Genomic DNA, 72089 nt, shown 5'->3' on the forward strand with positions numbered 1-72089 from the left:
AGAGGTATGTCTCGACCATTGCTTGCCATACGTTACCTTCCCAATTGTGGATGAAGATCAAGTCTTTTTGGGTACCAGACCCCAACAGGTGTTACCATTTATGTCGTGTTATCTACCGACGCAAACTCGATTGCCGAGCAGTTTGATGAGCACTGTGCTGGAGCTTATGGTTCGGAGAACTACCCCTCAGCCTTTCGCACTCTGAAACGGCTGCTGGAAGGTAAAGCCCTCTCGTTCACTACACGCCACAGTGAACCCTACAACCTCCCATTTACAGAGTGGGAGCTCCTCAGTGCCCTTGCACATTACCCCGACACAATTCCTGGGCCAGATCGGACCCAAAGGCAGATGATTAAACATCTCTTGTCTGATTACAAGTGACATCTCCTCGTCACCTTCAACCGGATTTGTTGCGATGGCGTCTTTACACTGCAATGGCGTGAGAGCACCATCATTCCAGTGTTCAAACCTGGCAATAACCCACTTGATGTGGATATCTGTCGGCCCGAAATCCTCACCAACGTTCTTTGTAAACTGCTAGAATGTAAGGTGTTTCGGTGGTTGGGTTGTGTCTTGGAGTCACGTAGCCTACCGGCTCCATGTCAGGGCGGCGTCCGCCAGGACCGCCCTGCCACTGATAATCTTGTGTCCTTCGAGTCTGCCATCCGAAGAGCCTTTTCCAGACGCCAACACTTGATTGCCATCTTCCTTGATTTACAAAAAGCGTATGACACGTCCTGGCGACATTGCCACATTATACGAATGGGGCCTCCGAGGCCCGCACCCAGTTGTTATCCAAAATTACCTGTCTTTTCGTACTTTCCATGTCGAAGTTGGTGCCTCCCATAGTTCCCCCATATCCAGGAGAACTGTGTCCCCCAGTGCTCTGTATTGAGTGTATCTCTATTTTTAGTGTCCATTACGGCCTAGTATCTGCTGTAGGGCCGTCCGTCTCATCTTCTGCGTATGGAGACGACTACTGCATTTCGTACTGCTGCTCCAGTACTGGTGATGCTGAGTGGCGCTTGCAAAGAGCCATCCATAAGGCGCAGTCATGGGCACTAGCCTACAGCTTCCAGTTTTCAGCGTCCAATTCGTGTGTTATGCACTTCTGTCGGCGTCGTACCGTTTTTACGTAACCAGATCTTTGCCTTTGTGACGATCCGCTCTCAGTAGTGGAGACATATCGATTCTTAGGACCGGTTTTCGCAGCTTGATTGACTTGACTTCCTCACCTTCGTTAGGTTAAGCGGAAGTGCTGGCAGCAACCCAGTGCCCTCCGCTGCCTGAGCCTGGGGTGCAGCGCGCTCTATGTTACTGCAGCTGTATACAGCCATTGTTCAATCCCACTTTGACTATGGAAGACTGATTTATGGTTTGACGATGCCCTCAGCGTTGCCGTCACTCGACCCAGAGTACCACTGTGGCGTTCGACTAGCTACGTGAGCTTTTAGGACGAGTCCATTGACCAGCGTCCTGGTGGAGGGTGGAGTTCCTCCATTGAATGTTAAGCGTGCAGAACTGCTCGCCAGATACGTTGCACAAGTTCGTAGCTCTCCTGCGCTTCCGAATTACCCTCTCCTTTTCCCACCCACGGCGGATCTTCTCTCGTATCGGCAGCCCCAGTCAGGGCCTATAATTGCAATTCCCGTGCGAACCCTTCTATCAGAACCTGAGTTCTTGCCTTTACCACCTACACCCGAGGTTCATTCACTTACACCTCCAAGTTGTAAACCACGGCCGAAGCTTCGCCTGGACGTTGTACATGGCCCTAAGAACTCCCTTGGCTCTCTGCTGGCACTTCCTCTCCATTCTTTAGGTGTTCTGGGGCTGTGAAGTGGTTTACACCGAGGACTCGATGGTTGAAGGTCACGAGGCCACATTGAACAGCACTCCTTGCCCCATGGCTGCAATGTTTTTACTGCAGAACTGGTGGCTATATCTCGTGCACTTGAAGACATCCGTTCCTGCACCGGGGAGTCGTTTCTTCTGTGTACTGATTCCTTCAGCAGCCTACAAGCTATCGACCAGTGCTACCCTGAAATGATAATGAAATCAGGAGCCTAAGCTGTCGACAGGCGTTGATATACATCAATGGGGACAGTTGAAAATGTGTGCCAAGACCGGTGCTCGAACCTGAGATCTGCTGCTTACATGGCAGATGCTGTACCCATCTGAGCCACCAAGGGCACAGAGGATAGGGCGACTGCAGGGATTAATCCCTTGCACGCTCCCCGTGAAACCCACATTCCCAACTTAATGTCCACACACTACATTCTAGTGCCCCTGCCCTTTACATTCATTACTCGCCGCAGACAATCTTACCGAGTCCTGTAAGAGTTCGGGCAATGCGTGTGCGTCCAGCACAGAAGAAGTAGATCCATGGCCGGTTAGCCTTAACTATATGAAGATGGTATTTCTTATATCGGACATGTCCGAAAGAACGGAAGCCATCTTCATATAGTGCTACTCTCGTCGCCATTGTCATCGAACGTCGAGGAGTCTATCTAAGCCCTTTAACAGTCCTGTTGCTCAGTGTCTGGACCCCAGGTCATTTCGGAATCCCAGGCAACGAACTTGCCGACAGGCTGGGCAGCAGAATACACCGAAACCGCTTATAGAGCCCGGCATTCCAATAACTGACCTGCGTTCGATTTTAGTCCACAAGGTTTTTCGGATTTGGGAGACGGAATGGCGTAGTCTTAACACGCACAACAAACTGCGTGCCATTAAGGAGACTACGAATGTTTGGAAGTCCTCCATGCGAGCCTCTCGCAGGGACTCTTTGCTTCTCTGCCGGCTCCGCATTGGCCACGCTTGCGCTACCCACAGCTACCAAATGCACCTTGAAGACTCACCTCAGTGTCGGTGCGGAGCCCATCTGATAGTGGCCCATATCTTGTTGAGCTGTCTTTCTTTGGCTGCCCCGCGACGGAATCTTCTGTTACCGGACTCGCTACCATTAATTTTAGCTGACAACGTCTCATCGGCTAATTTAGTTTGACGTTTTACACGTGTGGGTGGGTGTTATCATTCTATCTATCTTAGCGCATGTTCTTTGTTCCTTTGTGTACCCCACCCTAGTGCTTTTAGGCTGGATGTTTTAATGTGTTGCAGAGTGGCTGGATTATCGTTTTTATTATCGTGGTCGGCCAGTCACGGTCATCTGCTCTGTTGCTCTTATCCCTTCTACCTGTGTCTTGCGTCTCTCTGTGGTTTTCTGGTCCTATTTTGTCCATTTTATTGTTTGTTGCCCTTCTGTCGTTCTTGTGGTTTTTTCCTTTCTTGCACCATTGTTTTGTGTGTCTCGTTTGTTTTACTCCCACCGTTGTGGAGTTATTTTAATCGAAACGAGCGACCGATGACCTAGTAGGTCGGTCCCTTTCCACCCCCGCCCCCCTCTTTTAATATAACGCAACCGACCATCCCATTTACTCTCATGTGACACTAAGCTTTCTCGAAACAATGCACTGTCCATTAACACTTCGCTCTGACGAGAGGACATGTATTCAGTACTATACATGGTGTATTGCATAAAACTTCCACCGAAAACGTTGTGGAAATGGTAAGTGCTATTCATGTGCAGTTTCACAGAACGGTTTGTTAGTCAGTGTCTCGCATTGCTACCCAATAAACAGATGGTAATAGTTCATAAAAGTGTTTTTGTGCAAACAGATGCTTTTTAAAAATCGAACAATGCCTATTGACACTAATAAACTGAAGGTAGGGTACATTAGAATGACGGTGCTGTTTTTTTTGGCAAGATTCTATTGCGAGTCGTTTAAGAGATACCGTATTTTGATAAGCGTCCCACCGACACTTGGTTGTCCCTTTCAACCTGCGTAGTTTGTATGTACGATGTTGTTATGTTTGCCCACAATGAACGTGTGTGTTCCTTGACAGCCTTGCAGCTTGTTAGTCAGTTAAAGCGTGACAGTTCAAGTAGTAGTTCGCGAGTGGACTATCTGATCTACCAGAGTAGAAAAAACCGATATGCTCGTGCTGTATGGAGAGTATACGAAGATTGCATTTGTTCTTGTTTGGCATATGCGGCAAAATATCCAACAGACATAAACAATCTCAGCAATTATTTATCAGCCTTTTCGATCAGTTACTTGTAAGTGGTAATGTAACACCGAGACAGCGTAACAGAAGCCAACAAGTGACGACAGCAGAGGAGGAAATAAATGTCCTTGCTGCTGTTGCAGTTGGCACGAGGAAGTGACATGAGTCAGACAAGAATCCTATGCATGCTCCATCGACATAGGCTCCATCCCTGCCACCCTCTCTCCACAAAGAGCTGCATGGAAACGATTATGAGAATGGGCATTAAAACAGAATACTCCAGACGTACCTTACATATTGTTTTTTAATACGAAGCTACGTTTAGCTCCGTTTACCAATCATAGGCAGTAAACCACCCAAATTTGCATAGTTGGTCAGTTGACAATCACCGTTGGCTTCTTCAGATGGAATGTCATCATCCATGCAGTGCAAACATATGGTACGTGATGGTTAACCATCAGCTCATTGGCCTGTTTTTCATGGACGAACACGGAATGCGCACAAGTATCGCAGCCTCCTAACCGACCATGTTCCACTGATGCTAGAAGACGTTCTTCAGCAGTTCTCTGGATTTGAGTGTGTACGCTTTTCTACATCTACATCTACATCTACATGATTACTCTGTAATTCACATTTAAGTGCTTGGCAGAGGATTCATCGAACCACAATCATACTATCTCTCTGTCATTCCACTCCCGAACAGGGCGCGGGAAAAACGAACACCTAAACCTTTCTGTTCGAGCTCTGACTTCTCTTATTTTATTTTGATGATCATTCCTACCTATGTAGGTTGGGCTCAACAAAATATTTTCGCATTCGGAAGGGAAAGTTGGTGACAGCAATTTAGTAAACAGATCTCACCGTGACGAAAAACGTCTTTGCTTTAATGACTCTTTCCGCTATTACGTGTTCATACAAAACTAGCTGCCCTTTTTTGCACCCTTTCGATGTCCTCCGTCAATCCCACCTGGTAAGGATACCACACCGCGCAGCAATATTCCAACAGAGGACGAACGAGTGTAGTGTAAGCTGTCTCTTTATTGGACTTGTTGCATCTTCTAAGTGTCCTGCCAATGAAACGCAGCCTTTGGCTCGCCTTCCCCACAATATTATCTATGTGGTCTTTCCAACTGAAGTTGTTCGTACTTTTAACACCCAGGTACTTACTTGCATTGACAGCCTTGAGAATTGTACTATTTATCGAGTAATCGAATTCCAACGGATTTCTTTTGGAACTTATGTGGATCACCTCACACTTTTCGTTATTTAGCGTCAACTGCCACCTGCCACGCCATACAGCAATCTTTTCTAAATCGCTTTGCAACTGATACAGGTCTTCGGATGACCTTACTAGACGGTAAACTACAGCATCATCTGCGAACAACCTAAGAGAACTGCTCAGATTGTCACCCAGGTCATTTATATAGATCAGGAACAGCAGAGGTCCCAGGACGCTTCCCTGGGGAACACCTGATATCACTTCAGTTTTGCTCGGTGATTTGCCGTCCATTACTACGAACTGCGACCTTCCTGACAGGAAATCACGAAATCAGTTGCACAACTGAGACGATACCCCATAGGCCCGCAGCTTGATTAGAAGTCGCTTGTGAGGAACGGTGTCAAAAGCTTGCCGGAAATCTAGAAATACGGAATCAACATGAGATCCCCTGTCGGTAGCGGCCATTACTTCGTGCGAATAAAGAGCTATCTGCGTTGTGCAAGAACGATGTTTTCTGAAACCATGCTGATTACGTATCAATAGATCGTTCCCTTCGAGGTGATTCATAATGTTTGAATACAGTATATGCTCCAAAACCCTACTGCAAACCGACGTTAATGATATAGGTCTGTAGTTCGATGGATCACTCCTACTACCCTTCTTAAACACTGGTGCGACCTGCGCAATTTTCCAATCTGTAGGTACAGATCTATCGGTGAGCGAGTGGTTTGTATATGTTTGCTAAGTAGGTAGCTATTGTATCAGCGTAATCTGAAAGGAACCTAATCGGTATACAATCTGGACCTGAAGACTTGCCTGTATCAAGCGATTTGAGTTGCTTCGCAACCCCTAAGGTATCTACTTCTAAGAAACTCATGCTAGCAACTGTTCGTGTTTCAAATTCTGGAATATTCCATTCGTCTTCCCTGGTGAACGAATTTCGGAAAACTGCGTTCAATAACTCCGCTTTAGCGGCACAGTCGTCGGTAACAGTACCATCGGCACTGTGTGGTGAAAGCTGAAGGATGCTGTCTGGGGGACGTACTACAGCAGCCTGCTCGAAAATCTGAGCTGAAATGCTAGCACACGTGTAGCATTCGTTCTATACCAGACTGGAAGCGTGTATTGCCACTGCCGGTCGTCATTTTGAACCCAACCTGTGATGGTCAATTATCTCGCTGCTGGTCAGAATCCGTATAAATAGTCTACATTATAAACATAGCTGCACAACAGCAAAGGTTTCACGTAATAAATTTATAAACAGCCGACCAGTTACAAAGGATAAAGAAATTCTTTACCTAGGTTTCGACAAATATAAATTTGTCCTTTTCAGAAGGTAACAATTTTACATTAGTAATAACTAATGTACCATCGCCGTTTTTACAATTGTCGGCATGGAACTTACCCCCCTTCTAACAGCCGTGTACCGCAAGTCTCTAGAGGAACGGAAGGTTCCAAATGATTGGAAAAGAGCACAGGTAGTCCCAGTCTTCAAGAAGGGTCGTCGAGCAGATGCGCAAAATTATAGACCTATATCTCAGACGTCGATCTGTTGTAGAATTTTAGAACATGTTTTTTGCTCGAGTATCATGTCGTTTTTAGAAACACAGAATCTACTATGTAGGAATCAACATGGATTCCGGAAACAGCGATCGTGTGAGACCCAACTCGCTTTATTTGTTCATGAGACCCAGAAAATATTACATACAGGCTCCCAGGTAATTGCTATTTTTCTTGACTTCCGGAGGGCGTTCGATACAGTTCCGCACTGTCGCCTGATAAACAAAGTAAGAGCCTACGGAATATCAGACCGGCTGTGTGGCTGGATTGAAGAGTTTTTAGCAAACAGAACACAGCATTTCCAGAATGAGATTTTCACTCTGCAGCGGAGTGTGCGCTGATATGAAACTTCCTGGCAGATTAAAACTATGTGACGGACCGAGACTCGAAATCGGGACCTTTGCCTTTCGCGGGCAAGTGCTCTACCAACTGAGCTATCGAAGCACGACTCACGCCCGGTACTCACAGCTTTACTTCTGCCAGTACCTCGTCTCCTACCTTCCAAACTTTACAGAAGCTCTCTTGCGAAACTTGCAGAACTAGCACTCCTGAAACAAAGGATATTGCGGAGACATGGCTTAGCAGGAGAGCTTTTGTAAAGTTTGGAAGGTAGGAGACGAGGTACTGGCAGAAGTAAAGCTGTGAGTACCGGGCGTGAGTCGTGCTTCGGTAGCTCAGTTGGTAGAGCACTTGCACGCGAAAGGCAAAGGTCCCGAGTTCGAGTCTCGGTCGGGCACATAGTTTCAATCTGCACGGAAGTTTCAGAACACAGCATGTTGTTATCAATGGAGAGACGGCTACAGACGTTAAATTAACCTCTGGCGTGCCACAGGGGCGTGTTATGGGACCATTGCTTTTCACAATATATACAAATGACCTAGTAGATAGTGTCGGAAGTCCCATGCGGCTTTTCGCGGATGATGCTGTAGTATACAGAGAAGTTGCAGCATTAGAAAATTGTAGCGAAATGCAGGAAGATCTGCAGCGGATAGGCACTTGGTGCAGGGAGTGGAAACTGACCCTTAATATAGACAAATGTTATGTATTGTGAATACATAGAAAGAAGGATCCTTTATTGTATGATTATATGAAGCGGAACAAACACTGGTAGCAGTTACTTCTGCAAAATATCTGGGAGTATGCGTGCGGAACGATTTGAAGTGGAATAATCATATAAAATTAATTGTTGGTAAGGCGGGTACCAGGTTGAGATTCATTGGGAGAGTCCTTAGAAAATGTAGTCCATCAACAAAGGAGGTGGCTTACAAAACACTCGTTCGACCTATACTTGAGTATTGCTCATCAGTGTGGGATCCGTACCAGATGGGGTTGACGGAGGAGATAGAGAAGATCCAAAGAAGAGCGGCGCGTTTCGTCACAGGGTTATTTGGTAACCGTGATAGCGTTACGGAGATGTTTAACAAACTCAAGTGGCAGACTCTGCAAGAGAGGCGCTCTGCATCGCGGTGTTGCTTGCTCGCCAGGTTTCGAGAGGGTGGGTTTCTGGATGAGGTATCGAATATATTGCTTCCCCCTACTTATAACTCCCGAGGAGATCACGAATGTAAAATTAGAGAGATTAGAGCGCGTACGGAGGCTTTCAGACAGTCGTTCTTCCCGCGAACCATACGCGACTGGAACAGGAAAGGGAGGTAATGACAGTGGCACGTAAAGTGCCCTCCGCCACACACCGTTGGGTGGCTTGCGGAGTATAAATGTAGATGTAGATGTGTCAAAAATAAAATATAGCCCTATAAAATATAGCCCTATAGCACTATAGCCTCCTATAATGTTGTCAAGCTTCCTTTTGTCCGACGTACCCTGCAGGAATATGGGGCCATTCTGCTCTGCAAGATCCATGACCTATTTTACATTAACGTGACAAACCGTAATTCTAGGGCTATATTTTATTTTTGACACATGGATCTATGCCGACAATTGTAAAAACGGCGATGATACATTAGTCCTGACTAATGTAAAATTGTTACCTTCTGAAGAAGACAAATTTGTATTTGTCGAAACCTAGGTAAAGAATTTCTTTAACCATTGCAACTGATCGGCTGTTTATAATTTTATAACTAGTGTATGTAGTTGGTCTTTAGTGTGCCGGACGGTGTGGGCGAGCGGTTCTAGGCGCTTCAGTCTGGAACCGCGCGACCGTTACGGTCGCCGGTTCGAATTCTGCCTCGGGCATGGATGTGTGTGATGTCCTTAGGTTAGTTACGTTTTAGTAGTTCTAAGTTCTAGGGGACTGATTACCTCAGATGTTAAGTCCCGTAGTGCTCAGAGCCATTTCGTTCTTTAGTGTGTGCTACCACAGGCATTGTACAAGTGTCGGTGTGGGAACTTTTCATAATACAATATCTTGCAAAGGACTAGCGCTAAGAATGTCGAATCAACACCACTGAAATTCTACACGGCTATTACAAATGATTGAAGCGATTTCATAAATTCACTTTAGCTCCATTCATTGACATATGCTCACGACACTCTACAGATACGTAGAAAAACTCATAAAGTTTTGTTCGGCTGAAACCGCACTTCAGGTTTCTGCCGCCAGAGCGCTCGGGAGCGCAGTGAGACAAAATGGCGACAGGAGCCGAGAAAGCGTATGTCGTGCTTGAAATGCACTCACATCAGTCATAACAGTGCAATGACACTTCAGGACGAAGTTCAACAAAGATCCACCAACTGCTAACGCCATTCGGCGATGGTATGCGCAGTTTAAAGCTTCTGGATGCCTCTGTAAGGGGAAATCAACGGGTCGGCCTGCAGTGAGCGAAGAAACGGTTGAACGCGTGCGGGCAAGTTTCACGCGTAGCCCGTGGAAGTCGACGAATAAAGCAAGCAGGGAGCTAAACGTACCACAGCCGACGGTTTGGAAAATCTTACGGCAAAGGCTAAAGCAGAAGCCTTACTGTTTACAATTGCTACAAGCCCTGACACCCGATGACAAAGTCAAACGCTTTGAATTTTCGGCGCGGTTGCAACAGCTCATGGAAGAGGATGCGTTCAGTGCGAAACTTGTTTTCAGTGATGAAGCAACATTTTTTCTTAATGGTGAAGTGAACAGACACATTGTGCGAATCTGGGCGGTAGAGAATCGTCAAGCATTCGTGCAGCAAATTCGCAATTCACCAAAAGTTAACGTGTTTTGTGCAATCTCACGGTTTAAAGTTTATGGCCCATTTTTCTTCTGCGAAAGAAACGTTACAGGACACGTGTATCTGGACATGCTAGAAAATTGGCTCATGCCGCAACTGGAGACCGACAGCGCCGACTTCATCTTTCAACGGGATGGTGCTGCACCGCACTTCCATCATGATGTTCGGCATTTCTTAAACAGGAGATTGGAAAACCGATGGATCGGTCGTGGTGGAGATCACGGTCAGCAATTCATGTCATGGCCTCCACGCTCTCCCGACTTAACCCCATGCGATTTCTTTCTGTGGGGTTATGTGAAAGATTCAGTGTTTAAACTCCTCTACCAAGAAACGTGCCAGAACTGCGAGCTCGCATCAACGATGCTTTCGAACTCATTGATAGGGACATGCTGCGCCGAGTGTGGGAGGAACTTGATTATCGGCTTGATGTCTGCCGAATCACTAAAGGGGCACATATCGAACATTTGTGAATGCCTAAAAAAACTTTTTGAGTTTTTGTATGTGTGTGCAAAGCACTGTGAAAATATCTTAAATAATAACGTTATTGTAGAGCTGTGAAATCGTTTCAATCATTTGTAATAACTCTGTAATTTAGCCCACCTTTTGTTTGATAATAACAATAGGTATTGTTCCATTTAAAAATGTGTATGTCTGCACAAAAGTTCACTTTTGAAATATTATTACAATCTGGTGATCGGCTAACAATACGATCCCCTGACTACCATTTCTTGCTTCAATAGCACAGCCCATTTCCGAGTTATTTGAGGAGAAAATTTTATGTGATTTACATTGTATATAAACTGAGTGATTCTCATATACTGTAGAAAGAGCAGAATGAGATTTAAACTGGTTCTAAGGTATTCAAATGGCTTTGAGCACTATGGGACTGAACTTCTGAGGTCATCAGTCCCCTAGAACTTAGAACTACTTAAACCTAACTAACCTAAGGACATCAGACACATCCATGCTCGAGGCAGGATTCGAAACAGCGACCGTAGCGGTCGCGCGGGTCCAGACTGTAGCGCCTAGAACCGCTCGGCCACCTCGGCCTGCTCTAAATTGGTGCCTGCTTTGTAACATAGAGGTGAGTGTGGAAGAAGTTTTAAAATTTTTTGTGGGTGAGTCACTACGTTGGAATAATAGTGCAACCGATAATTGAGGACTGCCTGAGGTTTTTGGATCGCCATTAGGGTGTAGAAAAGGAAGACATCAAAGGAATTCAGAGGTGGGCTGCTGTCACTGGTAGATTTGCTCATCGCGAGAATGTTAGAGACGCTCTGTTCACGCAGATGGGAATCCTTGAAGGTAAGACGACGTTTTTTTCAGGAGCACTATTGGGAACATTTGGAGAACTGGCATTTGAACTTGACGGCGAAACTGTTGTACTGGGCCCAAAAGACGAAGATAAAATAACAGAAATTGGGGTTCACACGATGTTATATAGACAATTGCTTCTACCATGCTCTATTTGCATGAGGAATGGGAAAGGAAATGACTTGGAGTTGTACAAGGTACCCTCCGCCAGGCATTACATGCTGGCTTGTGGAATATGTATGTCGACGTAGTGAAAGGACAGTGACGGTGATGATGGTGGTAAGTTGGCCGGGTGCATAGCATGCTCGCTCGTACCACGCTTAATCATATACAGCATGGGGCAAATAAAAGTGGCTTGGGGAAGAGATTTCCAGAGTACAAAGAAACTAGGCAGAGGAAAGGAAATGCATTACGAGCCTGGATGTGGTAGATACTGAAAGTGACCACCATTCACTTAGTATCACTTTTGGGCCCTGGTCAGCAAGTTGCTGAAGGCGGATCGAAGCTGGACAACTGGTATTGCCGCAGTCGCATCCGAAATGTTCTGCTACAGTTCTTGAAGACTACGATGGTTGTTGCGATACACGTTCGACTTGAAGGCTCCCCACACGAAGTAACTGTTTGAAGTAACTATAGGTCTTTTCCTTCTCCGTTGATGCTGCCACAAATGCATGTCCAATCGTCATTCCATCTCTAAGGATGTGAAATATGGGATGAAAAGCTTTTTGAAAATATGTCGCTATTAACTGAATTTACAAGCTAGACCAACGAAAATTGATTTTCGTTTCTCGGCGAGAAATAAATAAATATGTGTTTCAACATTTTTCACATTTAATCCCTATAAGTGAGAAATAGAGAAAGAATTTCTTTTAATAAACCATTATTAAAGATCTACTGCAGTATTTTCAAAGCTACATCTACGAGAATTGCTATTTGACTCATCGGTTGGTAATAAAAGAATTCGTATTGCACTGTTTTTGGAAAATCAACCTCTAAGAGGTTGAAATAGGGGATGAGAAGCTTTATCAAAATGTTTCATGGAAGCATTTTGAAAAACCAAGCCTATGAATATTTGAATTTGGCTTCTCGGTTAGAAATTAAAATAAATAAATAAATAAGTGTTTCACTTCCTGGTCGCAGTTACAGCACACATGACAAGGGAACCTCCCCATCGCACCCCCCCCCCCCCCCCCTCAGATTTAGTTATAAGTTGGCACAGTGGATAGGCCTTGAAAAACTGAACACAGATCAATTGAGGAAACAGGAAGAAGTTGTGTGGAACTGTGAAAAAATAAGCAAAATGTACAAACTGAGTAGTTCAAGGGATGATAAGCAACATCAAGCACAATACAAATGCAGGAGTGCCGTGGTTTCGTGGTAACGTGAGCGGCTGCAGAACGAAAAGTCCTTGGTTCAAATCTTCCATCGAGTTAAAAGTTTAATTTTTTATTTTCAGTTTATGTGACAAACTCTTATGTTTTCATCACTTTTTTGGGAGTGATTGTCACATCCACAAGAAAACCTAAATCGGGCAAGGTAGAAGAATCTTTTTACCCATTCGCCAAGTGTACAGATAATAACTATGCAAATATAAAGAAAATTTTCAGTCGCGGGAAGACTTGAATCAAGGACTTGCCGTTTTGCAGCTGCTCACGCTACCACGGGACCACGGCGCTCATGAGCTTACATTGTCCATGATGTTGCCTATGTAGCCCATGGACTACTCAGTTTGTATATTTTGCTTATTTTTTCATAGTTCCACACAACTTCTTCCTGTTTTCTCGATTGATCTGTGTTCAGTTTTTCACGGCCTATCCACTGTGCCAACTTATAACTAAATCTGAGGGGGGTGCGATGGGGAGGTTTCCTTGTGAGGAGTTCCCTTTCCAAACAGTTTCACAAACATTAAGGATAATTACATACTCCCAATTCTCTGCATTAGAGTTGTAAACGAGAGACTGCAAGATGCTGCCCACACCGCTACGGTCGCAGGTTCGAATCCTGGCTCGGGCATGGATGTGTGTGGTGTCAGGTTAGTTAGGTTTAAGTAGTTCTAAGTTCTAGGGGACTGATGACCTCAGAGCCATTTGAACCATTTGATGCTGTCCACAAATGCGCCAGCAATCACAGGGCCGTCAAACGTAGCTGTATGGTGTACCTGATGATGCCTAAGCTGCTGGTAGACCTGGGGTGATACGGAGGTTATGTCTGATGACGCCAATTGTGAGTGTGTCCAGATCTGGATGGGTAAGCGGTGAGGTAGCCACGTGAGAAACTAACACACAAAATAGTGTAGTAGCATAATTAAGCTATGTGTGTTTTTACCATATATATATTTTGCATTGGTATTTTGTGCGTTGACATTTGGAAGAAGTATAGAATATAGATGATGGGACTCTATATCACAGTTGGATGGTTCAAATGGTTCAAATGGCTCTGAGCACTATGCGACTTAACTTCTGAGGTCATCAGTCGCCTGAAACTTAGAACTACTGCCATGCGGCAGGCCCTCCAATGCCGCCCTACCTGCAGTTGCAACAAATCCCCAGAGATGTCAGACATTCACCCCACACCACATGACTTCCTGCTTGCAGGGGGGGCTCAGCAGCAGCCAGATTGTTGCTCTGTGTTATCGTTGGCGCCCTGTGACTTCCTGTGAGTTCGTTGTTACGGTTACTCGTTTATCTGTTGTTACTGTTATTTCTTGTTACTCTCATTCGTTGTGTGGTACTGAACAACGTCAGCGGGAAGTTGGTGGAAAGTTATAAGTGGAAACGTTCGTCGTCATTCTCTTGGCCATGAATTGCCGTACGAGGGCAGTCAAGAAAAATGGTTTGCGCATTACGCACCTACTTTGAGAATAAAAAACTTAATGGTCGCCCTCTGCTCTCCGTTACCAAGGTGATCAACAGGACTGCTGCAGCTTTGAATATAAACAAAAACACTGTTGTGAAGGTTGGGAAGAAATGTTTGACAAAGAAAAGGAAGCTGAAAAACCGTCGAAACCTAACCCGCCTTGGACAAAATGTCGAATGGATAAGCAAATTATCAATATTGAATAGTTCTCAGATGATGCGATTCGTTCAAGTATATATGGTTACTATCGCAGGAAGTTACTGCTCGCTCTTAAAGAATCAGGTCTTTTTTCAGGCAATCTCACATCCTTCTCCACAGTTTTTCACGAGCTAGACTGTCACTATGGACACTTCTGTGGCTGCTGGCTGTTGATGGAGAGGGAGGGTGTAGCTGCTTGGCGGTGCCATTTCTTAAGAGACATCTGCAGCATAAATATCAATTTTGTGGCGTGACTTGACAAAACGTGGTTCAGTTCTGGTCACATTGTCGAATAGGACTGGACAGACGAAGCAGCTAGAGGAACAACGGCAATGCCTTCTGGCGACGGGAGCAGACTTAATTTTCTCCATGCAGCCACATCGCAAAGGGTTTTCTCTTCTGCTTTTCAAATCAAATAAAACAGGAAATTATGTCGAAGAAATGAACCACGCTACATTTAAAAGTGTTTCGAAGATTCACTATTACCAAATCGTGGAAAACGGTCAACAATTGTTCTAGGTAAAGTTAACATTCAGTTTTTGTTGACTAGGCACCTACCATGGCAAACCGAAGGAAGGATATTGTTGATTGGCTTCAGCATCATTACGTCGAGGTTAAGTGCTGACCTCTACATGTTTTGCATGGGTATTCTACATTTGTAAATACCTACATAACAAAATTATATCGTCAGAAATTTTGAAATTTTAGTAAAAAGGCCTTAATAGCAACTAATTTTGACGGACGTTCGCCTCAGCAATTCGGTATGCATAAAAACAATAATTATTTCTGTTTACAATATAACTGCCGTAACGTAGAAGCCCTGCTATTTATATCCCGTTTGTTATTTCTAAATAATATAGATTGGCTTATTTAAAACACATTTTCCCATCGTAATAAACACGCTTAACCAGATATCTTGTTGTGTTAGAGTTAAGTTGGCTGATCTGAAAAATTAATAAAAATTTCATTACAGATCTGTACCGATCTGTTTCTCTTGTAGAAACTGTACAGGTGCCCGATTAGTTGGTGACGCGCGAGCGGACCATTGTGCGTCGTACTTATGTCGAGTTTTCTCGCATTAGAGATCTCTGTCAGAGTTGTGGTTTCGGAGACATGAAAATATGACGCATTCTGAAGATTTCACTCCTATAACGTATTCACCTAACTTGAATGACAAAAATGTTTCCCGAATATCGAAAATATGGCAACCTAAATTGCTCTTACAGGGTGTTTCAAAAATGACCGGTATATTTGAAACGGCAATAAAAACTAAACGAGCAGCGATAGAAATACACCGTCTGTTGCAATATGCTTTCAGGCAGACAAACTTTCGAAATTACAGTAGTTACAATTTTCAACAACAGATGGCGCTGCGGTCTGGGAAACTCTATAGTACGATATTTTCCACATATCCGCCATGCGTAGCAATAATATGGCGTAGTCTCTGAATGAAATTACCCGAAACCTTTGACAACGTGTCTGGCGGAATGGCTTCACATGCAGATGAGATGTACTGCTTCAGCTGTTCAATTGTTTCTGGATTCTGGCGGTACACCTGGTCTTTCAAGTGTCCCCACAGAAAGAAGTCACAGGGGTTCATGTCTGGCGAATAGGGAGGCCAATCCACGCCGCCTCCTGTATGTTTCGGATACCCCAAAGCAATCACACGATCATCGAAATATTCATTCAGGAAATTAAAGACGTCGGACTTGCGATGTGGCCGGGCACCATCTTGCATAAACCACGAGGTGTTCGCAGTGTCGTCTAAGGCAGTTTGTACCGCCACAAATTCACGAAGAATGTCCAGATAGCGTGATGCAGTAATCGTTTCGGATCTGAAAAATGGGCCAATGATTGCTTTGGAAGAAATGGCGGCCCAGACCAGTACTTTTTGAGGATGCAGGGACGATGGGACTGCAACATGGGGCTTTTCGGTTCCCCATACGCGCCAGTTCTGTTTATTGACGAAGCCGTCCAGGTAAAAATAAGCTTCGTCAGTAAACCAAATGCTGCCCACATGCATATCGCCGTCATCAATCCTGTGCACTATATCGTTAGCGAATGTCTCTCGTGCAGCAATGGTAGCGGCGCTGAGGGGTTGCCACGTTTGAATTTTGTATGGATAGAGGTGTAAACTCTGGCGCATGAGACGATACGTGGACGTTGGCGTCATTTGGACCGCAGCTGCAACATGGCGGACGGAAACCCGAGGCCGCTGTTGGATCACCTGCTGCACTAGCTGCGCGTTGCCCTCTGTGGTTGCCGTATGCGGTCGCCCTACCTTTCCAGCACGTTCATCCGTCACATTCCCAGTCCGTTGAAATTTTTCAAACAGATCCTTTATTGTATCGCTTTTCGGTCCTTTGGTTACATTAAACCTCCGTTGAAAACTTTGTCTTGTTCCAACAACACTGTGTTCCAGGTGGTGGAATTCCAACACCAGAAAAATCCTCTGTTCTAAGGAATAAACCGTGTTGTCTACAGCACACTTGCACGTTGTGAACAGCACACGCTTACAGCAGAAAGACGACGTACAGAATGGCGCACCCACAGACTGCGTTGTCTTCCATATCTTTCACATCACTTGTAGCGCCATCTGTTGTTGAAAATTGTAACTACTGTAATTTCGAAAGTTTGTCCGCCTGAAAATGTACTGTTGTCCCAAGCATATTGCAACAAAGGTGTATTTCTATCGCTGCTCGTTTAGTTTTTATTGCCGTTTCAAATATACCGGTCATTTTTGAAACACCCTGTATATAGCCTTAATAATTTGTTGTCACAGTTTCTTGGCCTACAGGCCAATATCGCCGACCGACCACCCTGTCATCTTCAGCCCTTAGGCGTCAAATGATACGGATACGGAGGAGGACGTGGTCAGCACACCACTCTGCTGGCCAATACCAGTTTTCGTGACCAGTGTCGCTACTTCTCAACTGTGTAGCTACCAAGTTGGCCTCACAAGGGCAGAGTGCACCACGCTTGCCAACAGCTCTTGGCAGACCCGAGCCATGACCCATCCATGTGCTAGCCGAGCCTGGCAGCACTTCATTGACTTCATGGGAACTGGTGTTATCATTATGTTATTAACATACAAGTCTTCTTTTTCATTGAATTGATGGGGACTGGGGTTAGCATTATATTATTAACATACAAGTTTTCTTTACCTTATAGCTGAAATATAAATGGCTGCCGGTTTGGCCGACCGGTTCTAGGCGCTTTAGTCTACCTCAGGCATGGATGTGTGTGATGTCCTTAGGTTAGTTAGGTTTAAGTAGTTCTAAGTTCTAGGGGACTGATGACCTCAGATGTTAAAGTCCCATAGTGGTCAGAGCCATTTGAGCCATTTGAAATATAAATTTTCCGTGCATCCATAGTATCTACAAACTAGACTTCTTCCAAATCTATACTTCTAAAAAATATAGTGCAAACACATTTTGGTAGCTAACGAAAGCGAACTCTTACATACCAGATACAAGTAAATTCCCTTTACAGGCGTTGAGTATTAGTAGCAGCCATCAAGATGGTTAAGTTTTGCAAAGGGACTGATGTGCGGGAACATACAGTTTTCTCGCTGAACGCAAAACACCACAATACATGTTGTATTGTATTGTATTGTATGGAAGTGGGGACCTAGAAACGACGGAGGGGCTTAGTCCCTGCCGTAGACCACAGTAATACATAACCCCACAACAGGCTACAGCAGCCCACTCAGCCCACCGCCGCCCCACACCGAACCCTGAGGACCCCCCCCCCCCCCCTCCGGGAAAGTCTCACACCAGACGACTGTAACCTCAATGTTAGCGTGGTACAGTGATTATGGTGTACGCGTATGTGGAGACAGTGTTTGCGCAGTAATCCCCGACTTAGTGTAACTTAGGCGGAATAAGGGTAAGCCCGCATTCGCCGAAGTACGAGGTGCATTCAAGTTCTAAGGCCTCCGATTTTTTTTCTCCGGACTGGAAAGAGATAGAAACATGCGAATTCTTTTAAAAGGAGGCCGCGTTCATTGTCAATACGTCCCAGAGATGGCAGCACCGTACGGCAGATGGAATTTTACCGCCAGCGGCGAGAATTAGAACTGTTTTAAATACTTAAAAATGGCGACGTTTTCCTTACTTGAACAGCGCGCAATCATTCGTTTTCTGAATTTGCGTGGTGTGAAAGCAATTGAAATTCATCAACGGTTGAAGGAGACATGTGGTGATGGAGTTATGGATGTGTCGAAAGTGCGTTCGTGGGTGCGACAGTTTAATGAAGGCAGAACATCGTGTGACAACAAACCGAAACAACCTCGGGCTCGCACAAGCCGGTCTGACGACATGATCGAGAAAATGGAGAGAATTGTTTTGGGGGATCGCCGAATGACTGTTGAACAGATCGCCTCCAGAGCTGGCATTTCTGTGGGTTCTGTGCACACAGTCCTGCATGACGACCCGAAAATGCGAAAAGTGTCATCCAGGTGGATGCCACGAATGCTGACGGACGACCACACGGCTGCCCGTGTGGCATGTTGCCAAGCAATGTTGACGCGCAACGACAGCATGAATGGGACTTTCTTTTCGTCGGTTGTGACAATGGATGAGACGTGGATGCCACTTTTCAATCCAGAAACAAAGCCCCAGTCAGCTCAATGGAAGCACACAGATTCACCGCCACCAAAAAATTTCGGGTAACCGCCAGTGCTGAAAAAATGATGGTGTCCATGTTCTTGGACAGCGAGGGCGTAATCCTTACCCATTGCGTTCCAAAGGGGACTACGGTAACAGGTGCATCCTACAAAAATGTTTTGAACAACAAATTCCTTCCTGCACTACAACAAAAACGTCCGGGAAGGGCTGCGCATGTGCTGTTTCACCAAGACAACGCACCCGCTCATCGAGCTAACGTTACGCAACAGTTTCTTCGTGATAACAACTTTGAAGTGATTTCTCATGCTCCCTACTCACCTGACCCGGCTCCTAGTGACTTTTGGCTTTTTCCAACAATGAAAGACACTCTCCGTGGCCGCACATTCACCAGCCGTGCTGCTATTGCCTCAGCGATTTTCCAGTGATCAAAACAGACTCCTAAAGAAGCCTTCGCCGCTGCCATGGAATCATGGCGTCAGCGTTGTGAAAAATGTGTACGTGTGCAGGGCGATTACGTCGAGAAGTAACGCCAGTTTCATCGATTTCGGGTGAGTAGTTAATTAGAAAAAAATCGGAGGCCTTAGAACTTGAATGCACCTCGTAGATGGAAAACCGCCTCAGAAACCATCCACAGACTGGCTGACATGCACGACCTCGACACTAATCCGCCGGGCGTATTCATGGCGGGGACCGGCACGCCTTCCCGCTCGGCAAGCAGCGCGTTAGACCGCACGGCACATTACATGTTGCCCTCTAATCCCTCATGTCGTGTATGTTCATTTACAAGTAGGTCTCGATGTGACAGTCATCGGCGTTAACACAGATACGGTATCTCCATACCTTATTCGGGTAAACACGATCACGAGTCTCCGGTCCTCTGGCATCCACCACAGTCTGATTGGTACGAGTAGGTCTTGCTTCAGTGCCACAGATATGAAATGAAAATTTTCTTGGGATCCCACACAGAGTATTATACTGTATTCACGTAGGGAGAATGTGCTGGTCAATAACTGGGCCACGACAACCTATCTACTGTTGCCATGTCCATCCAGGAGATCTTCCTGCGTAATTCCTGAAACCCATGGGAGCACGCAGCATGTGGGTTTTTATCAGCCCACATACTACGATAGTGGGAATTGGGAACACCTTCCCTGGTGAACTTCACTTCATTCGTGAAATGATGTGCGTTGGGAAGTGTGCAAGAACCTCCTGCAGAAGAGGCCTCACAATGCAAAAGTCTATGGCTGCCTTGAATGTGCATTCTGGAGGTGGTACAGGTGTACCCGCTCCCCATGCAGAACACGCCAGATAGATTGGTGTTACACCTTCAGCCCCCTGTTATGTTTCTGGTACTCATTATCACGTCCTATGCCAGAGCATGGAGCAAAGCCTTTTCAAAGTTGGGTATGTGGCATTGCCATGTAGCTCTATTGTCGGCCCAACTAGTGGCGAATGTACCCACCTCCGAGACCCGCTGGAACACCAGAGCAAACAGGGAGTGCAAATGCGTCTGGTGGTGTGGAAAACTCTTTGCATACAACTAACCAGCAGACTTGCCACAGCACTGACTTTTGCAGTATGATAACTTCATGTTGGTGTACTCTGCAAAAGTGTGGTTCAACGCAGTCAGCAGTGGCAAAATAAAAATTAAATGTATGTACAGTTTGGCTTCCTGTACTGTACTAAATGATTACTACTGCACAGTGGTGAAGTATAAAAAAAGACCGCAGCAGCGTGTACAAACCTATCTCGCCAGATCATAAACTCAACTCCATGCCATAAAACCTGTAGTGGGCATATGACATCAGATTATTGTTGAATTGGGTTTGTAATGCCCTAGTCAGTGGCGACGAAAATATGATTTGGACATTTGTGTTGCAGGAAAGCACTACGTTTTTGAATGTGAGTTCCTATGCTGAACTTTACAGTCTTGGTCTGGATCTGGAGTCCTCAAAATTCATAAAGGGAATTAAGTTACACCTTGCATACACTAAAATACCTTGATTATGGTGGATATAGGGTGTATTGCAGTGTTTGTTGGTGTACCGTAAGCAGCTATGTTGACTTCATCTATCTTAAATTCAGTGTTATACTTACAAAAATCTAGCATCACTACCATTAAATGACAATAACAATCAATTATACCTCCATCCTTTCTCCAACATGGAATACTGATCAACTCCAAGTATTAAATGCCAGATTCAGGATGTGTATAACATACAGAAATAATAATAATAATAATGATAACAATGTTCGCAGAACTGACTTTATCCTATTTTGAGCACCCACAGTTGCACTGTTCTGTTTTGTGTATCCTTTTCAAAGACTGTAATATTCTCCCCTATACGTGGGCCATGTGCTGTTAGAAACAACCATACTGGGTAAAATTTTAGCAAGTCTAAGCTATGACTTTCTTCCCCAGTATCGATTGTGATTTTAAATTTTGTCAAGTAAGAAAAATGCTATCGAAGAAAAGATATATCACATTGACGATAAGAAAAAGAAACACATAATCATAAAATTGGCAGGAAGGTACTGGTTTTGTCAGTCTCTCCTTATGGCATAAAGAGGTTTTTATCCGTGGCAGTTTATTTATTTGCATGCATGAATTACCTTCAGGCGAAGAGTCGTCGTTGGAAAGTAATGAGCTTAATAACACGAAACAGTTTTGCTGTCAATATTCAAAGCAGAAACTCCACTTTTGCTTGATAATTGTAGTCACAATCGGACTTCTATAAGAACATGGACTGCCGGTTCAACTTACAAATGTTGAAATGGCGAGACGATAACACGCTTGTGGGGTGCAATTGTCGCCTCACCGAACTGACTATTTTCAACCAATTTACAGGTCAAAAATTATAAAATAACAGCTAGATTGGTACGCCAGTTAAATATCCCATTTGTGGGCTGCCATTGGACAGAAATGCAGAAACTCTGATTAGAGACCACTGTCATCTAATGGCAAAGTCCCGTGGCGCAGCTCTCAACGCATCCAGCTTGAAATACCAGTTGTCACTACACACAGTCGTCTTCTTCCACAGTTTAAAGGAGTGTGATGTTCATTACCTTATTGGGCACATGGGTAGTTTTGGATTGAAAGATCACTGGTGAGTGTCACTTCTGTCACTGTCAATTTTCCAAGCGAATCAAGCCTAAAATAACACTGCTCTTCCTTGATTCGCTACTTTTTCGTACGCATATATTCAGAAACTTGCAGGCACGTTGCGTCAGTAGGATACACTTATCACTAGAACTGAGGAAAGGGGTTTTTCCACATCAGTATCCCGATTCGATGAAGGGGCTCCCCGGAACCACGTTCCCAACATAATCGCATTCTCCAGTAATTTAATAGACAGTTCAATAACGTCTATAGTGTGTAGACACGATGAATGTTCAGCAGGAGTGGGACCTACTCGATTTAACGGAATATGATAGATTGTACACAAACAACTAATGTACGTTAGCTCGTATCCATTTCTGAGAAATTACAAAGTGTATGCCGGGTCACATACTGTCTGAATGCTGCATTCTATCACACAACATCAAGGCTTTCATCGGACGCCATGTCAGGAATAACATTTGTCAGCATCAAACTGTTGACCGATGCTGACTTGCTGCTCTCCTTTCATCGCAGGATGCGCGTGGGTCTTTGGCAGTGTGTGCACCGGTACACCACGGCAAATAGCACGCCAGTGATCGAGGAGGAGTACCATCCATTTGAAGGTTTAAGTTACACGCTCTGCTTAGTGATATCTGGCGTTCCGCAAGGTAGTGTCATAGGCCCTCCACTGTTCCTGATTTATATAAATGTTCTAGGTGATAATCTGAGCAGCCCCTTGATTGTTTGCAGATGCTGCTGTAATATACCGTCTAGTAAAATCATCAGACGATCAAATCCAATTACAAAATGATCTAGATAGAATTTCTGTATGGTGCGAAAAGTGGCAATTAGCACTAAACAAAGAAAAATGTGAGGTCATCCACATAAGTACTAAAATCCGATAAATTTTGCGTGTACAATAAACGGCACAAATCTAAAGGCTGTCAATTCGGCTAAATACCTAGGAATTACAGTTACGAGCAACTTAAATTGGAAAGACCGCATAGATAATATTGTGGGGAAGGCGAAATAAAGACTGCGCGTTGTTGTCAGAACACTTAGAAGATGGGACAAACCCACTAAAGAGACGGCCTACAATACACTTATCCGTCCTCTGCTGGAATATTGCTACGCGGTGTGGGATCCTTACCAGGTGGGATTGACGGGGAACATCGAAAAAATCCAAAGAGGGGCAGCTCGTTTCGTGTTATTGCGCAATGGGTGTGACAGTGTCACTGATATGATACGCGAGTTGGGGTGGCAGTCACTGAAACAAAGGCGGTTTTCTTTAAGGCGAGATCTATTTACGAAATTTCAGTCACCAACTTTCTCTTCTGAATGCGAAAATATTTTGTTGACACCCTCCTACATATGATCATCATAATAAAATAAGAGAAATCAGAGCTCGAACGGAAAGATTTAGGTGTTCCTTTTTCCCACGCTCCATTCGAGAGTGGAATGGTAGAGAACTAGTATGAAAATGGTTCGATAAACCCTCTGAAAGTCACTTAAGTGTAAATTCCGGAGTAACCATGTAGATGTGGATGTAGATGTAGAAGTAATCTCTATGGGCACGATATGCAACAATTTCTGCCGTCTGGAGAGTTGCAATGGCTGCTCATGGAGGAAATCGTTAGAGTGGAGAAAGAGATCCAAAATATGGCTGCTGATTCTGATGATAGCGCTGGGGAATAATCACACGTACATTCTGCGCTACTGAAACCTCTGGCATTGCCTAAATTTGGCAACAGAGTTTGTTAGGGTAACTTGCAGACATACAGTCACTTAAACACCAAACAAAGTGCTGTCGCGACATGTAACTCTGGAATAATTCAGTTTTCGAAAAAACTATGGGAAATGTTAGAGAAAACCATGAAATTCATCACTTGGAAGATGGGCTGGTGCGCAGTTATCTTCAGCAATGAAAACAGATTCTACTTGCTCACAAGTGATGGTCGTTTGGGCGTACGAAATAGACCTGGCAAGTGCTGTCTCGCGGGGTGCATTCATCCTAGACACGAACACCAGATCTTATGGTCTGGGGTGCGATGAGCTACAACCCTTGTTAACCTTTAGAGTTTCTGGAGGGTACGCATTTGATATGTGCACAAAGTTATTACACATCTTATTTTGACGTTCGTGCAACAGGGAGGTGATGTGACATTGCAACAGGATAATGTTCACCCACACACTAACCACGAATCTCAGTGAACTCTGCCAGACGTGCAGCATCTTCCGCACGCAGCACAATATCCGTAGTTGTCTCCAATCGAGCACGTGTGGGAAGTGATGGAAAGAAAAGTGGCTTTTTTGACTCGCCAAGCAAGAACTAAGTGAACTGCTTCTGCGGGTGTGGCGCAACGTATCCCAGGACAGTATTCGCCATATGTACGATCGATTGTTGTTGTTGTTGTTGTTGTTGTTGTTGTTTTTGTTGCCTCTGGAGAGCGCTCGACATAGCGGTCATCAGCACACGTACACTGACTGTGTGAGGCGAATGGGGCTACAGCACACAAAATGAGGATAACTTAAAATACGACATACGCTCTGTTGTGCTCTTTTCTACATGAACACACAGGACGGTACAATGGAACAAGCGAGCCAAGGCAGACATCAAAAACAATATCTGATCTGGACAGCCAATAAGAAGCAAGTCCATAAAAAAGATTGGTGGATCAGAAAAGCACTCACCGAATGAGCCAGGCGCTCTCTAACATACTAAAAGCTTCGACCAAGGAAATTAGGTAGAAGGGAAGACAAAACACAAAATCATAAGACACGTGTCACAGTTAACCCATTATCATCTAAAACTGGTCGCGCGGAGTGGCCGCGTGGTTTGAGGCGCCATGTCACGGATTGCGCGGCCCCTCTCGCAGAAGGTTCGAGTCCTCCCTCGGGCATGGGTGCGTGTGTCGTTCTTAGCATAAGTTAGTTTAAGTAGTGTGTAAGTCTAGGTACCGATGACCTCAGCAGTTTGGTCCCATAGGAATTCACACACATTTGAACATTTTTGGACCTAAAACTGGGGAAGGTCTGTCGATAAACCAGCTTAAACTCCATCTTCACAGATGAAACACAGTGGATTGAAATGTGATGAACCGTAATCAGAGAAGAAAGCGAGAGGTCAGGGGGCTGTGTCCTTTACGATGTAGTGTTATACCGACTTCATCAGTTCTAACTGGCTGGAAAGAGATGCGCCTTGGTCTCTCTTTTATTGATCGAAAATTATTTTCCGTTATGACACTGTCCCAAAGACGCCATGAAAGACATTCGCAGCAATGACAGTGCAGCGTGCAGAGAGATTCGGCAGTTAGTTTCTTGGGGAAGGGTACTTGCCTCCTTGGCCATGCTATCAGCCAACTCATTGCCACGGATACCCATGTGTCCTGGTACTCAGCAGAATGAGACCTACTTTCTTTGTCTGTGCAAGTGCAGGATGGCATTGTGGATGTTCTGGACAGTTCTGTCTGCTGGGTACATAGACTGGATTGTCTGCAGCGCCCAAAGCGATTCAGAGCGTATGAGGAATTTGGATCCACTTCACGTTTTAACTGATCCACTGCTTTAAAAATCGCATAGAATTGGACTTCAAAGACAGTACACACACTAGGCAGAGGCAGGAAAATTGACAGAAAAACCGACAGCGTCCCCCTCTTTAGACCCATCTGAGTATACCACGGTAGAGTCCTGGTGCTCATTTAAAATGGTGATAGATTAATTGTTAAAAACTTAGTTCAGAGTGAACAATTTGCTGCAGTCTGTGAAATATAAAACCATTCTAGGTTTCAGTAACAATCAGGGTGGAGCTTGCACCAGCCCTCCCTCTGTACAGGATGTCATCTCTGAAAAGATGGATATGCAGAGATTCCCTCTGTATGCTTGGTGGAGACACTCTCAGATCCAATAAAAGATCTTCGCCCGTATACCGAACAATTTCATCGATCGTGCTACAGAGTATTTCTAAGGATTTGCAGATATTAATACTGTAAGGCGTATGGATTTTATGGAGCTTAAATGGTCTTGATCCATTACGACAGGACGATATAATATGAGATGCTGAGAAAATAATAATAATATTATATCAACAAAAGGCAATGGCAGTTAATCTCATGTACCGAAAACTAACAAAACGATATCTACCAATATATTGACTGGCATGAAAAAACAAGTTAGAGTGAAACGCATTTTGGAGACGAACCGAGCCGGTGGTTAATGATATCATAATACTCCCATTTAGCAAGAGAACGGCGAACTCCAGCGCAGAAAGGGATAAGGCCAGAACAATACATTATTCCTTTCAATGTAAATAACGCCGGGACCAAGAGTAAGTGGCTGCGCATCATTAACAGGGCTAGGCTGCGACCCAACGAGAAAAATAAAAATGTATTCACCTCTAGCGAGATGATAACTGGCTGAAGCCATACTTGACGATGCAGATGCGACGCGGTGGGGAGATCCCCATTACAGAAAAGCATTTTGAGACATTAAGGCTCTATATATCTCTCTCATCTCGTGGCGGACCACACAAGTGGGTGGAAATAAGCGAGGGCGTTGAGAGCTTTGCTTTCTGTGAAGTGAGGATGATACACTTCAGGTATCGAGGCGACAGATAGCAAAGTGGTAAATAATTATTCCTGCTGGAATGTCTGTGGCCAAAGAAATTGTTCCACGTTGCTCCAACTCATAGCAAGTGTGCAATAGCCATTATTTCGACCAGTGCAAGATGTTCTACGGAATGCAGGAAAGTTGCGACTGAGTGAATTCAGTCAAGGCCAGAGTAGGGAATTAGCGTTCCAGATGGAGCACGGACACAAAACCGTTGCGCATGACACTTGGTACAGTACTATCACGCATTGCGCCACCATAAATGTTGAGTCTAGATTTTGCTCACTCCAACTTGCGTACGCTTTGACCATAGAATATCAAAAGCTAGGATACTAACCTACCCTCCATATTTAGTACATGAGAGTTTTTTCATTCGTTCAAATGTTCAAATGTGTGTGAAATCTTACGGAACTTAACTGCTAAGGTCATCAGTCCCTAAGCTTACACACTACTTAACCTAAACTATCCTATGGACAAACACACACACCCATGCCCGAGGGAGGAGTCGAACCTCTGCAGGGACCTGCCACACAGTCCATGACAGCAGCGCCTTAGACCGCTCGGCTAATCCCACGCGGCATTGGTTCAAAAAGTAAATTTATTCACCACCAACTCAGGGCACTGACCAGCTACGACAACACAGATTTAAATGAGCTGATTAGGATTTGTAATAATCATTCTTTCCTGTGATAGAAAATTTTTCATGTGTAGAGCTAACGATTTAAATAATCGTCATTTCAGTATGTCCAAGAATTAAATATTTTGTTATTAAGTGTCAAAAGTAATTGAACATGCCTGTTGCTTATCACTTGACCCCTTAAAGCACAGTTGATAAATTATATGTAGAATAAAAAAGGGAATAGTTGTTTTGTCTTTCTAGAATAGGCCCCAAACTTTCACTTTTATAAATTCATGCATTCTAGGTACGTGACAGCAGCATTTCTAATGAGTTTTGCGTTATAGGGCCAGGGTCATATTTATTTAGAATGTCTGCTTGACACCCTGGGCTTGAGACGACAGTTCAGATATTTTGCGCGTTAAGTGGTAAGCTAAGTTTGCACACATCTGGACACTCACTGTGCAGATACAAAGGTCGGGCGTATGTCAATACCTGTAGGGAAAGCCAGCGAAGTCACAAACGACCGGAGCTGGAGCGACTGTTTGGCCACAAAGAACTGCCTCAGACCAGCTAACAGCAGGTCCCCTGGCTCTGCACGAAAACTCGGTACAGGGTTCGTCCTGCAGGCCCCTGTGGCCAATCTGATGCCCTCGTGGACTCCAGCATATTTAAATATATTGGTCGTGCTGAGCCATAGATCATACAGCTATAATCAAAACGTGCCGGCAAGAAACCCTTATGGAACTGCAGCAAGCAGGGTATACCTGCACCACAGTTCTTCCCATTCAACCACTTCACTATATCCAGTGCTTTAAGGGCTGATGTTTTGAGCTCTTTGAGATGTGGCAGCCAAGTGAGTTTCGTACCAAGTAATAGACCTAAAAGCCACACCGTCTTCTTGAAAAATAAAACTGTATCCCACAGCTTTAGTGCCAGATGTGTAAAATACAGAAGGATCACAAATAAAATCAGTACATACTGTTTTCTCTGGAGAGAAATTGAAACCTCTCCGGGCCGACCATTCTTCTAGTCACATAAGTGTCAGCTGTAACTGACGAGGGGAGATGTGGAGCTAGAATTGGAACAGAAAATGGAAAAAAAATCATCCACAACCAGTGAGCACTGTACAGGACTCCTCACTGCAGACGATATGCCACCGATCACAAATGCGAACAAGGTCAGGCTTAAAACGCTCCCCTGTGGGATACCATGAACTTGACGAAATTGTTCGCAAACGTTCTTCCTGACTCTGCACCAAAAATAGTACTTGCATTCGGGTGGACGACAGTTCAATCCCGCCGCCGGCCATCCCGATTTAGCTTTTCCGTGGTTTCCCTAGATCACTTCAGGCAAATGCCGGGATGGTTCCTTCGATTTCCTTCCCCATCCTTTCCTAATCCAAGCTTCTGCTCTGTCTCTAATGACCTTGTTGTCGGCGGGACTTTAAACTTTAATCTCCTCCTCCGAAAATAGTGTTCAGAAAGAGAGGAGCGCAGGAAATGGGGAGGCGCCGACTAAAGCTCCATTCATTTAGCTAACCAATTAAATTGTGTCTCTACGCAATGTCATATGCCTTTCCAGTGTCAAAAACGATGGATATTAAATGCTGTTTCCGTAGGAATGCCTCCTGTCTAGCCGTCTCCTGTAGGCTGAGGTTATCTAGTGTGGAACGATACCCTCTAAATCCATACTGGAAACGACTGAGGAGTTTTCGAGATTCCAGAGTCCGGACTAGGTGGGAGTTGATCATCTTACTGTGTAAGCTGTGTAAGCTGGCAAGAGCGACAGTCCGATAGCTGCCTGGGAGTGTGCGGTCCTGACCCTGGTTTAAGAATGCGGACCGTTATGGATTCCCTGGAAGGAAGAGGGTATTTCCCATTTCCGCATATCTTATTGTTACTCCCCATATCTTAGTAAGATTTATTTAGGTTCAGAGTTAAGCTGCTGTAGCATACCGTAATGTATAAATTCTAGCTCGGGAGCAATTTCGCGAGCTGCTGCTTATGCTGTGTCAAATAGTTCAAATGGCTCTGAGCACTATGGGATTTAACTGGTGAGGTCATCAGTCCCCTAGAACTTAGAACTACTTAAACCTAACTAACCTAAGGACATCACACACATCCATGCCCGAGGCAGGATTCGAACCTGCGACCGTAGCAGGCCTAGAACCGCTTGGCCACTTCGGCCGGCTATGCTGTGTCCAATTCCCACATGGGAAATGGGACAGTTATAGGCCTCGTCATTGTTGGAGGCGAAAGCAAGAGGTCTCCTCTGCCGAACTTCACTATAGGGATGCCAACCGGGAACTGGCCTCTTGGATGATGTTACATCAGAAGTTACCGCGCAATGGAGTTAGTATTTTCTGCAGGCGTTATTTTCAGGACTCCATTGTCCTTTCCGGAAGTTGATGGATATGACACAATTTTCCCTCTAATCTTCCTGAAGGGTTCCTATTCTACAGTGGACTTCAGAAAGTCGTAACATGGTTGCTTCTTGCTCTCCTTCATGGTCTGCTGGGCTGTGGCTCCAAGAGAGTCGAAGGTTCTCTGCTGTTGGAGTATGAGTGGACCTACACAGCGCTGTCCGCCTGCAGTCCAACGACACTGATCGTTCCAACAAGGAACAGTTTGCCTTCTGTGGCGGCCTGACGATTTAGGTATAGATACATCAGCGGCAGTGTGGATTATATCGATAATGTTACCCACCCGGTCGTGGAAGCTGTCCATGTGCTCAAGCACACTAAACTGGCTACAAAGCGTTCAGATCGCCCTCGATAGCAGCCACATGAGTGGTATTTCCTCAGGCTCCACTAGTTGGAAAGGCGGACAGTAGCAGGAAAGTGGTCAGTGGAGTGGAGGTCGTCTGCCACCTCTCATTCGACAGAGTCTGTGAGGGCAGGAGAGAAAACTGCCAAACCAGTAGCAGAGAATGTCGCTGTTGCTGTGCAAAAATGTGTCACGGAGCCTGTATTCTGGAGACACGTGGTGTCAGATCGTAATACAGTTGCAACTACTTGTCCCCTCGGGCTGATGGAGAGACTACCCCATAGAATATGATGGGCATTAAAATCCCCTAAGAGCACAAACGGTGGCGGAAGCTGATCGATCTGTGCGAAAATCCTTTGACACTCAGCGGTGCCTGTGGTGGAGGGTAGAGTGAACAAGTAGGTTGCCTGAAAGGACACAAAATGCACAGTGACTTCAATTGCCTGTAATGTGCTGGTTAGGGTTACAGGGGAGAAGTAAAGTGTTTCATGGACGAACACAACCACTCTGAGCCGTGCTGACCGCGGGTTATGCATTGCTTTAAATCTTGGCTGTTACTCTACGTTTGATATCCAGCGGTTATTGCAGTTACAACATGGTTGTTCCTCTTTCTACGTGTGGCAGCAGCCGTGTATATCGATATTTGCACCGTATACCACCTTACAGTTCTGTCTTGGCGGTGTGCAGCCAGTCGGTCGGTTGGAGCGGATCGGCGAGAAAATCTCTGTGCGGTGCAGTCGGCTGGGCCTGCTGGCGGTCTCTGCGCAGTGTCGGAGCGTGTGGGGGCTATTATGAGTGCTACAAGGTTCGTGGCTCACCAACCCGGGACATGAAAGCTGAGTGGTGATTTTATCACCAAAGCCACGTCTCTCACGTTGTCCCCTTGATAGGTGAGCTGTTGTTGACAGTATCCCTGGGAGCAACAGCGAGTGTTCGAGTTGGTGAAGATTTAGCTGCCGTGTGGTGGAATTAACTATATTTGCCGGTTTGAAATTCAAGTGGACAAGCGGAATTTTCTGCCTTGTGGCTGTTAGTGTTCCGGTTACCTGACCTGGTCGCTGACATAAATTCCGGCAGTGTCCTTTCCTCACCTGTTGCTGCTGTCCACCATGGTGTGTAGTTAATGACAGCTTAATGTATTTTTGATTGTGGACGGCTATGTCTGTAACGTTTTGGCTTTGGAATTCTCATATACTGGCCGGTGGTTAGCAAGGCGTCTTGCCGGTGTGTCCCTGACTGTCTCTTGGTTGTGTCGCCGGCAGATCGAGTATAGCTGGGCTATCTTCTTGTCTCACCTAGCGAAGGTTAGGATTTCAAAGACAGACCGAGCCCGCTGGAAATTTCTGAGCGCCGTTTCCTATACTGCCTTTTTATTAGCGATTAATTGTGTATTTTTAATGGCTCATAGCCGATGGTTGGGATTTTTTTATGTTTCTACTTGTGTTTTTAAGAAACAAAGGCCTTCAGCTGTTTAAAAGTAAGGTTTTCTAAATTGGAGCAGTCTTACGTTGTCTGAAGATAAAGCTTGAAAAGCTTGAAAATTCGTTGTATTGCTTTTAAGAGCATCGGCCTTCAGCCGCTTTAAGTTTTACGGATCTTACTTATCAAGTATTATCTTCCTTTAGATAAAGCTGTGGGCTTTCTGCCTGTCGAAAATTTATTGAAGTGTATTGTTTTTAAAAAGATTGGCCTTCAGCTGCTTTATGTTTTAAGGATCGTACTTATCAAGTATAACACATTTCAGCATAAAGCTGTCGGCTGTCCGCCTGTTGAAAATTTATTGTTGTTGTATTGTTTTTTAAAAGGTATGGGCCTTCAGCTGCTTTAAGTTTTAAGGTTCTTATTTATCAAATATTACATTCTATCAAAATAAAGCTGTGGGCCTGTTGAAAATTTATTGTAGTTGTTCTTAAAGTGATTGGTCTTCAGCCGCTTTGAAGGTTTGGATTCTTACTTATCAGGTCTTACTCCACTTGGGCTTACATACTATTTACGGTTAAAAGCTTTGGGCCTTCTGTCTTGGAAAATTGGTTGCAGTAAGATTTCTTATTGGTCATAATGCTTGGGCCTTTTCTATTGAAAGGTTATTGTAGTCATGTTGTTTTAAATTTATGGTCTGTCAGCTGCTTCTGAAAACTTAATATACCTGACTAGTTAAGTCTTACATCGCTTGGCCTTAAATGCTGTTTGAGGTTAAAGCCTAGAGCCTTCTGTCCCGAAAAAAAATAGCAGTTGTATTTAATTCGTGGGCCTTCAGCCGTTTTAGAATTAAAGAAGTTTTCTGTCGATAGTCAAGGTTAGAAGTTACGCTGTAATGTTTGGACAACTAAATAAAGTGTTATGTCTGTAGTGTAACTGACAGCCGCTCATTCTGGTCCCTTTCCAAAATGCCAACTATCTGTCCATTCCTGCGGGTTTAGCGGGGTGTTTCACACACCTCTCCGAGCTCTGTCTCCATGAAGATAATCGTTTCGATGTAGACCCGTAAACAGAAGGGTATCGGATTCCTTGAAATGTATTTCCTGAAGACACACACACACACACACACACACACACACACACACACACACACACACACACACACAAGTCTGGTCTGTGTGAGGAACTTTAGTTCATGTACGAGAGCTCTGAAGCCATTTCAATTCCACTGTATGACGTCCATCATCTGCCGGGGAAGTTTTTCCTTCCTTCCTATTTGCACCTTGGCAAGGAACGCGAGGTCACTCGTGGTGGACTAGTAGGACTAGTTGGGTTGTCTACTGGAACCACATCCATTGCCAAATCGTCAATGGCAGAGCAGCAGCCGATTTCACTGCTGGTGCTTTAGGTCGTGATCCACTGGACTTGGACTGGTCTCAGACCACTTTCTGGATGTAGAATGCGGACACCTTAGCAATGTAGTCCTCGGCTCTTTTAACTTACAAAACGATTTTCACACACTTGTGCGCTGTTGCTATAACTGACTCTGCATTTCTGAGAAGTATCCTCAGGAAATGTACCCTCACAGCTTCTCTTACAGGGAAGCTTACTTAACTGGGAGCAGTTTTTGAAGAATTTAGAGTCTCCGTGGTCGTCCCACGAACAGCTAGGGAACAGATGTCCACTCACACAGAGCCCCACTTGCCAGGGTAAACCGCGTATAACTGAGGTGCGGCAGGTGTCCCAGAGGTCTACCGCTTATTGTTCTGCCTCAACAGCCCTGCATCCCTTCAGCGAGCAGTACACCTTAGGATTGAGTATTTCTTAGAGAGGTTGGTACCATCCTCGCAATCCAGGCGGTGAAGCTAAGATCCCTGGCTCCAGTGACACATAGGCCACCACGACCCTGCTGCACAATGGCCTTTGAAGTATGCTCAGAGATTATGGTGACAGAGACTGATGGCGCTCACCAGTCCCCAGCTCAGGGAACACGGGTTCGCCAAGCCCATACTCAGCAAAAGAATGCTGAGCCCCGAGAGGTTTGTATGATCAACTGGATGCGAGAGTGAGCGTCTGCATTGCCCCTCAGGGGGGCTACGCCGCATACTAATACGGGTGTTTCAGCATGGGTCAATATCTGGTACCTTAGAACCGCTTGTGCCACGGATCTGTAAATGCAGTCATGACATGTATTCCATATGCACTGCTCCAACAACAGATCTTGAGTGAATTGGAAACCTGTACGAGAGTGTATTGAGTTTTTCTTCCGACAGTATAGGTTTATAAGAATTTGTGGTGTTCCTCCACCTGCTGCTGTTAGTCCTCATTTCCTATGTAAATTGTACGTAGGTAAGTGATTGAAATGTACATAGACTGATCAACCGAATCAGTGACTAAGATGCAACTACGGTTTACAGAACTAATTATTTTTAGAATGAAAAACAATAATTACAAATTTAGTGGTAAATGTAGTATTTAATTTCCCTTCGTTTCGGTGTACAGGGTGTTACAAAAAGGTACGGCCAAACCTTCAGGAAACATTCCTCACACACAAATAAAGAAAAGATGTTATGTGGACATGTGTCCGGAAACGCTTAATTTCCATGTTAGAGCTCATTTTAGCTTCGTCCACCTACGCTCAATGGAGCACGTTATCATGATTTCATACGGGACACTCTACCTGTGCTGCTAGAACATGTGCCTTTACAAGTACGACACAACATGTGGTTCATGCACGATGGAGCTCCTGCACATTTCAGTCGAAGTGTTCGTACGCTTCTCAACAACAGATTCGGTAATCGATGGATTGGTAGAGGTGGACCAATTCCATGGCCTCCACGCTCTCCTGAGGTGAACCCTCTTGACTTTCAGTTATGGGGGCATTTGAAAGCTCTTGTCTACGCAACCCCGGTACCAAATGTAGAGACTCTTCGTGCTCGTATTGTGGACGGCTGTGATACAATACGCCATTCTCCAGGGCTGCATCAGCGCATCAGGCATTCCATGCGACGGAGGGTGGATGCATGTATCCTCGCTAACAGAGGACATTTTGAACATTACCTGTAACAAAGTGTTTGAAGTCACGCTGGTACGTTCTGTTGCTGTGTGTTTCCATTCCATGATTTGAAGAGAAGTAATAAAATGAGCTCTAACATGGAAAGTAAGCGTTTCCGGACACATGTCCACATAACATCTTTTCTTTCTTTGTGTGTGAGGAATGTTTCCTGAAAATTTGGCCGTACCTTTTTGTAACACCCTGTATATTCAGAAAGAAGTATTGGTTTAGTAGGAAGGGGAAGTGTAGTTTCTTGCACATTATAGTGTGTTCCCATTGGTCGAGAGATATATGGTGATGTGAGAGATTTTCCACTAGTTCTCTGTCACCCCAGTGCCTGATGACCACATGACCAGCATCTGGTAACGTCCTCTACCAACTCAGGTGAGTGGGTAAGGTGGTGGCTCCCCTGGATGGCCATCACTTTCACAGTAACCTAAGATGTGTAGTGATTCCCTTGAGAGTGGGGAGTGACCTTGAAAATATCTAGTGCAGCACCATACGTATGTAGCCTGACTCTGGAAGTACTTATCAGTGATCTGTGTACGTGTGGGAAACATTCATCAGCTGCTTCGGATGAGCATAGGTGGTCATTTCAAGACACTTCCTTCATGTTGTATCTCACTGTAGAGGCTGAAAAGTCGAATGATGCGGCTGTGGTGAGTGCTAAAATAATATCGTGTGACGAGGGCCTCCCGTCGGGTAGACCGCTCGCCTGGTGCAAGTCTTTCGATCTGACGCCACTTCGGCGATGGGGGTGAAATGATGATGATTAGGACAACACAACACCCAGTCCCTGAGCGGAGAAAAATCTCTGACGCAGTCGAGAATCGAACCCGGATCCTTAGGATTGACAGTCCGTCGCACTGACCATTCAGCTGTGATGAGTGTTGATTAAGTGACAACTTCTCTTTGTAACAAGTTTTCCTGCTGTAGTTGGACAAACCAAGCACGACTTTTCGTGAGGTATGACCCTTCACAGCGTAACTGACAGAGTATACGAATGGTATTTTCCGACGTATGATTAGAGAAAGATCATGTTGCAGTGAACTACACTGAGAAACGTTTACTTTTGATCCCCCACACGGCTCTTTGCGCAAGGTCTACTTAGAAAGAGTAAGCATAAAAAACTATTCTGAAATTTTGCAGTGTTAAACGTAGAATTATAGATCTCTTAATATTGTAGGTAAGACAGAGAAAATGAAAACGGAAATGGATGGGTTCAAGTCGGATATAGTGATATCAGTGAAGTGTGATGGCTGCCAGAACAAAATATCTGTAGAGGTGAATACTGAGTTATCAGCACGAAATGAAATAAGAGTAATACAGAAACAAGTCTAATAATGAAAAGGAAAATACGATTCTTGGTAAAATAGTATGAACTGCCTAGTTACCAGGTTATCTAGCCAAGGTATATACAGACTGCTAAAAATTATGAGATAAAAGTAATTAAAGTATTGTCAGTGGGAAAGAAATTGTTTAGCTAAAGGGAGAGGTGAATTTCTATTTGGTTGTTCACTGGAGTTCGCTAGTGGGAAAGCGAATACAAGGAGAAATAGTAGAAGAAAGTGGACTACGGGGCAGGAACGAAAGGCAAAGCCACATGTTAGAACCTAGCAAATAGTTCAATTTAATTATTCTCAGTTTATTTAACAGTCGTGAAAGATTCTTGTGTACTTGGAAGAGACCTGGAGACACTGGAATGTGTTAGACAGATTATATAATGGTAAGAATGAAATGTAGAAATCATATTATAAGTTCTATAATTATTTCTGGAGTAGATGTTTAATACGGCCATAATTTCTTAGATATGAAATGCAGATTTAGGCTGAAGGAGTTGCAGCGAGGTAAGAAGTTCAAGAAATGGGAGATATACAAGCTGGAATAACCAAAGATATTTTTCACTGTAGGGACGCAGGTTGAGTACCATGGTGTTTTCGGGGTGATGGAGCGTGGAGTGCGGCACGGGAGGCTGGTCGGTGTGCTGGACGCTAATGATGCAACGTTAGTGGAAGAAAAAAATTGATACATTAGAGTTTACAATGGGGTATTCCCCTCCGTGTCGTCAGCGAGGCCAGCGGTGGTACAGTACACTGCCTCGGAACGTGCTGTCACTGTGTCTGCGGTCTTCGGAAGACGTCGCCCTTCTGGATTCGGCCGACGTAGTCACAGTGTTTTGCAGGGTACAAACCTCGTTGGCGTCCGGCGTAGACCGTGTGACAGGCGTTGCACCCCAGGATTGACGCTGCATATTACCAGAATACACTCACAAACATCAAAGGGGTGTGCTCAGGTAATCTCTCAGCGACTGTGCAAGGTGTACAGGTGAGAGATGAACCACAGCATAGACCTCCTAACAAAGATGGCCAGAGAGGTGGATGACTACTTACGTGTATTAGACGGGGGCAGCAGCTGTTACTGCGCCTGCCGAATACTGTGACAGGTGGACAGTGTGCCAAACACGATCGTCTACATCTAAATCTACATATACATGGATACTCTGCAAATCACATTTAAGTTCCTGGCAGAAGATTCCGTCGCAACGAGAAACGCCCTTCTTTTAACAATGTCCACCCCAAATCCTGTATCATTTCAGTGATACTCTCTCCGCTATTTCGCGATAATAAAAAACGTGCTACCCTTCCTTGAACTTTTTCGTTGTACTCTGTCAATCCTATCTTGTAAGGATCCCACACCGCGCAGCAGTATTCTAAAAGGTTAAGGACAAGCGCAGTGTAGGCAATCTATTTAGTAGAGCTGCTACAGTGTCCTGCCAACAAAACGCAGTCTTTGATTAGCCTTCCCCACAATATTTTCTGTGTGTTCCTTCCAATTTAAGTTGTTTGTAATTGTAATTCCTAGGTATTTAGTTGGATAATACCGTCTTTAGATTTGACTGATTTATCGTGTAATCGAAATTAAACGGATTCGTTTTAACACTCATGGGGATGACCTCACACTTTTCGTTATTTACGGTCAATTGCCAATTTTCGCACTATACATGTACCTTTTCTAAATCGTTTTGCAATTTTTTTCGATCTTCTGATGACTTTACTAGTCGATAAACAACAACGGTATCTGCAAACAACATAAGACGGTTGCTCAGATTCTCTGCCAAATCGTTTATATAAACAAGGAACAGCAAAGGGCCTGTAACATTACCCTAGGGAACGCAAGAAATCATTTCTGTTTTACTTTATGACTTTCCGTCTGTTACTACGAACTGTGACCTCTCTGACTGGAAATCACAAATCTAGTCATATAACTGATACGATATTCCACAGGCACGCAATTTCACTACAAACCCATGGTGTGGTACAGTGCCAAAACCCTTCCGGAAGTCCAGAAGTACGGAATCAATTTGAAATCCCTTGTCGATAGCACTCAACACATCGTGCGACCAAAGAACTAGTTGTGTTTACAAGAACGATGTTTTCTAAATCCGTGTTGACTGTGTCAATGGACCGTTCTCTTAGAGGGAATTCATAATGTTTGAACACAGTTTATGTTCCAAGAACTTGTTGCATTACAACGTTAGTGATATGGGTATGCAATTTAGTGAATTACTCCTACTACCTTTCTTGAATATTGGTGTGACCTGTGCAACGTTCTAGTCTCTCAGCACGGATCTTTCTTCGAAGGAACGATTCTATAGGATTGTTACGTATGAAGCTATTCCAGCAGCATATGTTGGTGTACAGTCCGGACCAGAAGCCTTGCTTTTGTTAAGTGAGTTAAGTTGTTTAACTACTCCGAGGATATCTACTTCTACGTTACTCATGTTGACAGCTGTTCTTGATTCGTATTCTGGAATATTTACTTCGTCATCTTTTGTGAAAGAATTTCGGAAGGCTGCGTTTAGTAACCATGCTTTGGCACCACTGTATTCGACAGCATCTCCATTGATGTCGTGCGGAGAAGGCATTGATTGTGTCTTGCTGCTAGCATACTTCATATGTAACCAGAATATCTTTGGATGTTCTGGCTAGAGACGTCTTCTCATCAGTGGCTGCGAGGTTGGAAGTTTACAGCAGCCGAGTAAAGCAGACCAGGCAGGTAGCAGTCTCGAAGGCAGAGGTCATCTTGGCAATGGTAGTAGCACATCAGAGGCTCAGCCTCTTGGCTGGTTTACGTGAAGCTGTCAGGGCACAGAGGCCTGAGTACTTGCAGCTGCCCGTCTAAGGCAACGAGGTAACGCCAGGCCGGCGTTAGCCGAGTGTGGTCCACTGTTCCAGGCTCACCAGCGGTCTCCACCAGACTTCTTTGTCAAGTATGGCTTTCAAGGCTTGAATTTTTGCGATTTAAGGTCCACCAGTTACGCAAAACGCCGTTTTTCTCAGTACCCAAACATGTTTCGGCACCACTGTGTCATCATCAGTGGGTTTTCGTTTTTGTTTATTCTGCAATGTGGACATTTTTGTTACCTGATTACAAAATTATGTCGATTTTTAGTTCAAACAACAAATCGTTTCTTTTTGTAAATATCTTTACATTTGGTGAGCATGAATATTCTGCACCACTTTCGTGTTAATTATTACAGGTAGCTTGTCATCTGCAACCAAACGGTGTTGATGAGAAAATTTTTTTTTTTCCAATTCACATTTGGCGCCGAATTCTCTGGTGAACAAATGAACACTGACTGCGCAGAGACATATAACAAACCACAATCACACTGTGTTCTGGTGTAGTGAAAAGCGTTTTACTACGTTATTTGTGGAAAATATTTCTTATAGCTACGTATGCATCATATCATCTCAGAATGATACGGAGAACAGAAGTGCTTGCCACACGGAAACGTAAGTAAATACGAAAATAGGCGCGAAAACATCGCGAAAAACTAAATTACATTCTAGAAGATAGGTTAACCCTCAGCGAAAAAGAACATTCTCATCAACATCGTTTGGTTGCGGATGACAAGCTACCTGTAATAATTAACACAAAAGTGGTGCAAAAAATTCATCCTCACCAAATTTGAAGGTATTTACAAAAAGAAACGATCTGTTGTTTGAACTAAAAATGCACATATGTTTATAATCATGTAACAAAAATGTCCACATTGCAGAATAAATAAAAACAAAAACCCACTGATGATGGCACAGTGGTGCCGAAACATGTTTGGGTACTGAGGAAAACGGTGGTTTGCGTAACTGACACACCTCAAATCCGAAAAAATTTTAACAACAAACACGGCCAGTATAGGGAGCTGCAAATCAGAAAGATGGATATTCAAGGCTTCAGCTTCTTTTCTTCCCATAATGTCAGCAAGCTGATAGGCCTCTTTATCAAACTTTTACTCTCTCTTTCGAAATCAATCTGTTCTCTTAGAATGACGTGTCTCTTCTCCCAACTCAGGTCATGTCGCTGATTTTATGATTCCAGCCTCTCGCTCACACGAGATGAGGCATTTATCTCCTTGGTTTGTTCAGCTTCCCACAGTGTCGGCCATTGGCCTGTTTGCCGTTTTGATTGCGACGTGGGCACTGGTCCGGCTTAGCTTGTGTTAGTGTTGGCTGGAGAGGACTTCACAATATTTTACATTTGCCCATAATACATTTTAGCAATATAACAATTGTGTCAAAGAGATTTAGGCAACGCCTAACTGAAAGCAGAAAGGAATCAAGTCATAATATGAGTGGCACTTACTGACGAACTAGTACATCACCGTAAAGCATATAATGTGAAACGATAAGGCCCCTTGGAAATCCCTGAATAACACGAGTTTTATTAAGAATGCACTCTTCTTCTTTTATCACGATTGCTGGCCTTCGATAGACTTATACATCTACTCCCTGTTCAGTACACGAGCATCTGCCTCAGCACAGTTTTAGAGCAATGCTGTTCCCTGTCCCCATCACAACCTCTTTTTTGTTCTGCTACTAACTTCTTCCAATTTTCATTTCATCCATCACTGAAAGCAATCTTCTTCCTTGCATCCCTTTTCGTACCTTTAGATGACCGTTCCATCTTCGCAGTATGTCTCCCAGCGAAGTTGTTGTCCATCAGTGGTTCTGACTGACTCATTCTGTCGGTGCACCTTTACTTTCGCAAATGCTGTGATTGGTTTTCCCTCAAATCTGATGGATAGCGGCTCACCCAACTAGTGTCTGACACCAGCGTGGAACTGATAACAAACTGAATATCAGCGTTTAGCGGCCGTTAACGATTTCGTTTTCGTTGCGGGTCAGATAGCAAACAATACATTTCGCGATAGGTTTGAAGAATTACGGCGTCACACATGTGTAAATCACCTGCCAGCAAAATGATGAAGATTGCATCTCATCCCCCCTTTTTTTAACTTTTTTAGTGTGGGCGCGGGCACGCCTGCGGCTGGGGTACTATTTCGCGCCGCGCCGCAATCTGCGCGGTATTCTTTGCCTTTTTGGTCGCCCGTTGAATCAAAGCCCTGTCCGGACCCTCCTACATGCCCCTCCCGCTCCCGCGCCATCTGCTGCTGCCCCCTCGTTGCGGGCTCCTGTTTTATCTAACGGCCAACAATTACGCTGATAAACGAATGGCGCTCTCTGTTGCTGCGCCGGCCCTTTTTTTTATTCTCACCTCCCTTCTATGCCCTTCATTGTCGCTGCTCCACAATCACTACCTCTAACTTTTCCGTTTTTTTATCCTCCGCCTGTTTTATTTTCAAATGCCGCTTATCCAGTTGTCAAAGAAACCAGCACACACACACAGACACACACACACACACACACACACACACACACACACATGCAAATATCGACCAAATAGAGCTGATTTTGGGACATTCTACCGCAGTCTCGAACGCTGAGCCGGAACATTGTTCTGTGCTGCTTTGCACAACTGTCTGTCACGGGCGACAGAGGCAATCGCCTTTACTTCGCACACCTGGCTTCCGCCCGATGGAGGACAGACTGTCACACAGCAGCGCCTTTATTATCGCGCTGTAGGCAGCCCGCTACACATATCCGTAAACGCAGGAATCTGGATACAACCCTGTTACTCATCACAGTATTCTCTCGATTGCCTAAGAACGATTATCTGTAAATCTAGTAAACTATATATTTAACACTCTCAGTCGCGATGAGAAGTAATGCAACTTTAGAAAGGACTACATGCAGGGCTTGGACAAAAATACGAAAACGCCGCGGGAAATCGGCACGCTTGTGGCAGCATATGCCACATAATATATTGCAAAACGCCGTGCAAACGAGATTCTCCCCGGGTTCATATCTCGGTCGGTATTAGTGACAGAAAGGCAGAGTCAACAGTATTGGCTAGCTCTTGTGCTACGGACCATCATTTGTACAGCCAATAGAAGAATTGTCGTACAGTAATTGTCCTACAGTACAGACCCAGATTTGAATAATACACACTTCTTCCAGATTAGGGAAACGATACAGATGGTTAGTTCTTTTTGCATTAGATGTCGCCTACGCTGCGCCTTAACGGGATTATGGAGGCATCACTTAGTTATGGGCAGTTCCTGAGAAAACCCGAAAAACATGGTTTTTGGATACGAAAACCGTGCCGCAGATTCCAAGACGATGATGCAACGGAAATGCACGATATTTTTGTCACCTATTTTTGGGATCCTGATTTCGAACGAACTTGAAAATTTTCTTGATATCTTTATCCGTATTCTAGATACTGATGTTCAAAGTTAACTGATATGCAGACGTAAAATACGCTCGTCGCGTCCGGTGTGAGGCGAAATCTAAATGACAGATAACAACAGCAGGTTGGTCAAGCGTTAACGGTGTATTCTCTAGGCATTTGTCTAGAAGTAACTTCTTTCCGTTATCAAAAACCTTTATCCGCTATCGAGAATCAAAACCAAGCCGCCTATTCTAAGACGGCTGTGCACAGCAAATGACTGTAATTATTACGACATATTCCTACGCTCCAGATCTCGAAAAACCTTGCAAATTTTTTGATATCTTTATCAACTTCCGAGACACAGAGTTTCAAATTTATCCAATTTGTGTATTTAAAGTACGCGCGTATAATCTAGTGCGACGTGAAAGCGTGATTTAAAAAGTTAATTAGCACGGAGAAATATGTTGTAAAGTGTCTCACTTACAATCAGAAGAGTTATGAAACACGATGTTGTTGTAATATTGAAGCAAAATGGTTCAAATGTCTCTGAGCACTATGGGACTTAACTTCTAAGGTCATCAGTCCCCTAGATCTTAGAACTACTTAAACCTAACTAACCTAAGGACATCATACACATCCATGCCCGAGGCAGGATTCGAAACTGCGACCGTAGCGGTCGCGCGGTTCAAGACTGTAGCACCTAGAACCGCTCGGCCACTCCGGCCGGCAATGTTGAAGCAAATGCCACATTTTTGTCCGTGTAAAATCCAGTCTGATGTGTAAAAAAATTATATACTTTCGTGTTATTTCAATTACACGCAAGTAAACTCTCAAAATTTTATTGGCCCATTACGTTTTGTTCATACGACCGACATGTCTTATTGTAGGAGAGAAAGAAGGAAAGCAGATGGAAAATGTCTGATATTGGAGCACAAGGAAGAGGTACCAGCTGCCTCATTTTACCTTCCTCGACACCTTTAAAAATTTTGTCAAAAGCTAATGAACATACACGCGCCTTCTCTTCGTGAGAGAGAAGGAGGCAGTGGTAGTGGTAAAGAGACAGAAAAGTGGTAATTACTGGAAGATAGTAGACATTATTGGAGTTATAGAAAGTGCGAGGGAGGCCATGGCAAATTAGAGAAAAAGAGAAATAGTTTTGGAACATAGTTGAGAGCGACAGAAATGTGCTGGGAAAATTGTGAAGAAGAGAGTGTCAGGGAGAGATGAATAAAGAGAAGGAGAAAGAGGAAATGGAAGGGGGCCAGTGATAATGACAGTCAGAGTCGATGGCAATGACAAAGAGGAAGAGAGAGATAGTGGCAATGCAAAGACACAGTAACAGTGGGAAGGAATGAATGAGATTGTAGTAGTAAGGGAAGCAAGAGAGACACAGTGACTGTTAGAGCAGACGGTTATAGTAGGACAGAACGAAGGAGACTGTAGCTATCAGACTGGAGACAGTCACAATTAAAGGGCCACAAAGAGGCAACGACGATCTGTTGGGCGGAATGAGCGAGTGACAGTGGCCAAATGGGAGTGGATCAGAGTGAGCGACGTAAGCGATGGACTAATGAGAGCGAGAAGTTGGTTGCATATTTAAAAGTGAGCAAATATGTTCGCATACCGGAATTTATGGGAAAATTATTAGAGAAGTTTGATGATATCTGTGTCTACTGCCTTCGTAAAATTCGTAAATGTAATCATTATGTTTTTGGCTGTTAAAACATTATTAACTGCGATTGCAATTTCGACATAGGGTCATTTTCAAGCATTGTAATATTTTATAACCCAATCAATAATACCCACATCTGCAACTACAATCTCATGGATACTCTGCAAATCATACTTAAGTGTCTGGCGGAGGGTTTATCGTATCACCTTCACAATATTTCTCTATCATTCCAATCTCGAACAGCTTGCGGAAAAAACGAACACCTAAGTCTTTCCGTGCGAGCACCGATTTCCCTATGTAGGTCGGCTTCAACAAAATATTTTCGCATTCGGAGGAGAACGCTGGTGATTCAAATTTCGTAGAGGATTACGCCGTAACGAGAAACGCCTTTGCTTTAATGATGTCCACCTCAAATCCTGTTTCATGTCGCTGACACTGCCTCCCCTATTTCGCGATAGTAGAAAACATGCTGGTCTTTTCTGCACTTCTTCGATATAAAAGTGCTGTGGCGTGCTGTGTAAGAGCAGTTGCATGAAGTGTTATGAATCTGTCTGCTGTCATATACCATATTCGTTACGTTGCAGAGATGGTGAAATAATGATGTAAACACTGAAGTTTAAATTTCACGTAGAAGGCTTGGTAAATGGATCGCAAAAGCGGTAAGGATGATCCATTTATCACGCTGATGCATGTCTGAACATAAATGCAGATGTCAACCAAGTATCAGGTTACTCCGGCTTATCTGACAACAAACGGCAGCTGTGCATTGTGGTCAGTACGTTGCATGAGTCATTCGTGGTCAGAAGTGTGTCCTGTGTGGTTGTGAGTACATTACGTCGAAGCAAAGTGACTTAGAACGTGCGCAATTTGTTGCTGCCCGTATGGTGTGCGCCTTCGTAACCAAGGTAGCCGAAGTGTTAGGCGTCGCACCAAAGATATATACAGCGTACAGTGAAGGCAGGAAAACTTTATCCGCTAATTCAGAACGCGGTCGAAAGTCTGCTGAGTGGTCGTGACATACGGTCATTGAAGTCCATTGTGATTGATAATATACAACTATACCAGTCAGTATCGATGAAAAACTGCCGGAAACAGAAGCCACCGTAAAATATTTAGGCGTATCTATCCGGAGCGTCCTTAAGTCGAATGATCACACAAAACAAAAAGCAAATGAGAGATTCAGGTTCATAGGAAGAATCTTAAGGAAGTGTAATTCATCAACCTAAGAAGTGGTTTATAAGGCGGCTCTTCGTCTGATTTTTGAGTATTATTGTTTAATCTGGGACCCGTACGAGGTAACACTGATAGTAGAGATAGAGAACGTCTAACGAAAAGCGGCGCGTTTCGACACGGGGTCGATTAGTCGACACGGGAACATAACAAAGACGCTTAACAAACAACAATGGCAGGCGCTATAAGAGAGGTGATGTGTATCACAGAGTGGTTTACCAGAGAAATTTCGAAAGAGTCGGACAATGTATTACTTCCGCCCACGTACAGCTCGTGAAATGACCACGATGAGAAAACTGGAGAAATTAGACCTAATACAGAGAATTACAGACAGTCATCCCACAAACCATTCGCGAATGGAACAGTGAAAGCATCAGTTTGGGGTACCAAAAGTACCCACCACTACACACCATCTGGTGGCTTGCGAAATACTGATGTAGAAGTACCGGGTGATCAAAAAGTCAGTATAAATTTGAAAACTGAATAAATCACGGAATAATGTAGATAGAGAGATACAAATGGACACACATGCTTGGAATGACATGGGGTTTTATTAGAACTGAAAAAAAATACAAACGTTCAAAAAATGTCCGACAAATGGCGCTTAATCTCATCAAAATAACAATAATTAGCATAACAAAGTAAGACAAAGCAAAGATGATGTTCCTTACAGGAAATGCTCAATATGTCCACCATCATTACTCAACAATAGCTGTAGTCGAGGAATAGGGTTGTGAACAGCATGGTAAAGCATGTCCGGAGTTATGGTGAGGCATTGGCGTCGGATGTTGTCTTTCAGCATTCCTAGGGATGTCGGTCGATCACGATACACTTGCGACTTCAGGTAACGCCAAAGCTAATAATCGCACTGACTGAGGTCTGGGGACCTCGGAGGCCAAGCATGACGAAAGTGGCGGCAAGAGGTCTTTCGCGCATCTAGCAATATGAGGTGTTTTTTTTTTCTTTATTTGGTTCTAATAAAACCCTATGTCATTCCAAGCATGTGCGTCAATTTTTACCTCTCTATCTACATTATTCCTTGATCTGTTAAGTTTTCAAATTTATACTGACTTTTTGAGTACCCAGTAGATGCAGCCAACAGCTGCAAAAATTACTGCAAAACTGAAAGTCGCGGTCGCGAAACCAGCCAGTGCTAAAAGAGCACTAAACGAGTTCCGTAAGCAGAGAATTGCAGGGCGAGCTCGAATCGCACGCACACTCATCACACGTACAAATTCCCTTCACGGGAAAATGTGGTGCCGAAGCCATAAAACGAGGGCTATGGACAAATGGAAGGAGATCATATCGTTGGATGAGTATTGTTTCACATTGGTTCCAACTTCTGCCAAATTTGCGTCCCAAGAGTTGAAAATGGCGGAGGTTCGGTGATGATTTTGGCAGCCATGCTGAGAAATTCCATGTACCCCATGGTTACTCAGCAGGGACGCATTACTGCCAAGGATTATATTCTCAGCCGACCAGACTGGCCGGGCGGTTCTAGGCGCTACAGTCTGGAGCCGCGCGACTGCTACGGTCGCACGTTCAAATCCTGCCTCGGGCATGGATGTGTGTGATGTCCTTAGGTTAGTTAGGTTTAAATAGTTCTAAGTTCTAGGGGACTGATGAGCTCAGCAGTTAAGTCCCATAGTGCTCAGAGCCATTTGAACCATTTTTGATTATATTCTCGTTTTGGTGGTCTTGTCCGTCCCAAGCAACAATGTTCTTACCCAACAGTGATGCTGTGTTCCAAGACGACATGGCTCCTGTTCTCACAACTTGCATTGCCCAGGACTTGTTCTATGACCACGGGGATGGTGTCTCGCATCTCCCCTGGGCACCACTGTTACCAGATTTCTACATTATTCAGTCTTCGGAGAGAGAAAGATGCACGATTGCAATCCACCTCCATCATCGTTACCTGATCTTGCAGCTATTTTGCTGAATGTATGGTATAATACTCCTTCAAAATCCTACAGGTTCTCTACTTATCCATTCCGAGGCTACTGGAAGCTGTTTTCAATGCCAATGGATTTCCTACACCATCTGAGGCATGGTAACATCGTGCGGTTTTGGTGCTTCCACATTTTTGTCGACCCACTGTACCTTGTGTTTCTTAGTTGTCACTCCGTTCACAGGCAATTAAGCGGATTCGTTGGTGAAGCCACACATTTAACGCAGACCTGCAGTCTATATGAATACGAGCCTCTACAGTACTGTGGCGAAATGTCGTCTTGAACTTTTTTCCGTCGCTCACTCGTTTAGCCCCTACCAAACTGCAGAATGCAGTCGGTTTAATGCCCTGACACGCGTACTTCGTCGCTAATTTTCAGCATATAAACATGAAAGCAATTTATAGACTAGTCGTCATTCTCAAATTCCCATAAGCATGCCTCCCCTCTTTGATACACAATGCTGCTACTGCACTAGATCATTTGTTCGTGGAAAAGTAAAACCGGTGATGGCTTGCTGCATATCCTACTTTTCTGCGCTCCAGTTGGCATGCAGCACAACAACGGGTCAAACTAGAGAGACGAGGGCTGCCGAGGTTCAGTCCTAGCCTCCTAAAATTATTCTGTCGGCCAATGTGAGCATGCCTTTGTATGAATTCCCACATTCACCTAGTCGTATTTTGGTCCTGGGATACAGTATACTTAATTAACATAAAAAATGTAGCTTTCGAAATAAATTTTGTTCGACTTCAGTTATGACAGTCGGCGCTAAATAATAACTATCAAGAAAATAATGAACTAAATTCATTAATGTAAACAGATGTGAAGTTTTAAACACTATCTGTTATGGATGGCATTAAAGTTGGAAAAGCATCCTTTGAAGTTTATTCCCCGTTTCTTCGCTTCTATGGGTATTATTGTCGAATTTTTGCTGATAAATAGAGTTCTGGGATTATGTAATACCATTTCCTTTTGTTGTTGTATCACCAAGTTGGACTCATTCTTACCTGTCAAACACAATTTTTCGTAAACTTAAAATATTCGGATAAGTATGTATAGAATGAAATTTTCACTCTACAGCGGAGTGTGCGCCAGTACCTCGTATCCTGCGTTCCAAACTTCACAGAAGCTCTGCTGCGAACCTTGTAGAACTAGCACTCCTGGAAGAAAGGATATTGCGGAGACATGGCTTAGTCACAGCCTGGGGGATGTTTCTAGAATAAAATTTTCACTCTACTGGTGGAATTAAAGCTGTGAGGACGGGGCGTCAGTCGTGCTTGGGTAGCTCAGTTGGTAGAGCACTTGCCCGCGAAAGGCAAAGGTCCCGAGTTCGAGTCTCGGCACGGCACACAGTTTTAATCTGCCAGGAAGTTTCAATAAGTATTTATATTTCACACAGTAAAATTAAAAAAAAAACTTCCCACCAAAAAAGAGTTTTAAAGGAGAAGTAGAACTTGGAGTCTAGTATAGAAAAGTTGGAAAATATAGAACACAGTTCTAGTAATGTAGACAGTCTGGAAAAGATTTTGAAAATATATTTTATGTGCACAAGATACATGATAACATTGCTTTTAACTTGAACTCTTAAAGTAATATATTATCAGTAATGGACTAAATAATCTGAGTCAATAACAAATCTGCCGAATTTATTGATTTAAAAGGAAATTTTAAAACACTCACTTGTTTCTGCAGTAGAGGTGATTGGTTTTAAATTCATCTGTTAGCCTAATTCACAAGTCTAAATCTCGTTCTCAGCCTCGGCGCAGTCAAAGTATTCCAAATTTCTCGGCGCACCAACTTGGACATCTCAGTATAACATATAAACTACCTTATTAAAAGCGAAACATAGATCAATACACTACGATCGATTGCTCTTTTAGTTACTAACATCCATAATTTTAATCGTTAGTGTACGTTTTTAATAGTTAGTGCATATTTTTAAAAACCTAGCTGCGACAAATAAAACTACGACAGCTATTTTTCTGCGTCATGACTCACCGTATCTCGGGACTCGCTATGGAGCACTGCAGAAACATGTTCAAGTGGATCATGCTTTTTCTGCTTGGGAGAACCACTAGAGGGGTGAAAAACAACGGTATGTCGTATTTCCTGACTACTCCAAAACACTCCATGCCCGTCTGTCTAGCAAGATTTTTTCATTTATTCTGACATTTTTCCCTATTTCCGATTTTTAATGTTCAGTTTCACTGTAACAGTATGGACGTATGACTAAATTACCTTCGCGAGTATTTTCTTACTTTATTTCAAAAACATTTTCATGCTCTTGATTTAATCATGTGAAGATGTAATTTCAAGTCATTGAATCAGGAAGGTCGTTAATATTAATAATACAAAAAGATGTACTTTATATATACTACTGAAATATGCTAACTGTTTAGGTTCCATAGTAACCTACCTTAAAAACAGTAAGCAGACAACAAACTTTTGAGACACAGGAAGTATTGCGTATTTATCGTCAAATTTAGTTCTTAAGACACGACACCTTTGCTAACTCACCAAATAGGTTACATCAAAACTGCTAAGTTTTACATTTTGTCCCCATTTAGAAAAATATCTGTGAACGCCTGTTTGTGAATTACGTGTGCCTGCGTGGACAGTGTCAAAGTGGGACGATTCTGTGCGTATGTGGATCGGCCTGTTGTTGCCAATGTAGATTTCTGTTGTTATATGTATTTATCTGAAGGGCGCGTTTCTTTGCTTCTAGTGGTTTCTATAGAAATGCTGCACTCAGAAGTAATGCGGCATTATACAAGGCGGACACAGTTGAATGAAAGGCCTTGGCGCATCGTTGGTAACTCATACTGGCGTCGGGGAAGCGGACAGTGACCGGAAACGAAATAAAATAGGAAACTAGTGAGAAACTGCAGTTACTAATCACCAAATATACTAATACTTTCACTTTGTGATAGGTACATACCACCTACGATATTCGTAAATTAGAAAATGTAGTTTGTCGGAGCGCTGTTCACATTAATCAGTTATCACACTTGTAACTTTCAGGCACTTGTAAATACTTATTATATTCATATTTACATTAGTTTTTGGCATTTCCTTGTATGAAAAGGAAAATCATTGCGAATTCAAGGCTCAGCGCTACACTGAGCTTTTAGAACTCAGCGGCTTTTGGTATTTGCAGGTGGATCAGTGAGGAATCACTAAGTTATTTTGACATTTAAAGGCAAATGGCTCTGGTTACACTTACTATTAGTCGATATTCATCACATGCTATGGTTTTATTCGAAACTCAGTTGACGGTGCTTCTACAAGTGTCGATGTAACTTGCAAAGTTGTTCTTGGAGGGTCATAGTTTTTTTAAGGTCATTGGGGTAACTCCCAATGGAGCTGCTCTCAGGTTGCCCTCTGTCTGCTGCTTGTAAAAAATACAGTTAGCCAACTGAAGCACGATACAGTAAAATCTATGGACTTATACTGTTACTTCGCAGCTCTGCGAGTTAGTGGAAAAATCCGACATTACTGTTCCACAGGTCTTGGGATTCATACTTGCTCGCTCGTTGAGCTTTTCCCCCATCAGCCCATGCTTCCATCTCTGGTACAGAGTTCCTAACGTGAAAACAGCAAGGCTGCATCGCAGTTTCGAGCCCACACTGAACTGTATCTCCCAATACGCTTGGATCGATATGTAAATTTAAAAGGCCGAGGATGGCTAAGGCAAACCAACCCCAATACTACATTTTCTTCTGAAGCACTGCAGTGTGCGGACTGACAGCTCTGGTGAAGGAATGGGAGCGAAAATGATTAAACAGTTCCTAAGACACTAACTTGAAGCACATCAGGAAGATACATATTTATTTTTGTTCTCATACTTATAATTCAAGAACTAAAGAGTTCGCCAATTTTTTTCGTGCTTTTCGTATTCTCAGATCCTATCATCTACCTCCGTTGTAGGGTCAGTGTCGTCTATTATATGGTTGTTAACTGCTATTTCGACGTAATGTAGAAAAGCATCAAATTTCACATTTTCATTCTCACAATCTTGGTGGTTTCTTCTTCTTTGTCAGTCTGACTAACTTTCACTTTCTTAGCTAGCTAGAACGAACTTCATGTGAAAACAGGGAGAGCGTACTCTGATGGTAACATTAAAGAATGAGCAGCAACATAAATAAAAGCCGAAAACACGTCTGTGCTAATACGATAATGCATAACTTTTTAGATAAACAGAACTGTGCACCATTTGAACAGGACAGGGCGTCGAAAGATACAGCACCATAATTCCAGTATTGAAAACAAGCAAAAACCTTTGAGAGAATTTTAGAACGTCGACACGAGAACTTAACAGCAAATTCCCATAAGTATTCCACCTAAACAACCCGAACATTCAAGATTTACCGGATGAATGGGACAGAAACACGTGTGCTCACATTTTTTGTAAATATTAAGTGGAATCATTCCACGCCCACACTTGCATGCTGACCATTCAAAAAGATTTGTCACCCTGCTCTAATTAGTATCTAAAAAGAATTCTGCTTAAAATGCAGCGACTGATTTTCGTTTGGCTTGATAAACAGTAGTAATTTTCAGAGAAGTGTCATGAGTAGCGAACTTTGAGCAAAACTTTCACAGTTCTCTAGTTTCCGTGTTAGAACTGATTATTTTGCCAAAACACAGTGGAGTATACACAGTGTCACCTCTCTAATATGTTGCGCAGCCGCAGTTGTGAGCGATTTCTGAATCAGAGGTGTATTATGTTTATCAAGTGAGGAAAAGTAAGGTCAGTTGTTGTTGTTGTTGTGATCTTCAGTCCTGAGACTGGTTTGATGCAGCTCTACATGCTACTCTATACTGTGCAAGCTTCTTCATCTCCCAGTACCTACTGCAACCTACATCCTTCTGAATCTGCTTAGTGTATTCATCACTTGGTCTCCCTCTACAATTTTTACCTTCCACGCCGCCCTCCAATGCTAAATTTGTGATCCCTTGATGACTCAGAACATGTCCTACCAACCGATCCTTCTTTTAGTAAAGTTGTATCAAGTGAGGAACTGAGGAAAAGTAAGGTCAGTAGCTTATTAAAAAATCTCACCCTCGGTACAAAATAAACATAGTTTGTCTTCACTTATGTTGTTCCAAAACTCATAGAATTTCCCGTTTCAGCAGCTATCGACGGACATTAAAAATTACATTCCTTTATCGAATAACTCTGTAGTCAGTGGATGAACACGCTAGATAATGAAGTTTTGCGTAAGAACCCTATAACATAATACTCTCCACCCCTTGCGGGTCCAGGGGTTAGAATCGGCCCGAGGTATTCCTGCCTGTCGTAAGAGGCGACTAAAAGGAATCTCACACCGTTTCGGCCTTTAAGAGACGGTCCCCTGTAGGGTTTCACCTACGTTCTTCAAAATTTTCACGAGGAGTGAGCCAATTGGGGAAGGACGCATTACATGGTGAAACGTGTCCATTGTGTGTTGAGACCTTTCGCACCCTTTGTCTACGTCGATCTGCACTTCCGATCATTCTCCAGCTGTTGGACGAGGTCACCCTTCTGGGTACGTTTTCCTCCATCCACTGTGCAGTATCGTTTTCTGCGCTGACGACCATAATGGACTTGTTTACTTTACTGATATCCAGCGTGGTAGGCAGTCCATTGTGGTGGGGCCGCCATGTACCCAGTTGGTTGTATCCACCTGACCACACACTGACCACTCTGCTGATGCCTGCACCGTTAACGTATGCCAAGGGTAGATGCCCATCACCCTGGCAATGGCCATCCTGTCAGGTGGCCTTTGCTACGGCTGGGTGGTGCCAATAGGGAGGGCCCCTGGTCGGAGTGGGTGGCATCAGGGTGGATGACGCACTATGAGGCGTAGTATATCATCACTTGCTGCTGGTCAACCACCAGCAGTCTCTATGTGTTCAAGGGTTCAGTTTAATCCCCGGAAGTATGACCTCAAATCGTTCCCCTCCCTGGCCACACAATGAGAGGAACGCCATGCTGAGGATGACAGCGAATCTTACTCGCCCCGGTACCTAGTATGTACGAGAGCTGATGGGGAATCCTTTGAGCTGACGTAGCCACAGTATTTTGTAAAGCATTTAGAGGACAAATTTGTGTAGGTGGAGGGATTGTCCTAAAGGCGCTCTGGGTCAGTCTTGATAAAGACAGCCTCCTCTGCCCGGTCACAAGCATTACTCGCTTGTGACAAGATGGGGTACGTTTCTGTAACTATCACGCCCTATAAGAGCTTAAGTATGGTCCAGGGTATTATTTTTCACAGGGACCTTCTTTTGCAGTCTGACGACGAGCTGCGTGCCAATTTAGAGCGGCGAGTTGTTCATTTCATCTGGCGCGTTCATTGGGGTCTGAGGGACAATCAGGTTGCCACCAGTGCCTTCATCTTCGCCTTCGAGGGTGAAACATTACCCGAGAAGGTCAAGGTAATGCTCTACTACTGTGATGTTAAGCCGTATATCCCTCCCCTGATGTGGTGCTTTAAGTGCTGGAAGATCGACTGTATGTCTTTCTGCTGTACTTCCAGCGACACCTGTCGAGAATGTGGTCGTCCTTCGCATCCCAATACTAAATGTGCCATACCCCATCTGTGTCAACTTCAGAAAGCATCATTAACCTTGCTCGCCAGACGGCAGGATTTTACAGAAAGAGAGGAAACTCATGGAATACAAGACCCTAGATCTACTGACCTACACTGAGTCTAAGAGGAAATTTGAACGCTTATGACATATTCCTACGCCGCCGCTACAGTAGCAGGTATCTCCCCACCAGTTCCGCCAATTCCAGTCCCATCTGAGTAGTTACTCGTCCATTGATTTATCACTTTGCAGCCCAGGACTTTTTCCATCTGTCCAAGGGAGAGCCGACGATGAGTTGTGTGGTAGTGACCACTTCCCCATCTTCCCGTCACTCCCCCAGCATCATGCCCACGGAAGCCTACCCAGATTGGCTTTAAACAAGGCCGACTGGAAAGCTTTCACCTCTGCCGTCACCGTTGAATATCCCCCACGTGAGACCATCGATGTGGGGGTTGATCTGGTCATTCGGAAGATCGTTTCTGCGGCCACAACCACGATCCCTTGTTCATTACGTTGCCCCCGGCGAAAGTCAGTACCCTGGTGGCTGCCGGAAATTGGTGAGGCCGTTAAAGAGCGTAGGCGGGCTCTACAGTGACATAAGCGCCACCCTTCCCTGGAGCACCTAACAGAGTTTGAACTTCTCTGTTCCCACGTTCGCCAGCTTACAAAAAGACAGAAACAAAATTGTTGGGAGAGGTATGTCTCGACTATTGGGTGCTATACGCCACCTTCCCAAGTCAGGGCGAGGATCAGACGTCTTTTTGGGTACCAGAATCCAACAGGTGTCCCTGCCGTTAATATCTATGGAGTGTTAACTATCGACGCAAACGCTATTGCCGAACACTTTGCCGAGCACTATGCTCGAGCCTCTGCATCGACGAATTACCACTCAGCCTTTCGCACCCTCAAACGGCGGATGGAAGGGAAGGTCCTCTTGTTCATCACATGCCACAGTGGACCTTATAACGACCCATTTACAGAGTGGGATACCCTGAACGCCCTTGCACATTGCCCCGACACAGCTCCTGGACCAAATCGGATAGACAGTCAGACGCTTAAACATCTTTCGTCCGACTGCAATTGACGTCTCCTCGTAATTTTAAACCCGATCTGCTGCGATGGCGTCTTTCCATCGCAATGGTGGGAGAGCACCATCATTCTAATGCTTAAATCTGTTAAGTACCCGATTTGCGTGGATAGCTATCGGCCCATCAGCCTCACCAACGATCGTTGTAAGCTGCTGGAATGTATGGTGTGTCGGCGGCTGGGTTGAGTCCAGGAATCAGGTTGCTTCTTGGCTCCTTGTCAAGGCGGCTACCTCAGGGTCGCTAAACCACTGATAATTTTGTGTCCCTCGAGTCTGCCATCCAAACAGCATTTTCCAGACGGCAGCATCTAGTTGCTGTCTTTTTTCACTTACGTAAATCGTATGACACTACCTGGCAACATCCTATCCACATTGTATGAGTACGATCTCAGGGCTCCACTCTAAATTTTTATCCAGAACTTCATGTCTCTCCGTATTTTCCGTCTCCAAATTTGTTGCCTCCCATAGTTGTCTGCGTATTCAGGAGAAAGGCATTCCGCAGGACTCTGTATGGAGTGTTTCTCCATTTTTAGTGGCTATTAACGGTCTAGCAGCAGCTGTAGCGCCGCCAGTCTCACCTTCTGGGTATGCGGATGGCTTCTGCATTTCATACTCAGCCTCTAGTACCGATGTTGCTGAGCCGCGACTACAGGGAGCCATCCACAAGGCGCAGCCATGGTCTCTAGCCCATGGCTTCCAGTTTTGCGTGTGTAACGTTACGCCCTTCTGTCGGCGTTGTACTGTTCATCCGGAACCAGAAATTTACCTTAATGACGATCCAATCACTGTAATGGAGACATATCGATTCTTAGGAGAGGTTTCCGACGCCCGATTCACTTGGCTTCTTCACCTTCTTCCACTTAAGCGGAAGTGCTGGCAGTATCTCAATACCCTTCGGTGCCTGAGCGACACCAACTTTGGTGCAGATCGTTCTTTGCTGCTGTAACTCTACAGAGCCCTTTTTCAATCCCGCCTTGATTACCAGAGTCTGCTTTATGGTTCGGCGGCATCCTCAGCGTGGCGTATACTCAACTCAGTTCACCACTGTGGCTTTCGCCTAGCGACAGGAGCTTTTATGGCGTGTCCAGTGACCAGAGGCCTGGCGGAGGCTGGAGTTCGTCCATTGAAGGTTAGGTGTGCACAACTGCTGGCCAGTTACGTCGCACATATTCGTAATTCTCCTGAACATCCAAATTACCATCTGGTTTTCCCAACCATTGTGATTGATCTCCGGCATCGGCGGTCCCGGTCAGAGCTTACGATTGCAGTTCGCGTGCGGTACCTACTGTCTGAACTGGAGTCCTTCCCCTTGCCACCTTTCCTCAAGGTCCATGCACTTACACCTCCATGGTGTTAACCTTAGTCGAAGCTTTGCCTGGACCTTTCACATGGCCCCAAGGACTCTATTACCCTGCGGTTCTCCGCTGTCATCTCCTGTCGATTCTCGACATATACTGGGGCCATGGAGTGGTTTACACAGACTGCTCGATGGCTGATGGTCAGTTGGCTTAGCATATGTTCGTGGAGGACATACTGAACAGCACTCCTTGCCAGATGGCTGCAGTGTTTTCACTGCAGAGCTGGCAGCCATCCCTTGTGCTCTTGATCACAACCGCTCATGCCCTGCCAAGTCATTTCTCCTGCGTACTGACTCCTAGACCAACCTACAAGCTATCGACCAGTGCTAACCCAGCCATACTTTGGTAGCGACCATCCAGGAGTCCCTGTATGCCCTCGAACGGTCCAGTCTTTCCGCGGTGTTAGGGAGGACACCTAGGCCACGTCGGAATTCTAGTAAATGAATTTGCCGACACACTGGCGAAACAGACTACACGGAAATCGTGTCTGGAGATTGGCATCCCCGCAACTGAACTGCGATCATTATAACTCCGCAAGGTTTTTTAGCTTGTGGAGATGGAATGTCGGTATCTTAATACGCACAACAAACTGCGTTCCGCTAAGGAGACTACGAACGTGTGGGAGTCTTCCATGCGGGCCTCTCGTAGGGATTGTGCTGTTCTCTACCGGCTCTGCATTGGCCACGCTTGGGCGACTCACTGCTACCTCCTTCGCCGTGAAGACCTGCATCAGTGTCGGTGCGGCGCCCGGTTGACAGTGGCCCATATTCTGGTGTACTGTACCACTTTGACTGCCCTGCTACGAAACCTTAGGTTACCGGACTCGTTGCCGTTAATTTTATCTGAGAGCGCCTGAACGGCTCATTCAGTTTTAGGTTTTATTCTTGGGGGTGGATTTTATAATTTGCTCTAAGTTTTAGGGCATGCAATCTGTTCTGTCGTTTTAACCTTTTCTACTTGTTTCGTTAGTTTCTATGGTTTTCTTCTCCTCTTGTATCCATTTAAGTGTTTGTTGCCCTTCCGTCGTTCTTGTGATTTTTCCTTTCCCTCCATTCTGTGTTGTAAGATTGTTTTATTCTCACCCATGTGGCATTGTTTTACCCGGAACAAGGGACCGATGACGTAGTACTTTGGTCCCTCCCCCCTTTTTTAAACCCACCAACCAACTGACTCCATTTTTTTTATGTGCTATCATTTGAATCTCATTTCGACATCTCAAACTGTCTATGAAATATTAGGAATGTTGTGGATATTTCGTTATGGTTTCAATGGAGGTGCGGCGCGATCGCAAATGAGTATGCTTCATCACATCAATTTTCTCGAGATTGGTGGCAGATAGGGACCTCCACCCAAGTCTAAAAAGAAAAAAAATTTCGGTATCTTAGCTAAATTTCATATGCAGCAACATATTATGTAATTTGCAATAAACGCAGAATCATAGTGACCACCATTTTTCACTGCAAACTTTTTCGATTTTCGCACAGTGTGCTACTTTCACGTAAATATCATAATAACCATGAAGATTATGAACATGAACCTGACTCATGAAGCTACAAGTAAGGCAAAATGAATTTTTTTTACCAATAGTTTCTGTAGAATCGTTTCAGAAAGACTGCGGGCCGCGCGCCTTGATTCTTTCATTGCTGACGATCCAGAAGCTGGCAAACGCATGCCTGCCTCCCCTTCTGAATAAACTAATGAACGCGCCCAGGGCTTCGGACGAATGATCACTGCACATCGGCCACCTTTTCCTGCGCTAACTATATACACCTTTCAGGGTCTGGGTAGGTACTTCGAGTAAACCCGTCTACAGCCCTATCAGAAAGGTGGACTGGAGCACGTTAACACGTACACAAAAAGCCGGCAAATGTACGGTATTGCTTCTTAATTCCGCCACAGCAGTCGGAGTTCATTTGGATAATGCTCCTATAAAAGTCGTAGTGTCTCTTCTTGCCTACATTACTGAGAAAAAAAGACCGTTCATAACGGCACTACTATTAAAATATTTGCTTGTAAAAAGTGAAATGCGTAATTTGATTTAAATGTACTCAAATTAAATTCCTGTAGGTACCACATAAGTAGATGGGGAATGTATGTTCTGGCTCAATTACCGAAATCAGTCATTTAAAGCCATTTTTATGCTAATTTTAGACCATTTTACATCGAAATCAGCTATTGTTCATATTTTTACAATGATACAACCACAAAATTAGGGAAATGCATAAAGTGTCTCTTTTAGATAGTACTATATACATATATACAACATTTATAATGGTGTTGAATAATAAAAATATATACAATTATAGATAGTGTTGGTTAATCTAAATATATACATATATACAATTACAAATAAATATGTTTACATAATATATACATATATACAATGAATGATGATGAAACAATAATCTAAATATATACAATACATACATTAATAAATATAATATATATAACATATATACATATATACAACTAGTGATTATATACAATATTTACAATAGACTATAATGTCCAAGTGGTAATGTATTTATTCCATCATTCAGAATGTGTCTTTTATCATCATTTGCACTTAGTGCTATTTTATTTAATTTTACTGTATATATTTCATGTTTATAGCTTCTAATTAAATTCATTGATCTATATAATTCGCTATTATTGAATAAGCAGCCTTTATAGTCATCTATTGATATTTTATTCATCACTATTGATTTCTTAACACCTTTAGATTTTTTATTTTCTTTTTCGCCAACACAATATGCATACATTTTAGCTCTCAAACCAACAAATTCAGTCATTATTTTACCATTACATTCATCTTTCATTTTACCTAATACCTTTTTGTTCATTTGTGGTATATTGTACACATTATTTGTTGCATAATCACTTGTATCAAAATGTTCAATCATATTTTTCATATCTTCATAAAAGTCATCTGTTTTTATATTGTATATATAACTATCAGTATCTTGATAACATAACTCAATATTTGTACCATATTTAGGTTTCATTACATCATAATGGAAACTAAACATTAATTCTTTTGATAAATCTAATATACTCATTCCAACATAAATTGGTTTCTTAAATTTAATTTCAGTTTTATTCATATGAATAGCTACCAGATTTTCATTAAATATTGTTCTATGTTTGAAATTTGTTTTAGCTATTAATTTATCACATTTTTTACCATCTGATACTAATTTTATATTAACTCTGTTTCTTATATTTTCCATTGTTTTTCCAAACACACTATTGTTCATCAGTTTAAAGAAATCTTTTTCAAAATCATTTTTAGCTTTTGTTCTCATTTCTGTATTTAAGTCAATGTACTTTTTCAACCAATCACTTTCTCTGAATTTTAGTGCACGATGCATTTTTGTTAACTTCAATCCTAATTTTATACATTGTTTTAGGTTTCTATAATGTACAACATATTTATATTTATTGTTTAATGTTGTTAATAACTTATGTCCATTTTCTGGTGCTAATGGTAAATCTTTATGTTTATCATGTAATTCAATTGGATATTGTAAATCAACTTCTAATATATATCCATATTCAGATTTATCTGGAATGTTCGTTACATAATTATTTAAATTATTTTCCCATTCAAATCCACCATATGGTAAATATTGTGACATTGCATATCCATATAAATTATTAGCATCTAAATACATTAAATAATTTGATTCTTTGTTTTTATTGTAATCTTTCATGTATTTATTATTTGCTTTAACATATCTTTTACAACATTGTGCTATACCACCTCTAATGCCTTTTTCAACCATTAATATCATATCATAATCATGTAATAATTCAAGTGGTTGTTTAGTCATTTTTAACATTGCATCCCAAGATAAACCAGGTGCTGTATAATACCATGCTGGATCTAAATCATATGATTTCATACATGTATCTCTAAAGTTCTCAAATACATCAGCTAATAATAACACATCTGTTTTCAAATATAAATCATGGTATTCACCCATATTTTTTATATTAAATTTATTCCATACTAATTGTGCATGCTCATAATCATCATCACTTATATTACATTCATTGATCTTACTATAGAATTCATTTTTAGGTGGTAATTGTGTTTCATTAAATCTATTCCAATTATCCATATAATCATATGGGTACACACCTTTTCTAATAACTAGATCAACTTTATCTTTTTGAAAGAATAATTCAATATTTTTCATTTTATCTTTTGATAAATTAGATGATAGTTTATCTAATGATGATGCTATGAATCTAAATGTATCAATAAATCACATTTTTAAGTTATTTGTTTGCTTACCAAAACTTATATATTTTTCTTCATTATTTGGTATCAATTCTATTTCCTTATCATCATAACCAAGTTCTTTTATAAACAAATGTGAATCATAACCAGTTAGATTGTGTAAGAATATAGGCACAAATGTTGGTTGTTGAAGTTTAAGATTACATTCATTACATAATGGTGCTATATAATTACCAGTTAAATGATCATGATGATGTACTTTTTTATTATTTGGTGAATATGGTGATTCACATAATGTACATCTTTTAGATAGGTTATGTTTTTTTATTTGATCATGTGTTAACTGTTTCATTGGTTCTATTTGTGAATATATATGTCCTATTTGTTCAACTTCATTTTTAATCATCTCAATAAATTTGGTTTTAGCATTTGGTCCTCTATAAACAACAGGATCTTTATAATGATTATGAATATATTTCACATAGTAACAAAATCCAGATGGTTCATGTTTTTGATATTTCATTGTGTACGATTCATTTGGATTTGGTTCACAAGTGTCCATTTTCAATAATAAGCTTTCAAAATCAGCATATATAACAAATGGAACAGGCATTGTATGTTTGTAATTCTTAAATGTTATGTATTCACCTTCATTTGGTATTCTAATTTTAACTGATCCATTTTTAGAACAATCTTCTTTATGTGCAATTAGTTTACTTTCTGAAATAAAGTGTTGTAGACACATTTTACATAGATGAATATTTTCAGTGTGTTTTGTACACTGAGATCTAATTAATCGAGATAGATTTTTAATCCAACAATAATGTGAATTATTATTATTTTTCATGTATAATAAATCAATATGTGTTGATTTTTCATCTTTAGTTATCTTTAATGGATATATTTCATATTTCTCATCATATGCATACACATTAATCGATATATTAAGTTTACATTCATATTTAGATATATTATCAATTTTAACTGGATATTCAATTTGACCAATTTTAGTTTCTAATTGTTTCACACATTCTATATAAGTACTAGTTCTTTCTGCATTTTTACCAACTGGATTTAATGCTGATGCTATTGACCACAAGAAACATTTTTCATCATTATTCTTAACATTTATACATACTTTTTTATCTTTTATTGTTTTTGGTAGTTCAATATATGATGAACCATTAAGTGGTGTATATTTGTTAATTCCTAATTGTAAACCAATTACACTATTTAACATCCAGCCTGATCCTCTACCTTGAAAATTTTGCATGTGTGTTAATATTTGTTGTTTACCTTTTGTATAAAATTTATTTAGATCTTTTTCATTTGTGATTGTATAGTTGTATGTTGAGAATCTAAATTCTTTTATTTCATTAGTAGTATTCAATTTGAATTCACAATACAATACTAGATTAACTTTTAATCCATTGTATATTTTAAGATTATCTTTTATTAACTGACATACAATAGGTTTTGCTGAAGTCATAATGTGTTGTGGATCTTTACTTTTTAAGTTGTTTTCAATATTGTATGTTTGTAATCTATTTTGGAATGCTTTTTCAATTGAATGATAAATATGAATTTTTCGTTCATTAGGTTGTTCAAATATATCTGTAGCAAATGGAAATAGTGTTTGAGTATTTTGAATCAACTGTAACAAATCACTTTTACATAATTTAGAATATCCACTAAGATTTAAATGTTTAGCTAATGTTTTAAGTTCATTAACATTCATTTTTGATGGATCTTTATCTTCTATATTAGCAATAGATACATTTTTAGGTGTTCTTTTTCTTTTATTAGATTCCTTAGCAATATCAATTGTATGTGGAAATAATAAATCCATTAATTCACTTTTACGCATTTTAGAGTAACCTTTAATCTTTATGCTTTTAGCTATTGCTTTAAGTTCATTAAGCTTCATCGATTGTAACTCCATTTATTAGGATTAAAAACTATTATTATTGTTGTCTTTTTATATAGACAATATTTAACAACTAGATACAGTTAGATGTATCTAATTATTATTCACAGATAGATACAGATATATCTATTTATTAGGATTAAAAACTATTATTTTTGCTGTCTGTATTTGTTGTCTATTTATGTATATATTTATTATTAAGAATATTTGGTAACTGTATTTTTTACAAATAGATACAGATATATCTATTTATTAGGATTAAAAACTATTATTTTTGTTGTCTGTATTTGTTGTCCCTTTTGTGTTTTTTTATATTACATAACTGATATTTATTAGCCTTATTTTGATAACTAGATACAGTTAGATGTATCTATTTACTTATATAATTATTATTCAGAATATTTAGTAGTCAAGTAAACATTTATGATGTATTTTTTTCCGTCATAAGATCATTATGAATTTGTGATTTTTCATGCCATTTAAGGTTATGTTTAACTAAACTTCTACCACATTCACATGTTGCATTTTCAAATAACTTATCTTTGTTTGTTTCATAATATCTTTTACTATAATAACATGCACACTGATTACATACATTACGATGACTATCTTTTCTAAATTTATCAATATGAAATTCATGAATATTTTTTTCATTTCGACATCGACTACACTTTTTGATAGTATCCATTTATTACACTTAAAAACTCTATTGTTGTCTAAATTCTAATACATGTACCTTTTTATCTGATCTGTCAATCATTCCTTTATATACAATATTCCAACCAATCATAATTGTTAATCATCCCAACCAATCATTTTTGCATATCTATCTGGAAATATTATATTAAATTCATTATGAAGTTCAATAAATCTTTTAAAACCTAATTCAGTTTTTTTGATTTCTATATTTGTAATATGATACACTTTATCCACTTCAATGTCACATAATTTCACCAATGGTGTATTTTTATTAACACTATTAAGTTTAGTAATTAGATCCATTTATATAGAAGAAAAATGTTTTAATTGTTGGATTGTATTGTTTAGTACAATTATTAGTTCTGATATTAATGAAGATGATTTAATACAATCTATACCAAATAGTGATAAATCAAATATACCATACTTTACTACTTTTTTGGTGAATTCATTATATTCATAAAAGGCATCATCTCTAAAAAAGTACAACATACCATTAATGTACCTAAATACTGAATTTATACCAGTTGGTAATCCAGAATATACTCTACTTATAATACCACGTACTTTATATTTAAAATTACATTCATCTATTTCAGCATAGAAAAAGTCATTAAAGAAAATAAAGGTTCTACCAGAATAAGTGTTCACTATGCCATTTAATTTGAAATTATTGCGTAAACCTGCACTAGATAGTGGTTTTGGATATCCCGATATCAATTGTAATGTATGTAAATGTATCATATATATCATATTATTGAAAAATATAACAAGTTCACCACTAGGTCTCTGATATATAGCATCTATACGGTTTACATCATTTGGTAAAAATGTTAACCAATCGGTTATTAATTGTGATTTTGGTATTGTATTTTGAATTATCCACACCCATTTCTGATAAAAAACATATAAAATCCCATTCATAAATAATATGTGATCAATATGTTTAGTTTGACATAATGATATAGGTTCTGATTGTATAGGTGGTGAAATTGGTTCAATTGGTAATTGTGTTGGTTGTGTTGATTGATGACCATATAAACTTTGAATAGCATCAATATCATCTTGAGATAATTCTAAATGCGATCCATTATAGTATGCATACATTATTGAACCATAATCATCTGAATGTCGTAGACCTAATGAATGACCAATCTCATGTATTAATACTTCAAATAGATTTGTTTGTCCTTTTGGTGTATTAGTATTCATCTCTAAATACCATATTTCATCATCATCCATATGTATTTCTACAGGATTATTATTCATATCTGGAAAAAATGCATGACCTAAAACATTACCTTTACCATCTAAATCCTTTGAACAATGTATACTTTTATCAAATTCAAATTTATGTTTACGTCTTTTATTTGTAATTAAGATATCAGGATTATTGCTATCATGTTTAAACTGAATATCTATTTTATCTTGCCATATTTTAAATGCTGCATCTGTTAATTGTAATACTTTTTTAGTAGCACCTTTATAATGCCATATGATATGTTGCTTATTCCATTTATACAAACTAGTTCTATAGCTACCAAATTCATCTTTTACACCACATCTAGGCATGTTCTAAAAATTTAAAGTATCATCACTTAATTCACCACTTATTTCAAGATTATATGTTAACTGAAATAACATTAATGCTTCTCTAAATGTATCATCACTAACATGAGTATTATCATTAACATTTGTAATATCTAAATATCCATAATCACTTAAATACTTTATTGCTTTACTCTTATCATTGGCATATATAATTTTAAACAACAATAAGAATATTATTGTTTTCATTTATATAGACTTAAAAAATTCAATCTTAATATTCTCATTCTTATCACTAAAATATAAATCAATAATATGGTTATCTATAGTAGAAGAAAATTCCCAATCAGATGATGTAATTGATTCTTTAAAATTTAGAAATACCTTTTCATCATAATTATAAATAATAATTCTATAAGTTGTATACAACATTTTTTCATATTTAATATAACCAATTCTAAGATTATTATGTAAATAAAAATCAATGTTTAATTCTTCCAGTTTAGATATGACTTCTATCAGCCTCATTTATTATATAAAAAATTATTAAAGTGTAACCAGCAGTTACACTTACATCCACACACAAATTTCAAAAAAAACAGTTTGTTTCTTAAAATATTCATAAACAACACATATTTCCTCACCATTCAGATCATATACATAATTCAAAGATTCGTCATTTAACTGATTAATGAATATAGAAACATCATCATCAGGATAACAGACAGATAGAAAAAACAGAAGTGCAAACTTCTTCATTTATATATATAAAATTATTCACGTAATTATGTTGTCCTTACTAACCCTACTATTATGTGAATTATCACATCCTAACCATTTAACATATACTTTATCACCTTTTGTTCTTAACACCTTTTCAATAAGATATACATCTGGATATTTTGTTTTCTGTATCTCATGTTCATAGAAATTACCTTTAATATCTTTTAATTTATATGTAATTGGATCTGAATAAATAAATCTTCAATTTCAAATAATTCTGTTGACCAATTAGCAGTATATCCTTTTTCAAATATTCCTTTTAATTTACTTATTCTAACTTGATCACCAATAGAATATTTAGCTTTATATGGATATATTGCAGTAGCATTTGGTTTATAATTTTTTTCATTAACATCTATTGGTTTCGTATTTATTGTACTGTGTTTAGTATTATTATAGTCATTTACTAGTTTTTGTAATATATCAACCCATTTGTAGTTACCTTGAATATCAAATTGTTTCCACATTTTCTCTTTTAGTGTTCTATTAAATCGTTCTACAACTGATGCTTTAATTTCAGTAAATGTAGAATAGTGATTAACATTATATATTTTCATTAGTTTATTAAAATATTTATTATAAAATTCTTTTCCATTTTCTGTTTGTAAATGTTTTGGTGATCTCAGTTTAAATATATTATCAAATGCATTTGCTACATTTTCACCTGATTTATCCTTAATTGGAATAGCCCATGCATATTTAGAATACACATCAATAACAGTTAACATATATTTATATCCATTATTTATTTTTGATATACCTTTTAAATTACCTGAATCCATTTCAACTAAATCAGCCTGCCATAAATCATCTATTCCAAATGATTCTACTTTTCTTCTATTATAATTTTTCCTCATTGGTTTATGTAGTTCATTTATTATATTTTCTGTACTTACAATTAAATTTTTTTTAAAAACTTACTCTTTTTTGTTTTACATACTGAACATATGCCTTCAATTCTTTGTCTTCCATTTTTAGTTATTGATCTATGTAGATCATGTGTATCTGTAAATGTTTTACACTTGAAACAATATTTGTGATCATTCATTTATAAGGCTTAAAATTCTTCTTCATCTATTAATTCACCAAATATAATTAACTTCACATCAACTGGAACAGTTTTAACTGTATCATGTAATGTAACAGTTACAAAATTTGATTTGTGTACAATTATTGATTGATTACCATTATTTACTTCATATAGTTTATCAGCTACACTTACCATAATATTAAAGTCATCAAATTTCAAGTCTTTGTTTATATTCTTACCAACAACAACAATTCTTTTAAGTCTGAAATCATATTCAAAGTTATGTATTTTTAGTTCATTTCCAGTCAGAAAAGTAAATTCAATTGCTTGTTTATCACAGATTTTATTATCAAGATTATTTATTTTATTTATGTATGGTGATAAATCTGACTTTGAGAAATAATCTGAAAAAGCCTTTTCAATCTCCTTTTTTGTAAAGAAATTCTTAAATGTGTTGTAGTTATCTTGATGAATCTGATTAATTTTTTCATTAAATTTTGTATTGGTAACATAGTTATTAAATTGTGTTAAAATTGACATGTATTCAGGTTTGGTAACATATTCTTTTTCTAAGTATCCTTTTGTAACAGCATCATAGTCATTAACTGGGTCATTTATATTTACTAACCGTTTACCTTTAAAACTAATATATTTTTTGGTAACCTCAAAAATCTCAATCAGTTCTTTTTCAAATTCATTAATTACATTTTGAATTTTTGAATCCAATACTGAGTTTAGTTTATTAATTTGTTTGATTTTTATATTTTCTGATTTTATTTTATTTCCAAAAATGTCCATTTATTAGATTCAAAATATCACTGAATTTATAACCATCTGATAATAGCTTTAACACAAATATACATAAATGCCCACATATTACTTCATCATAATTTTGTATTCTCATTGAATTATAGTATAATTCATTTTCACCTAAATACTTAACTAGTTGATATGGTATATTACCACCAAATGAATCAAACACAAATTTACCATCATTATTCTTATAATAACATATCCAATGTGTACCAACATGATCAGATGTGTCTAAATTTACTATTCCACATTCATTACTTTTAGGTTTTTTATTAGATAACTCATCTATCATAAAAACACCTTTAAAATGTTTAATTTTTAGTTTTTTAGCTATATTTTCTAAATCGAAATTACTTAATGCTTTTGGATACATTTGTATTATTTTTTGCATCGTTTTTTTAACCCTGTACCTTTTTTTTCCATTTCTAAATTATGTCTTTTTAGTTCTTCTAATTCTTTACCACCTTTATTTTTATTTATTATTGCATTTGCTACAGTAGCTGTTCCACCAGCTAGTGTACCAAGAGCAGTTAAATATGGTAATGCAGCCAATAATAGTGGTAAAAATCCACCTTCATGTTGATTTAAACCAGAACCATGTTTCTTTTCTGTTAGATATTCAATAATCTTTTTCACAACTGGAATACCTAGTGTAATAAGTAAACTACCACCAGTTTTTTTCTGTTTCTTTCTTTTTTGAACATCAGTTAAGAATGGTTCAATACTATTTAACTGTTCATTATTCACTTTAATTTTAATACCTTTAGCTTTAATTTTACCATTAGGTAGTGTTTTATAATAAACTGTAAAGTTATTCATTTATATAGAATAAAAATACACTTATTTAAAAAACTAAATCCATTATCATCTATTTCAATACCCATTCCTAATTTTCTTTTAGTATACATTATACCTCTAACAGCAGTAGAAGCTAATTTTTCACCGAATGATGCATCTGAACTATACATTCTCTCTTTTGCTACATTTTGTAATATTTTATCAGCTATATGTCTTTTTTCTGTATCTTTATTATCCCTATATGCAATATCATGCTGTTTACATGCTTCATCTAATGGATTTATACCTTTATCACCTCTAGATAACCTTTCATCTAATTTTGTACCTGGTCCACAATAATTATAACCAGGTAGATGCACTTCAAATGGTAATTTATTAATTAATGTATTTATCAATCCTTTACCATATTTTTCATTCTTCCAAAATGTGTGTGGTATATTATTCAAGATCCTAATTAAATATGGAATACCTTTTGGATCATTAATTATAAAGTCATTAAATTTATTTGTTAACATTTTAGATATTCCTACTTTTTCATTGTAATAATTATTATTACCAGCCTTTTCTTCACCATGAATTACTACTAACCTATCAATTAATTCACGTACATCATTCATCCAAACATATTCAACTGGTTTTTCAGTATATTTTTTAATAAATCCTGTACCTGATTTGGTTGGGGACACATCTGAATAATCTGATGAATCTATAGTTTGTTTTCTTTTTTGTGGGAAATAAACATCAACAATTTCTTTTATCAAATTATTGTATTTAACACCTTTACTTGATTTTATTTTATTTGGATTTTTATCAGAATATAATGCATCTGATTTGTATAATATATCTGCATAATTTGATAAATCAACAGAATAAAATTTATCATTCAAATCATCCATAGTAACATGTTTTTTAGTTAAAAGGTTCATTAATCCATCTGTACCATCATATTCATGTCCACCAATGTTTAGTTTATCCCCTTTGAATTCTACAGGTAATTTACCAATGTACTTAAACATTCCAACAGGTCTTAATCCAAAAACGGGATCCTCACTATGATTGATATATTTTAACATTCTTTCACTTATATTAATTTTTTTTAATTTTTTCTCTTCTTCATATTTATTCAATCCATCATCAATTTCTGATTCATTTAAATCACTGTAGTTATCATATGGTTTGATTTGAGGTATATGATATGGAATCATATGTTTTTCTACCTCTCTATTTTCTTCAATAGCTTTCAGAGCATTATCACCTATTCCTTCAAGCCCTTGTTTTACTTGTTCTATGGCATCAATAACAGGTTGATCCTCTTTTTTATATTTTTCATATTCTGTTCTTGGTTGTTTTTTCCATGTTTTAAATTGTTCTTTTAATTTTTCTACTTTTTTTCTATTACGTTTAGCTTGTTTAACTATAGCTGGATCATATTTTGTAAACATTTATTTAGAATGAAAATGTGTTTATGTTGATGTTTGTGTTGACGTTTAACATTTACGTTAACGTTTATGTTTATGTTTAACGTTTATGTTAACGTTTATGTTTACGTTTAACGTTTATGTTAACGTTTATGTTTATGTTTAATGTTTATGTTAACGTTTATGTTTATGTTTAACATTTAACGTTTATGTTTATGTTAACATTTATGTTCTTATGAAATGTTGTATTTTATTTCTATATTTTCCATCATTACATTTCCTTGTAATATCTATTGTTATAAAACCAAATTCATCATTCCAACATTTACTACATATTTCTTTAAATTCATTAAATTTTAAATCACCACCAACAAATTCATTATAAACATGATGTAGATTTGTATCATCCTGTCTAAATATATTTAAGAAATTCAGATTATCTCTGACTAACTGTTTAGGTATTTTTGAGTATGTTTGAGCTAAATAAAAACAATCAAATCCTTTATGTCTGCCTCTAGTAAAATATTCTCTTACTATATCTTGATTTTCTAGTATAAAATCATCAAATATTACAATTGAATTATCATCACAATCATCTAATGGTACAATGTCATCATTGCTACTAATAAATGATGCTAATGAATCACCTGTTATATCTTCAATTTTATTACATTTTTTAATTAGTTGTTGATATTTTGATTGATCTAAGCTTTTAGAATAAATATATACATGGTTTATTTTATCCCAATTTAACCAGCCTGGTGCTAATAAATAGTTATCAACCATTAATGTTGTTTTACCACATCCACTTGGTCCTATAATTGCACATCTAATTGAATTAAGTAACAGTTTACCATGCTTATTTTTTACCTTTTTGTCTGGTATTCTAATTTTTGGTTCCCAATCAATTTTGTTCATTTAATTAATAACAAATGAGTAGATTATTTCAATTGAGTGGTAATTCATCAGTACTTAAAAAAAGATTAAATGTACCTATTAGAGATAACTTTAATAGCGTAGCATTAGTTGGATTTTATACAACATTTTTAACACCTAATATAACATCTAAAAATAATAAATTAAATTGTGATGGTGAAACAATTGTATTTCCTATTGGTCAATATAATTTAAAAAATATAGAAAAATTTATTCATACAAAAAACCCTAATATAAATATTAAAGCAGATGAAATTTTAAATAGGGTTGTTATTGAGAGTGATAAAAAAATATATATGGATATGCAAAAAGAAGATAATATAGCACCTCTGTTAGGTTTTAGTAATCAAACAATTAATCCAAAACAAAGAACTGTTGCTAATGATGTACCTAAAATTATACCATTTGAATTAATTAATATTAATTTTAATTTAGCTGATGGTATGTATATAAAGCATAATGATCATTTTCATAGAGATACTAATATTATTGCTTCTTTTAAACCAAATGTTGAATTTGGTGCACCAATAATACTTGAACCATCTCATCCATTATTTGTTCCAATTCATGATAAAATTCAGGATTTAGTAGTAACTATAACTGATGACAATGATAATTTAATTGATTTCAATGGGGCACAAATAACAGTTATATTGGAGATGAAATGACACATTTTTCTTCTTAATAAATGGATAAGATTGAAAGCTATCAATTTCAGTCATTTCCAGTCAATGAAAAAACAAAAAATAATCTTTGTGTTCCTAATAAGGTTACTGAAATTAGTATTCATGTTGGTGATGGTTGGGTACATCCTAATCAAGCTCAATTGTACATGAATTTTGAAGTTATTCATGATGATGGATCTGATTTTTCTGCATATGATGGAAAAACAAATGTTAGATTAATTGATAATTATGATGCTAAATTATTTGATATTGTAACTATAAAAAAAGGGAATAATATTTTATCTATAATAGAACATCCATTTATTTCATCATCTGTGTTAATACGATTAACTGCATCTATTTCTGATAAATTATGTCTAGAAAATTGTGTTATGAATAATGGAAATGTAATGACAAAGGAAAATGAAGTACTATATCCATTGGAATTATTTGGTGGATTTTTTAAGAATTATAAAGAAATCATGTGGGAAGGTGATTTAACTGTATGTTTTACATGGAGTTCAAGTGCTAGTGATTGTATTTTTAGATGGGAAACAGATAATGACAAATCTACATTACCAAAAGAAGGAAAAATCGTTGTTAAACATATGGAAATAAGGGTGCCAACTGTAAAATATGAACCTAAGTTTGAACTGGAACTAAGAGAAATGATGTTAAATAATCCTAAAATACCAATATCATTCTATGAAATACAGACTATAGAAATTGCTGGATTAAGTGGTAAGAAAAATATTGAATTAGATATTACAAACTATTACAATTCAGTTGAATTTGATATGCCTTATTGGATATTTGTTGTATTTCAAACTAATCGTAAAAATAATCAGTTGATTGATTCATCATCATTTGACCATGTTAAACTAAGTAATATTTATGTGAAAAATGGAGGTAATGAAATGTTTCCTGAAGAAAGGTGGAATATAGAACCATCACATACTTATCTTAAGGCATATGATGCATTTCGTGAATTTAAAATAGTAGCACAACGTCAAAGAGATGTTGATGTTAATCCATATAATTTTATTAATAATTATCCAATATATGTCATCAATATGACTCATAGGAAAAATGTGATAACAGCACAAAAAACAACAATGAAACTATGTGCTACATTTAATGATAACATACCAGATAATACACTAGCCTATGTAATAATGTATGCTAAGAAACATCTAACATATGATACACAACATAGATTAC

Source organism: Schistocerca piceifrons, chromosome 7, assembly GCF_021461385.2.
Source record: "Schistocerca piceifrons isolate TAMUIC-IGC-003096 chromosome 7, iqSchPice1.1, whole genome shotgun sequence".
NCBI lineage: Eukaryota > Metazoa > Arthropoda > Insecta > Orthoptera > Acrididae > Schistocerca > Schistocerca piceifrons.